The following is a 72089-nucleotide window of genomic DNA, read 5'->3' as shown; positions in this document are numbered from 1 at the left end:
ATTAAATTCGGTTGATTCGCGGCCCGCAACGGATCGGGCTGTGGTGGTAATCGGCTTTCTAGAGAGTAGAGTGGTCCACCAATAACATGAAATTCTCCGGTTGGAGCAGAGGTTGGTTGGGTGGTTGTGCTTGATGATGGTGCAATGGGTGTGGTTTGTTGTTATGGTTCAGATGTAAATGGAGGTGGTGGCATTGGTGGCAATTAAGTAGTCGATGTTTGTTGAGGTGGTTGCTGTTGTGGGTGGATTGGTTTTCTGATGGATTCATGGTGGCTTGAATTGCTTTTCCCTTCAAGGCTGAACGAAGAAGCAGATTTTGGCGTGCGGTCTTTTCAATTTCGAGACCAAACCAGAGCAGGGAAGATCTTCTTGAAAACCTAGTATGCATGCAAAAAGATCACCTGCACACAAGTAAACAAGAAAACAAGGCGTAATACCGAACAAGACAAAACTAAACAAAAAGAAATATTTTTGGGTTTTTTGTATTTTTTTCAAAAACAATAAAAGAAGCAACTACTACTAAACTAACACTAAGCGCACGAATTCCCCGGCAACGGCGCCATTTTGATGACTGTCGTAAGGGTCAATCAAAAACCTAAATAAACTACGTAGATAGCGTAAGTAGGGTATCGTATCCACGGAGAATTTGTGGTCAGTGTAGAGGTTATAACTAAAAACTAATTATCTAACTCGGGGGGTTTGATGAATTTAATTGTAAAAACTAAAAGAACTAATTAAAGAAGTTGTAATCAAGATGAGAAAAAGTAACTTCCACCCGGAATCCCGAATACCCGTTTTAATATAAAAATCCGTTTTCTGATTCAAAACACCACATAGACATGGCCTCGGAATTAATGAATTTGATTAGTTAATAGCGATAGTTTTTAAGATTCGCTATGCAACCTAATAACCCGTTTGTTTGTATCAACTACCCACCGATTTACTAACCCGCTAACAAAGCAAGGAAGTTGCCAATACGCTTAATAAACGGCAAATAATTCAAACACAGAAACGTTTACCAATAATCCAACACAAGTGGTCAAGCTATACCAGTTTACAAGAATCAGAAAAACAGAAAATTATATCAAACCATGTAAACGTTCATCCGGGCAGAAGTCACGAGAGGCTTAGCCGCACATGATAGTCTTTGCCGCTTCGGTTGTCATCACCGATTAGGTTAGACTTCATAAACTAGCTTGAAAGATGAAGAGTACGGCTGAATTTCGTCCCTGATGCTCGATGTGCGACGGCTGCCCCCGAATGGCCTCTCGTTTTCCCTTTTTGATTCCCAAACAGGCCCACAGCCCATGAAATAAAGTTCCAGCCGTATGATAACTTTGTTTGCAAACTGATGGCCCAAGATATTATATATTATTACATTGAGTTTACAATGATTCAGCCTTGTGCTTTCTACTCAAATAACTTGATTTCCCAATGTTGCTACGTCATCACTTCACCACAAACATCCTTTTAAATGCCATCATATTGATTTCCTGCATTAACAAATTAGCAATCTAATAATTATATTGATACCTTCTCAACTTAATTCAATTGCAAGAAAATATTAAATACCAATTATAACATATTGCAAACTCACGACACCCTCTCTCATCATCATTTTTTTTATTTACATTCATTGTTTACAAACTTATTTATTTTTTTTTATTGTTATATATCCACTCATTTAAACTTACAAAACTAATAGTGTAGGTCCCTCGTGGAGGATGAGGTTAAACCTTAACCTTGTTATATAAACACACTAGCAAGTGCGGAATCCAAGCTAGAGTGCAACCGAGTTGAGACAAGCATAAACACAAAACACACAAGGTTCACCGATTAACACCACTTGTATTAATGCGAATGAAAGGTTCCGGTTACAAGCACAAGGTTTACAAATCTGTATTGCAAACTCTCTAATGTGTGTGTGTGTTCCTGGACAGAATGCTCTCAATATCTTTCTATCTCTCTGTGTGCATCTCTCCCAAGTGAACACATTGCATGGTATTTATACCCAAACACAGATAGTCTGTCCGAAGGATCATCAAGGCTGATCGAAGGATCCGATAGATGATCGAAGGATCATCTATCGAAGTTAAACCTGTCGAAGGACCTATGTCTATCTCGAAGGATGACCTGTCGAGATTCATCTTTCGAGCTCATCGAAGGATCTAAACTATCCTTCGATGAGACATCCTTCGGCACAGACATTTTACATTCATGCACAAACTATTTGGCCAAGTCAAACTAGGAGGATAGTTGACTTGGTCAAACTTACAAGACTAACATAGACATTGTTTTACATCGAGACCGAATACAGACAAAGTACAGACACAGGTGCACCAACAAACTCCCCCTTGGCTGTAGCTTTGTCTCGATCTTGATCATTTTGATCTTCGTGTCTTCAAGTCTCGGATGTCCTTTCAAGTCTTCAATGTCGGAGGATCTTCAAAGTCTTCACGTCTTATAAGCAAAAAGTGTATCAACAAACTCCCCATATCATGTAGGAAGTGTGTTGACAAACTCCCCCTTAACATAAGCTCCCCCTTGAGTTATGCTCGTGAATGAATTGATCTTCAAAGCTTAAGATCCTAGTGGTGTTGATGGTGGTCCGCGGCAACTCGATCATCTTCATCTTTTGAGTGCCTTCACGTCGTGTCTTCATTCCGAAGCTTGTCATCGACCATGTTCTCCTAGCCTTTAGAATCTGCACATGCAAGAAATCTAAACGCATAATGAGAACAACTGCTTGGAATTGTTAGCATAAACAAATGACACACGAATGACCATGTCACAATCAAACACCGTCCGACAGTTTGAAAGTTTAATAAATTTCTCAATTTTAGATTTAACTTTCAAAGCTTGCAAATTTCGACCGTTTATGAAGATTTAGTCAATTCGGTTTTCGTTCAGGTTTCAGGTAACGAAGACTCGAGTTCCAACATCGTACGATCGAAAATAAAGTAGAAATAAAATCTTTTTGGCTTTTATAAAGTTTATATTAAAACACACCTAAAATCTTTTTGGTATTTTTGAATAAATTAAAGACAACAATTTTAATATCCTTTGAGTGTTATCAAACGACATCACCGCTAATGTCGTGCTGATATGCACCAAACGACGAAACTGTTTAAAGATAAAACAATAAAGGTTAAGCAGTAAATAAATATATACAGACATTCTTTTTGCGAGTTTCGAGGGTAAGAGAATCATATCAGTGTACGGTCATGTCAAAACACTCTTGTTGTTCAGTTAGTTAACATTAAAATAAACATCCTATAACAATTATCGGTATGGTTGTCCACTTAAGCTCAACTTATCAGATGTAATCATGGCGAGGGGATACGTTAAGGTATGATTTATACTTACCGACCGGTGTTCATCCACATCACGACACATTCCCGTATCAAGGTATGCACGAGAATTCATCTTACCGGTGAGTATACTGATTATCATCTGTTTGACCGTATAAAATGTGAGATACTCACTTATTTTGATTTGAAAACAAGCCCTATGTGATATAATCACTTATTGATGAGGAACTTGATTTTCATATGCATGAGGGCACAGGAGCAAGTCCGTGAACAGGTCAGTACTTCCGTACAGCAGAGAGACGAACTTGACTCCCGGATAAATGTGATATTTTATCACTTATTTTTTTGGACATGTGATTGTTTATCACTTATTGAGGTCGAATGCAGTATGTAATATGTACACGTATGTATAGTATCATGGAAGATCTAGACTTGCGTCCCCGTTATTTTTCGGTAAAAGATACAACCATGATACCCAGATGATAAGCAGCATAAAGACCGAATAACTCAGAACCTCGGCAATCTATCAAACGAAATTTCGGTACTAAGACCATATGCCAATGAATGGTTCCCACCTGGTCTTCAGTCGATTTAAGTTTATATCACCCTGCACACTTTAAAATGATTGTGAGCCTACCGATACATCTTATATAGAGCTGCTTATCGTTTTTCATTTAAGGTTTAAAGAGGTTTGGATAGACCACTGATGTACTATCATTTTCTCTTTTGCTCGCCAGGAAACTCATTTTTGTTTTTCTATTGTTTTTGTGTTTTTGAAATTTTTCGATGTTTTTGGATTTTCCGATTTTTGGATTTACTCCCCCTAAAATCAATAAACTAAGACAAATTTAAAACACAAAGGTATTTACAAAAATGATTTTCCGATGTTGGTTTACTCTTGCTTGACCTTAATGCCGTTTACCAATAATAAAAAGTCAAATCTTGATTTGTCAAATGCTTTGGTAAAAAGGTCGGCACGTTGGTCATCGGTGTGGACCTTAACAACATCGATTAGCCTTTTCTCAAAGCAATCACGTATGAAGTGATATTTGATTTCGATGTGTTTGGTCTTTGAGTGCTGCACAGGATTTCTAGTGATCTGTAAAGCAGCAGAATTATCAACGTAAATAGGAGTAGTTAGGAATTCAAAACCGTAGTCCCGCAATTGTTGTTGGATCCAAAGAACTTGGGAGCAACAACTTGAGGTAGCAATGTATTCAGCTTCGCATGTTGATGTAGCGACGCACGTCTGCTTCTTGCACTGCCATGTGACTAGGCGATTTCCTAAAAACTGACATCCAGCCGTTGTGGATTTGCCGTCGATTTTGCATCCGCCATGATCAGAATCACTGAATGCGATCAAGTCAAAGTTATTATCCCTAGGGTACCATAGACCGGTGTCAGGGTAACCCTTCAAATAACGAAAAATCCTTTTTACAGCTGCAAGATGTGAGGCCTTCGGGTTGACTTGATATCTGGCAAGCAGGCACGTTGGGTACATTATGTCTGGCCTTGATGCTGTGAGGTACATAAGAGATCTGATCATTGCGCGGTAGTATGAGGGGCTAACAGCTTCACCCTTCAAGTCTGGAGTAATTCCGTGATTTTGTGACAGTGGGGTACCAATGGGCGTTGCATCAGACATCTGGAACCGGCTCAAGATGTCACCAACATATTTAGTCTGATGGATGAATATCCCAGACTCAGTTTGTTGCACTTGTAGGCCCAAGAAGAAGGTCATTTCCCCCATAGCACTCATCTCGAATTTATCCTGCATAATGCGCTCGAAATTCCTACACAAAACATCATTAGTAGAACCAAAAATAATATCATCAACATATACCTGTACCAGAAGAAGATCTCCATCTTGTTCTTTGATGAAAAGAGTACAATCGATAAGACCTCTTCGAAAACCGTTCTCCAGCAGATAGGTAGATAAGGTTGCATACCAAGCTCGTGGCGCTTGATGAAGACCATAGAGAGCTTTGTTGAGCAACCAAACCCGATCGGGATGGATAGGATCTTCAAAACCTGGAGGTTGTTCGACGTACACCTCTTCTTCAACCACACCATGTAAGAATGCACTTTTGACGTCCATCTGGTAAACCTTGAATCCTTTGAATGAGGCATACGCCAAAAAGATCCGAATTGCTTCCAGACGTGCAACAGGTGCATAGACTTCGTTGTAGTCGATTCCTTCTATCTGACGAAAACCTTGAACGACTAAACGTGCTTTGTTCCGAATAACCACTCCACGGTCGTCTTTCTTGCATTTGAAAACCCATCGAGTGCCAATTTTCTTGTAGTTCTCAGGTCTTTCAACAAGCTTCCAAACACCAAGCTTTTGAAATTGCTGCAATTCTTCCTGCATGGCTTCAACCCAAGCACTGTCTTTTAATGCTTCTTTCCACGATTTTGGTTCTTCTTGTGACACGTAACACGCGAAGGACCAGTCATTCTGAAGACCAGATTCTCTTATAGCTGAATACAAACCAGCATTCCGGTTGTTTCTCAGCTGATTACGCGTCTGCACACCGCGATGGACATCTCCTATAATATTCTGCTGGGGGTGGGTATCATGAATCCTCATTTCAGGATTTTCTGGCACACGTGCATTGATACCCAAATTGTTAAGATTAAGATCAAGAACCAACTCCACACCAGGAATGTGTGTAGAGGTGGATGCATTCCCTTCAGCAGTGTCTACATTCTGCATATGAGGTGTATCGACAGAGGCACCTTGAACAGGAGCAGCTGGAGCCGAAGATCCTTCAGCTGCATCATGATATTCATCATCTTCAGAAGATTCATTATAATCAGCAGCATCTTCATAAACCTCATTTTGAACCATATTGTTGACAGACGAAGAAGCTTGGGGGTCAACAACAATAGGTCTAACCAAAGGCGAGACAGCAGCGTTGTCACTTTCCAACAACATCCTAGCCGCTGCTGATTCTTCGTCAAAGGTTGGCAGATTGAAGGAGTCAAATAGCCCATCATAATCGAACATCCACGGATCACCCGGAGCCCTAACAGGACTCGTGTACCTTTGAACCCTCACTTCACTCCATAGCTCAATCTTTTTGGTAGCCAGATTCCAAACACGAAAATTCGGAGTAGCATATCCAAGGAAGAAACCCTCGATAGCTTTCGCTCCAAACTTTCCATCCGGCTCAATCATAGTACATGGAGCACCAAACGGTTCTAGGTAAGAAAGATCCGGTTTCTTTTTCTGAAGGAGTTCGAAGCAAGTTTTGCCATGTCTTTTTACTGTAAGAACTCTGTTTAACGTGTAGCATGCAGCCGATACAGCCTCCCCCCAGAATTGAATAGGGAGTTCCGACTCTACTAACATTGTTCTTGCAGTTTCGATAATCGTCCGATTCTTCCTCTCTGCGACACCATTTTGTTGTGGAGTATAACGAGAACTGTACTCATGAAGAATGCCTTTAGAAGTACAAAACTCATCCATAACTTGATTCTTGAATTCGGTTCCATTGTCGCTTCGGATCCTCTTCACTTTCAACGAATAGAGATTCTCCAACATTGTAAGAAGATCCTTGAGGATGCCAGGAGTTTGACTCTTGTGTGCCATGAAGGATACCCAAGAAAATCTAGAATAATCATCAGTAACAACTAGACAATAAGCATCTCCGAAAGTTGTCTTATGCTTCATAGGTCCAAAAAGATCCATATGAAGACGTTCGAGAGGCATGCTGACAGTGTTGATTTTCTTCAAAGGGTGAGACTTCTTTGTTTGCTTCCCTTTTTGGCACGAGACACATATATCTTGTAAATGAAAACTTCTCACAGGCACACCATTCACAAGATTATTTTTTCACCAAATGGTTCATCTTTCTCAAGTGAATGTGTCCCATTCTTCTGTGCCAAGATATAGACTCCTTTTCCGTGGCTTTTGAGACAAAACAAGTGACTTGTGCAGATGTTGTAATCGCTTGGCTCATGTCGAGAATATAAAGATCATTAACTCTCGGAGCCGATAAGAGAATCCATTCTTGTGGAATTTTGAATCCAGGTTTCAGCACATAGCAGCCGGCATCATCAAAATGCACGGAGAATTTTTTATCGCAGATTTGCGACACACTGAGAAGGTTATGATCAATTTGCTTAACATAATTGATCTTATCGAAGCACACCATACCATTTGAGATACTTCCCTCTCCAGTGATGAATCCGCCTTTGTCTCCCGCAAATGCAACATACCCTCCTCTAATGTTTCTCACGTCGTATAGGAGCCGTAAGTCGCCAGTCATGTGCCTGGATGCTCCACTATCAACAATCCAGTGACTGTTAATAGTTCCTCCTAGAACATCCTGCACATGTCATTTAAAAACATCAGTTGAGAATGGGGACCCAAGCCTTAGTGGTCTTGGGTCGTCCCTGAGCATCACGAAACGTGATATCAATCTCTTGATGGTTTTCAAGAACAACTGCTCCCCCTGAATAGTCACCCGCCTTAGGTAACCAAGTTCGTTTTTGCCTACCAGTTTTTGAAGATTCTGGTTTTACAGGTTGTGACACACTTGGTTCCCTTTGAACTGTCTTAACTTCAGATTTTAAAGCTTTTTCAACAGTTTTCATGTTCTTACGTCGTTGTTTAGTTTCTTGTTCTTTTACAGTTTGTTTATCATGTTTAGGTGAAACTGACCGACGTTGAGGATGAACTGTTTCAGGTGGAGCTTTCTCGACAAATTTATTCTTTGGAGCATTTGGGCAGTTTTTGATGATGTGCCTAATTTCTCCACATTTAAAACATGTTCTCCTTTCAACAAATTTAGGAGAACTTGATTGACCACAAGATGTCGAACTCGTGGAACCTGAGGTACTAGCCTTTTCATCACACCCATTTGTGCGTTGAGTGTAATTGTTATCACTGTTACGTTTTAAGATTGTGACTTGTTTTACAAAATCAGTGTTAGATTTGTTCTCAAAAGTTTCAATCTTATCAGTACCCTTGGATGACACGAACTTGACATCTTTTGCTTTCTTTTGAAATCGAGCTCCTTTTGTTTCAGACTTCATCTGAGAGACTTTATGCTTTTGAGCTCGTTTGACTGGTTGTTTACCATTAGAAGCACTAGGTTGTTGAGTGGTTGAAGATTTTTGATTGCCAAACTGTTTTCTAATCTCAGCCTTAGGAATTGGATCACATTGTGTTACAACAATTCCCGGAAGTGTTTTTCCCAAAAATTTGTTTGTGTTGTCTTCAAAGACTTTATCAATCAAAAATTGATTTACATTTTTAATTGGAAAAACGTGATCTGAGTAGATTTTATTATCTCCAACCAATGTATACAACACATTACTGCTTTTAACAGTAGACACACATGTCTTATCAACTTTGATAGAATCAATCACTTGTTTCTTAACAGATGAGACATCAGGAGTATCAGGATCACATAGAATGTGATTCTCTCGTGGAATAACTACTCCTTTCATCTTGTTAAGTGATTTATTCTGATCACTTACATCCACTTCTGATTCATCATCCGATGTCTCATAGTCCTCGATAATTGGAGGACTTTGCTTCATGGATGATGAAGTTTCTTGTTGCTTAGAGGATGTGTTTGAAGAATTGTCCGGTTTGAACCCTAGGCCAGTAGCAAATTCCTCAACATCAAGAGGCACACTGGGTTCATACCGAGGCATTTCCTCCTCATCAGGCATCTTGGTATAATTGTTCATCAAAGGGGGCGGTCATTTCTTATACCCTATGCCTTTCTGATTTCCCTTCGGTTGTTGAACATCGATGATGTGATCAAGCACAAATTGGGAGTTAGAATAACTCTCCAATTTTTGTTTGATCGCATCATGCTCGCATTGGGCAATGGCTAATTGCTTCTTAGTTTCTTCCACAATGTTAATGTATTCATTTATACTTACTTGCTTGTGGTAAACTACTTTGTTCACTTCGGACACATTTTTCTTTAATGTTTCAATTGCTGATTTAAAATCTTTTTCGTTCCGAGTTAAAGCCATATTTGCCTCTTTGCATTTTGAAAGTTCAATAACCAAATTTTGATTATGACTATGAAGCTTTTCAAGTTCAAGCTTCATTTCAGCACATGATTCACAAACACTAGGAGCAGGAGGTTCAGAAGTTACCTGAATCGAAGAGGCTGACACATTTGTCATAAAAGCAGTTTGAAAAGAAAAAGATCCGTCTTCAGAAAAGAACTTTTCCATTTCCCTGGATGCAGTAGCAGCCTTCTTGATCAGAATTGATTTCTGACATAAGAGATCATCAGCTTCATTCAATAAATCTTCAATACCAGAACCTGCTTCCTCCTTCACATCAGACTCTGATTGATTATCCCCAGAAACAGAGCCTTCTTCATCAGAACTTCCAGAATAACCAGAACTGTCATCACTTTCAGAGACCTCTTCTTTATGAACATGCTCGATGATCTTTGCATAACAAGCTGTTCCACTTCCCTGATCACCTTCACCAAACTGCACAGACCAGTCACATCCCTCATCAACTTGAACAGCCAAAGCCCGATTGGGATTTGAAGTTCCAGGCTGGCCCTGATTGTTATTAACTGCCACAATCCTCCTTTCACGGTTTTCTTGCTGGGCATTCACATTTGTAGTACTCGTCTGGTTTCTGAAAGGGTTGTGATTGCCTTGTTTTGTTGGTCGAGTGCACTCACGTTTGAAGTGCCCTTTATTACCACAGTTGAAGCATGTAACGGCGTTAATATCAAACCCATACTTCGTATCTTTCTTTCCTTCCAACGAAGTTCTTCCAGTTCGAGCCATGAAATCTTTTGCCCTTCTCACTGCACTAGCAAAAGCCCATTTGATATCCATCAACTCCATTTCTTCCTTGTCGATCTGTTGATAGTCTTCATTGGTCATGTTGATGTTTCCAAGCTGACCTGCTACCAAACCACAGTAAGCACTGACCATTGTATTGATAATTTCCATATGCTCCTTAGCAACTTCAATGTTGAGGTGTGAAAGGTTTGAATTATCGACTCGGATTGTGTTAGGGTTTTGAGGTTGAGGATTGTTTGTATAATGAGCCTGCTGTTGTTGTGGTGGTGGTTGGACTTGTGGCTGTGTTGGGACGGGAATGTAAGACCTTGGATCAAAAGCCGGAGCAGCAGTTGATTGAGGAAACGGAAGAGAACTTGTGTTGGACACAAATGCAGTTTGCAGTTTAGGTTGCTGAGCTGCAGCGGATCTTGCCAAAACATCGAAGCCTGGAAGGTACATTTCTGTATTCTGAGGAGCGGGAGCTCGCTTTGCTTTCCTGATTTCTTCATCATTTTTATGTTCCAGCTTCTGAATGAACTCATAGATGTTAACCGTGTCTAGAGTTCCAGTGTGCTTCAACAACTCAATAAAAGAACTCCATTTTGGAGGTAAGGCGTGAGCAAACCTATTCACCATGTCTTGTTGAGTAGAGACAACCCCATAAGCACACATTTCACTAATCAGATGATAGAAACGTGTTGTCATATCATTTAGAGTTTCGTTTTCCAAAAATTGAAACGATTCAAACTCTTTCTTCAACAAATCATGACGAGACTTTCGAGTAGCTGCATTGCCTTCTCCTCTAGCAACTAAGGCATCCCACAATGTTTTCGTGGTCTTGCAGTAGGAGAACTGATGATAGATATCTTTGTTGAGTGCTTGCGTAAGTGTAGCAAAAGCCTTTTTCTCCAATTCATAAGCCTTCTTGTCATTTTCCAGCATGTTAGCATAACCTTCTGAAGTGGACGCCGCAACCTCAAGATTAGCATTGAATGCATTGATGAAACATGTCCAAAGATCGGTGCTTTGCCCTTGAACATACGTGTGAAAGCGGTTTTTCCATGATGGAAAGTCGTTCATATGGTTCAATTTTGGTGGACGGTTGTTGCTGCCCGTTTCGCTTTCACTAATCAAAAGGTTTTGAATGCTTTGACTTTGATTGGATACCTAAGCCCATTGACTTGGACTGATTGATGGCGGTGGAAACATACTTTTCGCCCAAGCTGCAGCAGAGGTTAGCTCTTGACTAGATTGTGAGTCAATACTCCAGTCCCAAGGACTTGTACAACTCATTTTGATGAAATACAAATAGAAGACCTACACAAACACAAACTGTTAAAGTTCAAACAGACACGAATTGAAAGATACTGACTTGTTCGAAAGACCAAGACTTGTTCGAACGATCAACAGTGTTCGAAAGATCACTGTTGAGTTTCGAACAAAGACTTCGAAGGATTCACAATTTGAAAGATCCTTATCTTTCGAACACTGATCACGAAAGATTCACAATGAAAGATCCTTATCTTTCGAACATTGATCACGAAAGATTCACAATGAAAGATCCTTATCTTTCGAAAATGTATCCTCCGATTAGATTCCCTTGAGCTCGAAAGATAGATCACAAACTTCGAAGGATGGGTCGAAAGATGATTATCTATCGAGCCTTTCTTGATCGAAAGATGATCGTTCGATATCGAAAGATATCCTTCGATCGCTTCTGACACAACTGACAATAAGGTGACAGGTTGGTGAGAAAGGTGATTGGTTGGTGAACCAACTTTCGGCAGAAAGGATGTCCTGACCTCAACTTTTCACCAACTTTGATTTTCAAACAAAATATGCCCAAAATGGCAAACCTTATCCAAAAAGTCCGGTCACCGGAACACACCGGAATTTGGCCGGAAATCACCAAATTTCGTAAAAACAAGTTGTAAGTTACCCAACCCGCTTTTAAACACTCCCGGTTGGTTTAGAACACGTTTTTATGCCAAGAAATCCCAGAAAATCACTAAAAACGGGAGCTAAACCAAGTGTCCAAACACACCAAGACTTGAACAAACCCGGTTTTTAACAAGGTAAAGAGCCACTGCTCTGATACCACTTGTAGGTCCCTCGCGGAGGATGAGGTTCAACCTTAACCTTGTTATATTAACACACTAGCAAGTGCGGAATCCAAGCTAGAGTGCAACCGAGTTGAGACAAGCATAAACACAAACACACAAAGATTCACCGATTAACACCACTTGTATTAATGCGAATGAAAGGTTCCGGTTACAAGCACAATGTTTACAAATCAGTTTTGCAAACCCTCTAGTGTGTGTGTGTGTTCTTGGACAGAATGCTCTCAATATCTTTCTATCTCTCTGTGTGCATCTCTCCCAAGTGAACACATTGCATGGGTATTTATACCCAAACACAGATAGTCTGTCCGAAGGATCATCAAGGCTGATCGAAGGATCCGATAGATGATCGAAGGATCATCTATCGAAGTTAAACCTGTCGAAGGACCTATGTCTATCTCGAAGGATGACCTGTCGAGATTCATCTTTCGAGCTCATCGAAGGATCTAAACTATCCTTCGATGAGACATCCTTCGGCACAGACATTTTACATTCATGCACAAACTATTTGGCCAAGTCAAACTAGGAGGATAGTTGACTTGGTCAAACTTACAAGACTAACATAGACATCGTTTTACATCGAGACCGAATACAGACAAAGTACAGACACAAGTGCACCAACAGAAGTCCATGTCTACACCCTTGGCACGCACCAATGGAGAGTTCTGGGACAAACCCTTGACCACCATAACTTGATGGAGTGCGGTCCTGGTGTATTTTTAAGTAGTCATGTGTATTGGCTTGGAATTTACGGCTAAATTTACGATTTCGACTTGACTACAGAAACATTTGAGTTATTTCCATCCCCTCCAGGCCCGGGAAAAACTCGAATCGAAGAAAATGTGGGGAGTCCTGAAAGGTAGGTTAAGTCGAATTTCTTGGTGTTCATTAGGATTAGACCTCTGGGTGATGAAGGGGGATTCTTGGTATAAGGAGATAGCTATAATTCAGGAAACTCCTAAATCACTACCCTTGTGTCTCATGGATCGTTTAAATGGTATTAGTGTATTGATGCTCCTTGATAAAGCAACAAACCAACTCGTGGCGTACTGTCTTAACACAAATACGATTCTACACCTACAATGGCCAGGCTGCCAGATATATAGGATAATGACTTATCGTCCTAGCTTTGTTAAGCTCCATAACTAATTGGATAAGAGTGAGTTCACGCGGTGTACGACTAGAGTGTAAGTAACCATTCAACCTCTTGACATTGTTGCTTTTAATTATTTCTTTCAAATGATCGTCCTTAAACTTATAACTTTGTTTATTTATGAGTGTTGCTAATTTGTGTTTAAGATATTGTCTCTGAATTTGAAGCTAGTACTACTCTATGAGTTGCTTTTTGTGTTCAGACAACATTTACTATGTTTTTATTTGGCTTTCAAGCTTCAAACACACACTTGGAAAAACTCACATACAACAGAAATAACTTCCTGCTTCAAATGTTTGCCCTCATCCTACTATGAGCAGCATTTGTTATGAGTGGAATTTTACTAGCTACGTTTGTTTGCTTTTGATCTAGTCGCCCCAACCAATTTGTAATGCTATGTGGGTCTGGTCGGATAACATATCCAAATAAGTTCAGATTAAGCTTCAAAATTATAAAATTCAAATAAACAGAAACGATCAACTCGGGTAACTTGATATTGGATTAGTGTAATATATTTAACAAACTTATAAATTTTTAGTTTTACTTTTGATTTTTTTCATGCAAAATAATTCAGTTTATTACTTTTTTATAGTATTCTAAACTTGATTCACCTTATAAGCCTGCAAAAAGAAAACATATATACTAGAAAACTGGGTTTTAGCGACTATATTTTTGGTCGCAAAAAGGTCTCAATTGCCTTGTTGCGACTGTTTTGCGACCGAAACTGCGGTGAGAAAAACACTCGTCGCATTTGCTCTATTGCGACCTAGTTACAACCACATCTATATTCTGCAACCATAGTTTGTGACCGTAAAAAAAAGTCGCAAAGGTTGCGACCACATCTAGTTTGGTTTTACTTGGGTTTGTAGCGACCGTCTTGCGACTGCTTGTCTTTTCACAAATTGCAATCGTTTTGCGACTGCCTGTCTTTTCACAAATTGCAATCGTTTTGCGACTACCTGTCTTTTTACAAATTGCGACCGCACCAAAATGTTCTTTTATTCTTATTTCGGCGATTGTTTATTTTAAACCTGCTAATACTGTTAAATAAAGTTTACAAATCCACAAAAAATATACAACTTATATAGAACATCCAAAATTTACTAATAGTCATCCATTTCATCAAGGCTCCCACTCAAAGTCTAACTCCTAGTATCGAGATACTGTGTGCTAAACATAAATATACCTGAACATTTCAAAATAAAGTGAAGGTTAGCAAACAAAAGCCTGTGTACATTTTTAAGTTGGTTCTATCATCATGTTAATGGGGTTCTGGGTTGGATACAAAAGTTGCCACCATGATCTCCAGTCACCAAAGCTTTTTTGCTTCCGATAACTAGAGCCAAGGGCGGACCATTACTTGTCACCCAAGAACATGCACTAAATGCATGATTTCACAACATCTGTTTATTTTAAATATCTTTTAGAAAAAGAAAAAGAATTCCAAGATGAAAAAGAAGCTCAAGCTCACTATAAAATGGCTGCCATGACATATGACGATTAAAAGCTAGTAAAAATAAAGTGAAACTCTTACAAACTCATGTGCGAAGCTGCTGCTGAAATACACAAAACATAGGCCACAAGCAAACCGGTGAAACAAGCCTTTCTTTACATTCCATCTGCCGCTGCAGCCTGGCCCGACCCATTTGATCTGAAACCACGACCCCTGCCAGTGCCACAGGTTCCGCTTCCACATCCATATCCTGTAAAATTCATCAAAGCAAAATATGTCGATTTTCACCTATACCAGTAGGGCTAGTACTAGTAGGCAGGTTATGTGTTCAGGTCTAAACATTTGTGGGCCTTCAGATATTTTTAGTATATAACATATTACAAAGCTATCATATTTCAATAAGAATCTGATTTTCCAAATAAAACGATTTGGAACTAGGTTGTATGGATTTTGAATATATACTCAAGGGACTTCTCACATGATTGACACTATTGGCTTGTTTCGTTTATATGATTGACCAATTTCAGATAAAGCCTAACCCTGTAACCATTAAGGGGAGGGGGGGTGGTTCACTAGTGATAGAATTCTATCACTCACAAGCACCAATCAAGTTCCGCCATGTCATCGACCATTTTTCCATCACTCACAACCTTTTTTAGTCGGGGTGGTCATCACTCACCACCACACCCAACAATTTCCCCCCAACCAACAATTACACTCACAAAACAAAAACAATAACGCGTTAAAAATATCACCAAAAAGGAACTGCGTTATAGAATAACGCGTTTTAGCAAGTCCACGGGGTGGGGGAGATGAAAGTTCCACGCGTTGAACTCCTCTTCCGTGATAGAATAACGGACGAGCCCGGGTTCTCTAATACTACCAAATTTCATACCAAGATTTTTAGAATATTAGATGGCAGTACCTCTTCATCTTCCCCTTTTACCATGGCCCCTGCCCCTTGCAGTTGGTAATCCCCTGCATAAGCAAGAAAGTCAATGGATCCATCAAAAAGTCAACATATATAGGATGCCTAGAATGGCATACCTCCTCCATACTAGAATTCAGTTGTCACCTTCACCTGATCACCTGGCAACGGGGGCTGATATCTGAAAACAATTATTTCAATATAATTACAATGATAATCTATATATTTGAACTAAACAATTAAAAAGACTGCATGAATTAAAAACAGACTTTCAGCTACTTTCAAGTTTCAACCCATTCGGCCCATTTCAATCGTTGCCCTTGATATATTTTTATCCAACCCATTTGAGATAGAGACAATTGCATATTTCCTCTTAAAAAACTACTTAATTGCGTATTTACCCAACTTAAAATTAAAATTGCATATATCCCCTTCCTTAACTAATAAAATTGAAAATTTACCCATTTTGATTTATTTCATTACAAACAAGTTATATAATGACTTTTTACCCTTATTTTTACTAAAACTTAAAAAAAATACATATTTATTCATTTTTACTAGTTTTTGTAGATTTTTACCAGTTTAGCGGTTTATTTCAATGTGTTTAAGTTTTAGTAAAAGTAGTAAAAATGAATAAATATATTTTTTTTAAATTGTGAAAAATCCACAAAGACTAGTAAAAATGAATAAATTTGAATTTTTTTTACGTTTTGGTAAAAATAAGGGTAAAAAAGTCGTTATATAACTTGTTTTTAATAAAATAAATCAAAATGGGTAAATTTGCAATTATATTAGTTAAGGAAGGGGATATATGTAATTTAAATAGTTAAGTAAGAGGATATATGCAATTTTAATTTTAATTTGGGTAAATACGCAATTAAACAGTTTTTTAAGGGAAATATGCATTTGTCCCTTTGAGATAAATATTGGCTTTGAGCAAACATTGAACTTGTTACCCATTTGTCCCTTCTTACTAACCTTTTTATTTGACCTATTTGACATAAAACTTAACCAAATTAGACCCATTCATATGTAAATTATCAAATTAGCACCTACTAGAAGAACCTGTGTTTAACTAAACAAGAATTTTGCAAATCATAAACCAACTCACCCAATAGATGATGTATTCAGTTCATTTGTAGAGAGAGTTACAGTGATCATTGAAACATGCCTTGTGATTTCTATACTGCAAAAATACAAAACATATATAAATTTAAACAGTAATCATATTTTGATCGTATTTTCTATAGAAGCTCAAGATGATCTTACCGTAGTAAGCCCTCCTCTGATGGTTCCCATGTATCAGTTATGTCTGTTGATCTAATGGTTGTAATTTGATGAAGACCAACAACTCTTGTTGATACACGGTTTGTGGATGCGACTCGACGCGACACAACTTGGCTCAAGACACGACAATCCTCCGTCGTGTGCTTCGAAGACTACAAGCGGACCAAGACAAAAAGGACATTGAAACTTGGTCATGGGCTGAACAAGTTTAACGAATCAAATGATTGGGCTTAACAGTTTGACGAATCACTCACTTGGGCCCAAGCCCAACATCGATGAAACAAGAGTATAGTTGACGAAACAAGTCTGTTTCGTCAACCTCAACTCTGTTTCATCAATATCAAATGTGTTTCATCGAGTTAGCTTTGTGTTTCGCCAAGCCAAGTCTGTTTCATGGTGTATGTTGCTATATATAGTCTGATATCAGACAGAATTCATTAAGATAGCAGAATTCATTAAGATAGCACACTGAGAGCAAACAAGCACACACACGAGAGTTTTAGAGAGTTTATAGAATACATCTGTAAACATTGAGCTTGTAACAGAACCTTTCATACGTATTAATACAGAGGTGTTAATCGGTGAATATTGTGTGTTGTGTATTTGCGTGTTCTATCTCGGTTTGCCTTTCCGGTTGGATTCTGCACAACCGGGTTGGTTTGTACACAAGGATTAGGCGACTAGATCCTCCTAGCCGGACCTACAAGTGGTATCAGAGCCTTGGAAGGCTCTTCTCCTTGTTAAAACCGAGGTGTTCTTGGTTGTTTTCGGGTTTTAAAGTTTATATTTTTCTGAAAAACATTGTTAATCGGGTTTAAATCTTGTTGTTTGCTGAAAGTTCATATAAAAACCTTGTTGTTTATCATTTTTACATGATTAAAAGTGGTTTTTAGTGAAGTTTTAAGCTTTTACTCGTGTTCAGAAAGTTTCGGTTCACCGGAAATTTCATGATGTTCATGGTGTTCTTCATAGTGTTCTTCACATTTCATACTTTTTGATCTTTAAAAAATTATATGTGAAGGTGTTTGTGCATTGGAAACTGATATAGGATTAAAATATTTGCAACCTTACTTGTTTGGTGAAAGCATCATGTCTTAGCTGAAAGTTGTCTGTTGTGTGTCAGAAAAGGATAAAGCTAAAACAGTTTACCAACCCCTGACAACTTTCTCGGCGAAACAGACTTTCAACGAAACAAGATTCCACTTTCGTCAAACACTATCGACGAAACAGGTGCGGGATTTGAATCCTGTATCGTCAACCTTAAGTGGGCCAAAATATTGTTTTGTTTCGTCAAGCCCAAAGCCCAAAGACATAAAATTCTGTTTCGTCAAGTCATTTGGGCTTAAATCAGTTTCGTCAAGCCCCTATACACCAAAACTGTTTCGTCAAACACGTATTACGTATTGGGTTTCGCATAATTGGACGTTATTACTAAATTGGGCTTAAACTTTTTCGTAAAGCCCAAAATTAAAAACTTTATTTCGCCAAACAGTAAAAACTTTTTGGGCTGTTTCGTCAAGACTTCTGTTTCACCAAGACTTTCTTGTTTCGTCAACTATAGTTTACAAAATCTGTTCGTAATTATAACAACTTCTAAGTCTGTTTCGTGGAATTTTGGTTTCGTCGAAACACTTAATTTTAAACAGAAGGTTTACACTTGTGGCTTAACTGTTTATTTGAGGTGTCATTTTCAGGTGATCATTTTTCCATATCAACAATGAATCCGAGTTGGTGGGGAACTCCGTCGCCGGATGAGGGAAAGTACCGGAATACTAGTTTATCTCCTTCATGGGCCGAATCTCCCGTATCAACTTCTACGCAAGCAAATGCTATATCAACCGGTCAATGGGCTTTCGTATCGAATCAGACGCCCAGTATTCAAAGCATTTTATTGAGCGAGAGCGAAACCGGAAGTTTGAATCGGCCTCCAAAGTTGATGCATTTAAATGAATATCCGGGATGGGTTGATCGTTTCTACACATACGTGCTTGGGCAAAATACGGAATTATGGTTACGATTCACCACAGATTTCGATCAAACAATAGAGGTTGCTGCTTCATCTGCTGCTACGTTTGCCGATCTTCCAGAAGATCAAAAGAAGACGTATGATCTGGAAAAGAAAGCATACGCCATTCTTACTCAGGCGTTAAGCAAAGATATTTACCATCAGTTTGTCAGTTTCAAGACAACAAAGAAGTTGTGGGACGCGTTGAAGACCATAGGGGTAGGAAATGAAGCAACACGTCAATTGCGACATGATCTACTCAAGAAAGAATTCGATGGCTTCACGTGTATGGATAAGGAGTCTTTGGGAGACATCACAAGTCGGTTTTATCATTTGCTTACCGAATTGGGTAACTTTGGGGTTGTAACGACTCCAGTGGAGGTAGTGAAAAAGTTTGCTGATGCGTTGCCACCCTAGTGGAATAGTTTCTTGGAGATTCTAAAATACAACGGGGCTTTGGCTACTACCAACATCAACGACTTTGTGCAGCTTTTGGAGAACAAGGATCAAGAAGAAACTTTAAAGGCAAAGAAGGTTCCAGTTCCACAGAATCCTGAATGTATTATGGAACCTCAAGCACCTCTTCTGCAAGACCAGTCTCTCATGCTCCTCTTCAAATGGCATTTGTCACAAGCACTGATCTCTATGGGAATCCACTTCCTGCTCAACAACAGGCTTGTTATGGAAGCACGTCATCTACAGGTCAGCAATCTAAGCCAAATACAGTACGGCTCGACACTTCAAGCTTTTCAAAGGTCTGTGTGGAAGTAGCAAAGGAACACATGGAGCTGCTAAACACTTTAGTGAGCGCATACTGTGGGTTAATGGAAGGTCAGATTGGCAACATTAATCTGACACAAGAAGACTATCAGCAGATTGATAAGGAAGAGATGGATTTGATGGACATCAAGTGGGCCTTTGCAAGTGCTGTGAGGAGGGCAAAGGATTTCATGGAAAGAACTGGCAGAACCAGCTTGGAAAGCAAGAAAGACACCAAGTATGGGTTCGATAAGCAGGAAGTAAAATGATTTAACTGTGGTGAACGGGGTCATTTCAAAAGGGAATGCACAAAGCCAGCACAGCATGGGAACCAGAATCCTTTCAGAAACCAAGGCAACCAGCAAAATCAGAACAGGAATACTGAGCGTACGTTGATACCTGTCAACAACCAAAGCCAAACAGGACCATCAAATGCCAACCAGGCACTTGTGGTTCAAGTAGATGAAGGTTGTGATTGGTCAATCCAGTTGAGTAGTGATGCTCCGGATGGAACGGCGTGTTTTGCTGAGGTTGTCAAGGCTTTAAATCACGCCAGTGGTGGAGATTCTTCCGCCAATGGTGGTGAATCTTCTGAGGATGAAGACTCTTCTGGTTACAGTAGAAGTTCAGACGAGGAGTCCTCGAGTTCAGGTGATGATCATGTGGGTGAGACATCAAGTGGGTCAGTCGATGCAGATATTGATGAGCTTTTGGAGGAAGCTGCAGCAGGAACAACTAGAAGATCTATTTTGGTGGATCAAGCTGCTTATTCTTCGTCTTCTCTCCATTCAGCCTTTATGGCGAATGTCGACAGTTCATCAAGTCAGGTATGTGTCGATGAACCCACTGCTGTTAATTGTGATAACTGTGATAGTTTGCGTGTTAAATGTGCTGATTTAGAAGCAAACATGTCTGAGTTGCAAGGCAAACATGATGATTTACAAGCTAGTTTGTTTGACTTGCAAGACAAACATGTTTCATTAAATGCCAAGTGGTGTGAATTGCAAAGCAAACACGAGGCTTTGCAAGAGAAATATGATGTGACGTTTATCCACAACCAGAAATTGACCGTGGATCTTTCCAAGTGCACAGAAGCCAATATGTTTTATGAAAACCATGAAAAGGAGTTTAAATCGGTAATTGAGAAATTAAAGAAAGATAAAACCGAATTAACTAAAATGGTTTCCAGAAAACAAACTGACATTAATTTGTATATAACTCGTCTTGAGATAATGCAAAAAGAAATGGCTTGTGTGAAAACCGAAAGTGAGGCGATCCAACTTAAGCTAGACAGTATTTGAGCTCTAGCTATGTGTTGGATCACATCATTGACGTTCAGAAAGAGAAACGGGATGTCACATGCATAGGTTACAAGAAATGTCCACCACCTGTGAGACATAATTATGATGCAATGCCTGACGAGGAGGATAGAGCTTTCTTTGAACCATCTGTGCCTCTAGACGTTAAGGAATTTGCAACAAGACTCGGATATAGGAAAGAAGTATCATCAGATTCAGATGTATTAGCGGATACATGTGTGTCTTCTGCTGAACTGAATCAGGATCCTCCAGTTATCATTGAGGATGCTGATTCTTCTGATGATGAATCCGATGATACTATACCAGCAAAGTCTGATGCGGAAATCAAAGAAGAGGACATACCTCTTGAGAATCATATTCTATGTGATCCTCCTGCATAACCCGCTAAGACTGTTGCAATCGAGTCCTCGTCTGCAAAAGAGTCGGAGAGTGTGAATTTGTTGTACACTCTTGTTGGTGATGATAAATTTTATTCCGACAAAGATTTTCCTATTAAGAATGTAAATCAATCTTTAATCAGTAAAGTCTTTGAAAATTCGACAAGTAAGTTTTTGGGAAAGACAGGACCACATGTTACAGTTACACAGTGTCCTCCTATTCCAAAGGCCGAAGTTCGAAAACAATATGGCAATAAGAAATTGTCACACCCCGATTTCCACGTGTATCACCGGTGGGCCCGGTGGGGGATTACCATGACGTAGTTGGCAACAATATAGTCAAACCACACAATATATGAATGCACAGCGGAAGCATAAAGATAAATATAATCCAACCATTGATTGTAATATCGAATGTATCACAATAGTTGAATAGTATCCACAGGAGAATCAAAATAATAAAAAGTGTTGTTCAACAGACAAGGCATCAAAGCTTGCGAGACTTCTTAAGATGCTAAGGAGCTATAGCCAGCCGATTACGTGTAGTACCTGCACTTAATCTTTTTGGGAAAATACGTCAGTTTACACTGGTAAATACATTCAACCGACACTTTTGTAAAATGTTTATTAAAAATTGATTTGAATGTACAAGGCACAAACTCTTTTATAACTTGGGAGAATTATTTAATATTATAATCTTGTGAACGAATTACATGTTCCTTTTGCGTTCAGTAGCCCGGATCTAGTCCGGGTTAAAGATCAATAGACACACCACATTGCGTAAAACCGAGGTGGGTAAACCAACGGTTACGTCTTTTATTAATATAGACATAATATCGGGTGTACGCCTACACCCGGATGTCGAGGTCGTGGCCATTTCGTAAAATGATGCCTAGGATATCCGGGCCCCCAAAGGCTTTTAAGTAACAAGACTGTTTAAACGAGCCGATCAGATTATTCAATTAACCACCAAACGATGGAAGATTTGATGCTCGATCAAGCGGTATTTTATATATACCGTAACCCAAGCCCGTAATACGGAAAATAAGTTAAAAGTATTTACCTTTGCAAGTATTGTCCTAAATTGATTAAATCACAGATATCTTTTACTGGGGCTCCTATTCTGGAACGAAGGTTTTAAAATAACCTATTAGAATCCTAACGGGTCTTTATATTAGCCGTAGCCTAGACCGGTCAGTTTCAAGGGATAGATACGGTTTAATCGCGTGAAAGGCGAAAACCGAGAATGGAAGGTGATTCTGACCCAACACGTTCGAAGACTTGTTTTATATAGGTTTAATATTCACACTCTGGATTTTTGGGGTCAAAATAATATGGTTTGACCCGTATCGGCTAATTTATGTAAACTAGTTACATAAGCCGAACCGTGCGCGCAATAGGCGCAACGGGTAACCGTAAGAGTCCTACACTTGTTTCCTAAGTTAATATGCCTTAAAGAGGTTGTGGTATCAGTAGGATACCTTCCGTGATGCATGTAACGAGTTTTAGTTCAATATACGCCCCGTAGGGTTTTTCGGTCATTTTTAAAGACTTTTAAAAAGAGGTTTTAGAGTTCTACAGGAAATCTGAGTTTCCCAAACAGTCTATAAAGTCTAAAATACTTTATTTATTGTTTAAAATCAGTAGCAACTAGAATCGGGTCAAAAGACCTTGTAGAACTCAAGTTTTGGCCGAAAAGGGCATATTCGGTATTTACCGAACCGTAGCCATAACCGCAGGTTATGAGCAGGTTAAAAATAATTAAAAATCTTTAAAAATCCCAAAATATTATTTTACAACAGTGAGTAAAAGGTTTGGTGACGAAATCTTGGTTTAGGTAGGCGTTATGCTAATCGCGCCGTTTATTACTAAAGTTTCCTTTAATTGCGCTATTTAGCATAACTCCTATTCTAGACCTCGGATTGGCGTGAAACTTTAGGGACATGCTTAGAATTTAGTAAGCAAGGTTATGGTCCCTTCACGTGTCCGAAATACTCGTTTTATTTTAAAAAGGGCGTTACGGTCAACTTTTAAGCAATTAACGGAAATGCGTAAAAGACTCGGACAAACAACGAACCGGTCACAGAGGGTGATACCATCACGTGACCTGGTCCTAAGAGAGTCCTAAGGCATATCTACATTGCACTAAAACGGGTCAGAACTGAAGTCAAAGCAAAAGTCAAACTTTTGCGACATTCGGCTCCGAACCGGGTCAATATAGCAAATGGCCGAATCAAACGAGCTTAGACAAGTTAGTATACTGATTATCATGTTTTATGAGTGTTCAAACAGGTTTCATATCATCTATATTACAGATTATGCAAGAATCGCAAAAATGGCTTTCTGTTGACTTTTTAAGTATACGTTTGACTCGACATTTGAACTAGTTAGAGTGGTGATCAGGGGGAATCCTTTTAGGGGTTTATTACCCACATAAATACCAACACATAACTACTTTTGATTCGACAATTCACTGGACCATTCGTGATTTATCGCAAAGTCAATCGTTAGTTACGACGGATTGACTTTTAGGCTAAACTAAGCAAAAACAAAGCCATAGAAGGTTTGGCATACTTACAGAGACTTAGTGCACGACTTAGGATTATAGAAGAACACTTGGGAGCTTCAGGAATGATCAGAAGAGGTGTTTTGAGGTGTGGTGAACTTATGCATAATGTAGGCCTATTTATAGTGCAAGAATGGCCTCTAGATCATTACAACTCAGGCTACAAGTGAGTATGGATGTTCAGCAGGTGGCCCTTGATGCTAGGAGGCAAGTAGGGGGCACCCATGCTTCACTTATTGCACTTTTGATCGTTCACAACTTCAAACAACAAGTCTGTCCAAAGTTTCTGCATCTGGGTGGTTCACGCGACCCGCATGGAAGATCAGGCAGCCTTGTACGCGGGTCGCCTGAGTTCTCATATCAGAACGCGTAATTGCAGAAGGCTCGCGGCCCGCATCAACTTACCCATGACCTTTACGCGGCCCGCGTTAGGTCTAAAGTTTCTGGATTTTTGAATCTTTTATAATCATTGCCTAAATCTTTGTAATTAATAACGAAATCTTCGGTAATTAATAACCTGACCTTTCGGGTTTGAAGGGGTAACTTTGCGATTTGGCCCTCGATTATTTACAACCAAGGGCCTCGTGTTATTTACCCGCATTGTTAAGTCCCCGGTTATTTTGTTAGTTATCCGGAAAGCCTTAACTTTCATTGTTGACGCTTTTAGCCCTTCTCGTACGAATTTGATCATAATTTCTCGTTTTAAAACGGAACTTCGCGGAATTTATACAGTACTTTCTAGTGAGCGTATTTTACTGTTACAAAGCCTCGGGTTCGTCAAAGGGTCACTCAGAGGTATAATTAAATATGTTGACACAGTTAACCCCCTGCAGCTTGTAATCTCTCACTTTCTTCCGCGTTTCGCTTCCGTACGATCCATGATTTATTCGTTTGAAGGTACGAGCATCGTTTAGGGTTACTATACAGTATACTTACCCTTGGATGACATTTATAACCCTCGAATTTACATACTTTCAAGGTTTGTCAACTTTAGTCCTTTATTTAATATTAAACGCCACGTATAAACTCAAGACACGTGTCAATACATTATTGGACACAAAATTTCGAGGTGTTACAGAAATTACCAACAGAGAAAAGGCAACAAAATCATACCAAACCAAAAGGAAAATCACCGACTCAGGGTCAGAAGAAACAGACCCAAAAGAAGAACAAGCAGGTGGACTTTGTGAAATCAAAGGGAACGGACAAAATTGAAACGTTTGAAAACAAATCTAACTTAGATTTTGTTAAACAAGCAACAGTGTTGAAAAGAAATGAACCAAACTGTTCAAAACCTAGTACCTCGGGATCACAAAGTTCATCATCATCGGCAAGACGATCACATGATACTTCGGGGTTTGTTGAACGAAGATCATGTTTTGAATGTGGTACAATTGGACATGTAATTCGAAACTGTCCGTATCTTCATAAACAAAAAGGAAAAGTTGATGATCCCCGTGACCAAACTGACCGCAAGCGATCTGTTTCTGCAAAACAAGATCCCTATCTTATAAAAGAAAGGGAAAAGAAACAGAAACGCCAACAGGTCAACAAAATTGAAAAGGCGATTAAGACCGATGTGGTTAACATAACATCTGTTTCTGTCAAACCAGACAATTCAAAAACTTCAAACAACCATGAAGTTAAAATTTTAAAGAATAACACTGGTGAAACAAAACAGACCTGGAAACCAAAAGCGGTTATTGAATCAGGGGGATCATCACAATTTACAAATCATCAAAGAAAAGAAGTTATTGTAATGGAAGACTCAAGACCACAATGGCTTGGGTCCCCATCTCCAACTAATCAATTGAGTTCATGTGCAGGGTGTTCCAAGAGGATCTATCAGTAGTCATTGGATTGTTGATAGTGGGGCATCCAGGCACATGACAGGCGACATGAAGCTTCTCTACGACGTAAAATCTATTAGAGGATGTTATGTTGCTTTTGCTGGAGATAAGGGCGGATATATTACGGGTGAAGGAATAATATCCAACGGGATTGCCAGCTTTAATAAGATCAACTTTGTACAACAACTTGATCACAATCTTCTCAGCGTTCCTCAAATCTGTGATAAGCAGTTCTCAGTACACTTTGATGCTAATGGATGTTATGTGCTGAAGCCGGGCTTCAAAATTCCAAAAGAATGGATTCTCTTATCAGCTCCAAGGATAAATGATTTGTATGTCCTTGATATGAGCCAAGCTATCACTACGTCTGCATAAGCAACATGTTTCGTTTCCAAAGCCATAGAAAAAGACTCAATCTCTTGGCACAAGCGAATGGGTCACATTCACTTACGCAAAATGAATCATTTGGTATCAAATGAATTGGTGAATGGTGTTCCTCTTAAAAACTTCCATCTTCAAGACGTCTGTGTTTCGTGCCAGAAAGGAAAACAAATGAAGAAGCGACACCCTACAAAGAAGATCAACACGGTGGCAGTTCCTCTTGAACATTTGCACATGGATTTGTTCGGTCCTGTGAAGCACAAAAGCATCAGGAATGATCAATATTGCCTCGTGATAACTGATGATTATTCAAGATTTTCTTGGGTGGCGTTCATGGCACACAAGAGTGAAACAGTTGGTATTATCAAAAACTTAATCATTCAGATTGAGAATTTGTATAAGTTGAAGGTTAGGCGGATACGCAGCGACAATGGTACTGAATTTAAAAATCATGCCATGGCGGAGTTTTGCACTTCAAAAGGTATTCTTCACGAATTTAATGCAGCTTATACTCCTCAACAGAATGGCGTCGCTAAACGTAAGAACCGCACATTGATCGAGACTGCTAGGACTATGTTGGTAGAGTCACAGTTGCCCAGTCCACTCTGGACTGAAGCTGTGGCCTCTGCATGTTATACATTGAACCGAGTCCTTACAGTAAAAAGGCACAACAAGACCTGCTTTGAGCTTCTTCACAAACGGAAACCAGATTTGTCGTATCTTGAACCGTTTGGAGCTCCATGCACAATCATCGATCCTAATGGAAAGTTTGGGGCAAAAGCAATTGAGGGATACTTTCTTGGGTATGCCACCCCAAACTTAAGAGTCTAGAATCTAGAGACTAAAAGGGTCGAGGAATGGTCTGAGGTCAGAGTACAAAGGCACACATTGCCAGTCAAATGTCCTGGTCAGCCTTGGATGTTTGAGTACGATGACTTTTTCAATTTGATCAATGTTGAAGCCGTTGAAGAAAATGCTGCGGCAAGGATGTTTTTCGAGAGTGACAACGCAACAGTTTCACCGGTGGTTCGTCCAATTCTTGTCAATCAAGAACCATCTTCAGTGAACAACAATGCTCTCGATAATGAGGATTTTCACGATGCAACCGAATTGAACGAATCTTCAGAGGATGATGAATTTCTAAATGCAGATCAAGAAGCTCCAACAACAGCAGTTCATGGTACTTCAGAGGGTACTCCTCCAGTGGATGCTCCTAGAACAGCTGAAGCTACTGCATCATCCTCTTCGTCAATTCCGGGCATTGATTTAGTTGTTGATCTCAATTTCAACAATCTGGGTATAAATATTCCAGTTCCAGATAATCCAGAAACAAGGATTCACAATACCCATCCTGAACAAAACATCATCGGAAATGTGCAAAGTGACATTCAAACAAGAAACATGTTGCGGAACAACAACAATGCAGGCCTGTATGCAGCTATTCGAGAATCCGGGCAACAAAATGATTGGTCTTTCGCGTGTTATGTCTCACAGGAAGAACCAAGAACTTGGAAAGAAGCCATGAAAGATAATTCTTGGGTTGAAGCAATGCAGGAAGAACTGCAACAATTCCAGAAGCTTGGTGTCTGGAAACTCGTAGAGAAACCTGCTGGCTACAAGAAGATTGGTACCCGTTGGGTTTTCAAATGCAAAAAGGATGACCGTGGAGTTGTTATCCGAAACAAAGCACGTTTAGTCGTTCAAGGTTTTCGTCAGATTGAAGGGATCGACTACAACGAAGTATATGCACCTGTTGCACGTCTGGAAGCAATTCGGATCTTTCTGGCTTATTCCTCATTCAAAGGATTCAAGGTTTACCAGATGGACGTCAAAAGTGCATTCTTACATGGTGTGGTTGAAGAAGAGGTGTACGTCGAACAGCCTCCAGGTTTTGAAGATCCTATCCATCCCGATCGGGTTTGGTTGCTCAACAAAGCTCTTTATGGTCTACATCAAGCACCACGAGCTTGGTACGCAACCTTATCAAATTATCTGCTGGAGAATGGTTTTCGCAGAGGTCTTATCGATTGTACTCTTTTCATCAAAGAACAATATGGAGATCTTCTTCTGGTACAGGTATACGTTGATGATATTATTTTTGGTTCTACTAATGATGTTTTGTGTAGGAATTTCGAGCGCATTATGCAGGATAAATTCGAGATGAGTGCTATGGGGGAAATGACCTTCTTTTTGGGCCTACAAGGGCAACAAACTGAGTCTGGGATATTCATCCATCAGACTAAATATGTTGGTGACATCTTGAGCTGGTTCCAGATGTCTGATGCAACGCCCATTGGTACCCCATTGCCACTAAATCACGGAATTACTCCAGACTTGAAGGGTGAAGCTGTTAGTCCCTCATACTATCGCGCGATGACCGGATCTCTTATGTACCTCACAGCATCAAGACCAGATATAATGTACCCAACGTGCCTTCTTGCCAGATATCAAGTCAACCCGAAGGCCTCACATCTTGCAGCTGTCAAAAGGATTTTTCGTTATTTGAAGGGTTGCCCTGACACCGGTCTATAGTACCCTAGGGATAATAACTTTGACTTGATCGCTTTCAGTGATTCTGATTTTGGCGGATGCAAAATCGACGGCAAATCCACAACGGCTGGATGTCAGTTTTTAGGAAATCGCCTAGTCACATGGCAGTGCAAGAAGTAGACGTGCGTCGCTACATCAACATGCGAAGTTGAATACATTGCTGCCTCAAGTTGTTGCTCCCAAGTCCTGTGGATCCAACAACAATTACGCGACTACGGTTTTGAATTCCTAACTACTCCTATTTACGTTGATAATTCTGCTGCTTTACAGATCACTAGAAATCCTGTGCAGCATTCAAAGACCAAACACATCGAAATCAAGTATCACTTCATACGTGATTGCTTTGAGAAAAGGCTAATCGATGTTGTTAAGGTCCACACCGATGATCAACGTGCCGACCTTTTTACCAAAGCATTTGACAAATCAAGATTTGACTTTTTATTATTGGTAAACGGCATTAAGGTCAAGCAAGAGTAAAACCAACATCGGAAAATCATTTTTGTAAATACCTTTGTGTTTTTAAATTTGTCTTAGTTTATTGATTTTAGGGGGAGTAAATCCAAAATTTGAAAATCCAAAAACATCGAAAAATTTCAAAAACACAAAAACAATAGAAAAACAAAAATGAGTTTCCTGGCGAGCAAAAGAGAAAATGATAGTACATCAGTGGTCTGTCCAAACCTCTTTAACCTTAACTGAAATACGATAAGCAGCTCTATATAAGATGTATCGGTAGGCTCACAATCATTTTAAAGTGTGCAGGGTGATATAAACTTAAATCGACTGAAGACCAGGTGGGAACCATTCATTGGCATATGGTCTTAGTACCGAAATTTCGGTTGATAGATTGCCGAGGTTCTGAGATATTCGGTCTTTATGTTGCTTATCATCTGGGTATCATGGCTGTATCTTTTACCGAAAAATAACGGGGACGCAAGTCTAGATCTTCCATGATACTATACATGCGTGTACATACTGCATTCGACCTCAATAAGTGATAAACAATCACATGTCCAAACAAATAAGTGATAAAATATCACATTTATCCGGGAGTCAAGTTCGTCTCTCTGTTGTACGAAAGTACTGACCTGTTCACGGACTTGCTCCTGTGCCCTCATGCATATGAAAATCAAGTTCCTCATCAATAAGTGATTCTATCACATAGGGCTTGTTTTCATTCAAAATAAGTGAGAATCTCACATCATATACGGTCAAACAGATGATAATCGGTATACTCACCGGTAAGATGAACCCTCGTGCATACCTTGATACGGGAATGTGTCGTGATGTGGATGAACACCGGTCGGTAAGTATAAATCATACCTTAACGTATCCCCTAATCATGATTACATTTGATAAGTTGAGCTTATGTGGACAACAATACCGATAATCGTTATAGGATGCTTATTTTAATGTTAACTAACTGAACAACAAGAGCGCTTTGGCATGACCGTACACTGATATGATTCTCTTACCCTCGAAACTCACAAAAAGAATGTCTGTAAATATTTATTTACTGCTTTCTGTCTTTACATTTGAAATATTCAAAAATATCAAAAATATTTTAGGTGTGTCTTAATATAAACTTTCTAAAAGCCAAAAAGATTTTATTTCTATTTATTTTCGATCGTACGATGTTGGATCTCGAGTCTTCGTTACCTGAAACCTGATTGAAAACCGAATTGACTAAATCTTCATAAACGGTCAAAATTTGCAAGTTTTTGAAAGTTAAAACTGAAATTGATAAATTTATTAAACTTTTAAAGTGTCGGACGGTGTTTGATTGAAATATGGTCATATGTGTGTCATTCGTTTATACTAACTATATTCCAAGCAGTTGTTCTCATTACGCGTTTAGATTTCTTGCATGTGCAGATTCTAAAGGCAAGGAGAACATGGTCGATGACAAGCTTCGGAATGAAGACACGACGTGAAGGCACTCAAATGATGAAGATGATCGAGTTGCCGCTGTCCATCATCAACACCACAAGGGTCTCAAGCACTAAAGATCAAGTCATTCACGAGCATAACTCAAGGGGGAGCTTATGTTAAGGGGGAGTTTGTCAACACACTTCCTACATGAAACGGGGAGTTTGTTGATACACTTTCTACTTTCAAGACGTGAAGACCTTGAAGATCCTCCGACATAGAAGACATCAAAGGCGAATCTCGCGAGTAGCGTCCAAGGGGGAGTTTGTTGATACACGGTTTGTGGACGCGACTCGATGCGACACAACTTGGCTCAAGTCACGACAATCCTCCGTCGTGTGCTTCGAAGACTACAAGCGGACCAAGACAAGGATGGGATGGGTCGAGTTACTGAACGAGGATGGGATCCATGTCGATCCATCCAAGGTGGACTCGAGAAGTCCACTTTCTAGGCCACGTAGTGAACAAGGATGGGATCCATGTCGATCCATCCAAGGTGGACTCGATCAGAAACTGGCCTGCACCACGTACACCAACGGAAATACGCCAATTCTTGGGTTTGGCGGGTTACTACAGACGGTTTATTAAAGACTTTTCAAAGATTGCTCAGCCGCTTACACTACTGACACAGAAGGGTGTCACCTACCGTTGGGGCAACACGCAGGAAACTGCTTTTCAGTACTTAAAGGATAGACTTTGCAGTGCACCTATCCTCTCTTTGCCAGAGGGCACAGACGATTTCGTAGTATATTGTGATGCATCCATCCAGGGTCTTGGGTGTGTATTGATGCAGCGCGACAAGGTTATTGCTTACGCTTCACGCCAACTTAAGATTCACGAACGGAACTACACGACGCACGATTTAGAGCTGGGAGCTGTTGTTTTCGCGTTTAAGATATGGCGACACTACCTGTACGGTACCAGGTGCACGATTTACACCGATCACAGGAGTCTCGAGCATATCCTTAAGCAGAAGGATTTGAACATGCGTCAACGGCGATGGGTCGAGTTACTGAACGATTACGAATGCGCTATCAAGTACCATCCAGGCAAGGCCAATGTTGTGGCTGACGCCCTCAGTCGGAAAGACACTTTACCTCGGCGCGTGCGAGCACTACAGCTTACAATTCAGTCTAGCCTTCCAGCACAGATACGAAATGCTCAGGTAGAAGCATTGAAGCCCGAAAACGTCAAGGCTGAAGCCTTACGCGGCTCACGACAACAATTAGAGTAGAAGGCAGACGGCGCCTACTATGTAACGGGGCGTATTTGGGTCCCACTTTACGGCGGTCTACGCGAACTTGTAATGGAAGACCTTGAAGATCCTCCGACATAGAAGACATCAAAGGCGAATCTCGCGAGTAGCGTCCAAGGGGGAGTTTGTTGATACACGGTTTGTGGACGCGACTCGACGCGACACAACTTGGCTCAAGTCACGACAATCCTCCGTCGTGTGCTTCGAAGACTACAAGCGGACCAAGACAAAAAGGACATTGAAACTTGGTCATGGGCTGAAAAAGTTTAGCGAATCAAATGATTGGGCTTAACAGTTTGACGAATCACTCACTTGGGCCCAAGCCCAACATCGATGAAACAAGAGTATAGTTGACTCAACTCTGTTTCATCGAGTTAGCTTTGTGTTTCGCCAAGCCAAGTCTGTTTCGTGGTGTATGTTGCTATATATAGTCTGATATCAGACAGAATTCATTAAGAGAGCACACTGAGAGCAAACAAGCACACACACGAGAGTTTTAGAGAGTTTATAGAATACATCTAACATTGAGCTTGTAACCGAACCTTTCATACGTATTAATACAGAGGTGTTAATCGGTGAATATTGTGTGTCGTGTATTTGCGTGTTCTATCTCGGTTTGCCTTTCCGGTTGGATTCCGCACAACCGGGTTGGTTTGTACACAAGGATTAGGCGACTAGATCCTCCTAGCCGGACCTACAACTCTCCTCTATGATATTCTAGTGGTTCGCATGTATCAGTATTGATCGCTCTGCCCATTGCTTTAAACATATTTTTTGACGATCTTTTTTCCTATTAAATGGAACAATAAGGTGAAGTTTAAAAAAACAAACGATTATAAAATGATCAACCACTTCTTAGTAATACAAAGAAAGTGCAACCCACTTAAAAAACAGATGCGAATTTTGCCAACAAAAAAAAAAAGAATATCAATTCTTCAAGTTTCACATAAACGTTTCGCTTACAAAAAAATGAGCATGTCAAAATTTAGGCAATGGGATTTCAGTGAAAAAATTTTGAAGATAATAATGTAACTCAATCAAGCATCAACTATTAAAGAATCCACCAATGATGGTCTAAATTTAGGCAATGTGATTTAGGCTCGTGGCTTGACTCATTGGCTCAGCCTGTGGCTTGTTTAAAATAACACCTAAATTGAATTTTGTTTTATAAATTTGTTTTTAAATATACCATAGATATATATATGGTCAGTTTGACATTTTCTAATAAAAAATCTAAGTACAATAATATAGACGGGAATCACAATTCTTGAGGTACCAAATGCATATCATTGTTTCAGCGAGTTAAGATTAAAAATATTTAAAAAAGATTATCTTATACTTTTATGGATTTTTTAGATTTTTTATTTATTTTTGTAGAAATTTTTTGATTTATGGTTTTTTGATTTTTTTGAAGTTTTTACATTTTTTTTATTTTTTTCATTTTTTTTTATTTTTTAGATTTTTTATTATGCTTTTGTTTTTTTATTATTTTTAAATTTTTCATTATTTTTAAACGAAAAAACGACGGGAGAGTACCACGGCGGCGATTGGTGAAGTCACAGTTGTGAAGAGATATCTACGAGTAGTAAATTTTTTTTTGAAAGGTATCTACGAGTAGTAAATAGTTTAGTGATTTTACCTCATACCCATCCGGACCCGATTGGGTTTTATCTCATAACCATTCTGACCTACCCTTTTTTTACCCACTACTTCATAACTCATCCTAACCTAGTGACTAATTTTGTTTGGCTCATCTTAACCCATCTTAAAATTTAAAATACCCATATCAACCCAAAATGAAATGGATGGGCTTGTTTTGTCAGGTCTAATGTATAGTCAAGATTATTATTGCGCCTTTGTTTTCTCCAGTGAGATATTTCTAGTTGTGAAATCGTATGGTTATTCTTGGTTTGTTTGTTCAGTCATAAAATTGTTTTGGTTGTAAAATGTTTAACTCTCATGTAGTATCATGTGATTCTCTCTGTTATCAGACTGTGGTTTTGAGCCTTGTGATTCAAATTTTATGTAAAATTGTAAAAGTCTTTTTGTTTATGAAATCATTTTAATCTCTACGTTCTTTACAAGTTTTGACATAATTTGTACTCGCAAAGTCGTAAAGTCTTTTTGATAAACTCAAATGAATCTTCAAATCTTTACAAGGGGTTGACATGAATTTTAAATATGGTTCTAAGGTTTCATAGAATCTTATAACTTTTGGTTTGTATGTTTCATGTTTTCCATAAAACGTAGCCAACGACCAAAGGGCTTGTAGTCTTAGATTTACATGTTTTGAAAAGTTATCACATTGTAAATGCGTCAAACAATTTGTAAAATAGTTATAAATAGATGGACAAAAATTAAACAAAATGATAGGTTGACTTGTTTAAATTTTAGTGCAATATAAAGCCAGCTCATTTGTTAAATAGTATATAAATCACCACAAACTACATATGTTGCCACAATCTCAGTTTGTTGTTTAAGGAATATGCGGTGCCAAGTAACCATCAAGTAAATCCCGTACTTCTTGCACACGATGTGGTTCACAATAAACTGTATAGTATCGGACATATTCCCCCCTTTAATGTGATAGATGTCAAATGGGGTCACCTGGATATTATCAACACAACATTAGTACCAAAAAATTATCGTGGGTAAAAGTTGCTTTTGTGATTTTTATGTGAATAGGAAACCATTAACATGACACAAGTACAACATCACTAAGCATAATTAAAATTGAATAATAAAATTAAATAATAAAATTGTGTGTAGGAGTACTCTTCATAAATAATAGATGGATGGTATTAGACTGATAATTGATTATGTGTATAATAGACTGAGGAACAACATATTTATTAGGTATTAACTGACGGTGACTTATTATATTTAAATTTTATTGGTGGATGTTTCACATATTTACTTTCACAATGTGAGTGGGCTATGTTTATTGTTAACGGGTCAAACAAAAGGTTTAAACGACTCAAACTAAAAAGGTTTAAATAAAACATAAACGGGTCAAAAAGTTGAACCGCAAACCTTAATTCATGCACCAATACAACATTCCAAATGCATAACCCGCATGTCAAGTATGCCAAACAGAGCCCCAAGCTATTAAACATAGACAAAAACAACAATTTTGTGAGAATAATATAACAACTTATTGTTTTTTTTTTGTCAAAACAAGTTTTTTTATCACCTGGCGTAAGGGAACAAATCTTTTAAGAATTGCAACATCTAAAAGCAACAATGATGGATATGGGTGCTGGACTGATTCCGGATATCCCTACAATGTACAAATTGAAACTTCTAACAGTATTAACACTTGTTTTCGAATCATTGAATACATCAATAGGATGAGAATTTATGACACGACACGAATATACGACAAGAATTTAATAAGAAATTCACAGATTTGAGTTTATTATATACAGGTTCGGGTCAGTTTCGGGTCAAGCCCGTGAACCTGTTTAGCCAAACAAGTCGTGTTCAGGTCAGTTTCGTTTCAAGGGTTGATCCGTTTAACTCACTTTTTTTAATTTTTATTTGAGTAAATTACTATTTTGGCCCCTCTGGTTTGACCCCTTTAACACTTTTAATCCAAAAAGGAATCTTTTATCATTCAACCTCGACATTTAAATCTATAACAATTTTAACCTCTGACACTAACTTTGTTAGTCATTTACACAATTGGACGATTTAAAAAATATATTATCAACATCATTTAATAATTTAGGGTCATGTTAATTTTTTTTTAGTTTTATTATTTAATAAAACAAGTTATATATATTTATATACACATACATATATATATATACACATACATACATATATATATATATATATGTATATTTATTACTTGTTTTATTAAATAACAAAACTACAAAATAAAAAAAGAACAATAAAAATTAACATGACCGTAAACTACTAAATGATAAAATATTATTTAAATTGTCCATATGTGTAAATGACTCAAATACACCAAGACTTAACTAGAAAAAGTTAACAAAGTAGAGGTAGGGGCTAAAATTGTTACAAATTTAAATGTCAGGGGTTGAAATGTCAAAAGATTTTTTTTGGGTTGAAAGGGTTAAATGGGTCAAACACGGGGGGCCAAAATAGTAATTTGCTCTTTTTTTTATTTTAAAATGAGTTTAATGCCATTAGTAAAATTGATTGGGTATCTTATGCCAAAATTTAAATTATAAAATATTTACTAACATAAGTTTTTATAATTAACATGTAAGTGTTTTTATACATACGTATTTTTGTTGTAAAAATGTATATTTAAATTATGAATATGAGAAAAACAAAAAGTTTGGTTCAAAATTAAAGATAATCCCATACCCAATTAACCGACCCTATATTTGTTCCGGTTGTTTTGGGTATTCCCACCGGGTTTGGGTTTCATTGTCATCCCAAAATTGGTCGTGTTCAAGTTGACCCATGAATATCAACCAGTGAACACGACCGTTTAACAACACTAGCACTTGAAATTAGAAACTCACCCAACTTATTTTATTCGAAATTGCACGGTTTGCGTTATCAACTGCCTCAGGTGTACCCCAAAGCTCAAGGCACGCTTGCTTGTGAGGCCTAGTATTAGGCGTAGAGACAATAACAATGGTGGCCCCTGAACCCATGCTCAAAATCGGTAGCCATTCACCCACGAGCAAGCTCCGTACCTATAAACAAAGCATAGAAGCCACATAATGATCAATGGAATTCAAATTAAATAATTGTTGTATTAAACAGTTAAATGTAGATTTACTTACATCTTTGAGTTGCACTAGAAATTCTCTTCTGATATTTGGAAGGGCATTGGCACCAATAACATCCCTAAATTGTTGATCGCCTAATACAAGAAAAATGTGTTTGTAATTAGAAAGTAAGATGGCAAAAGATAAAAGAAAAATGTGTGTGTATTCATCAGATGAACTAAGAATTTGCATTAGAACAAGTAAAGCAAACGCAAGTGCTACAAAGATATTTAGCACACACAATTACGACACAAGATACATACCCCGTTAACGGTCAGGTCTTTACGGGTTTTTAGATCAAACCATTAGTAAAGGTTTTTTAATCATCGTGAAACATAACTAATGCTCAAATGAGTGGACTTTCTTTATCAAAATAATTTCAGCAACAATGGTAATTTTAGACTCACTTTATTTTATTAAATCAAACCGAAAGCGAATGTATAGTTTGAAAACTTATTAACAAACCGACCAAAAATAAGATTTAAAAACAGATCGCGAAAGCAAAGCGATGACCGAATTAGGGGGTTCATGGTTTCAAACAAACCATGGCCCCTGGACTCACGTGGATCAATTGAAGCTTATCACCCACTAAATCTATAAAAAACAAGAAAACAACACAAAAGTTCAATAGAATCTAAACATCATCATCATACTCAGTAAATCTTACCAATAGCAAAGCTAATGTAGGGTCTGAGAAGGGTAGATGTAGATAGTCTTACCTCTATCTCGTAGGAATAGAGAGGCTGCTTCCAGTGAGACCCCGGGCTCGAAATCTAGACCAAATATATATTGTCTTAAATAGTTAAATTTATGTTTACATACGTCTTTTAGCTGTAACACGTATTCTCTTTTGATGTGGTATGGATTGGCTAACTACATTCTCGAATAAAAGAGAAATTTGTTAGTATTTAAAAGTAGGATGACAAAAGGAAAAAATCAAAGCACGTTGCCAAATATTTTTCAATAGTATCATTAAACCAAGTAGGCAATTGCATTGGAAAACATAAATCACAACAGGTAAAGTAAAACATATAGAGAAAATGAACACCTATTAGTAGTGGTGTACGTAGAAATCAAAGACACTAGGTTAGAAACCCTTGTATTACACAAGTTAAAAGAAATCATATATTAAACAACTAGTAATGATGATTTAGAAATTATAAACACTATAGTTGACTTATTTAATTTTATTAAGTAGACAGCTCGTCAATTGTACACTATTGAATTAATTTATGACATCATTTTGAGATTAATAAGTTCAATAACACACAAGTTATAAACATAAACATTGTGCATACCTTGATTGTTGATTACCACTTGTATTTCCGAATTTAATTAAAGCTTAGAAAAACGTCGTGCATGCTACCAATGTAATATTCCTGATGATAGAACGAAATATGAGGAAAATCAAATGTCATGAAGGTTTCTATGTTATGTCTCAAATAAAAAAGGCATATTGGCTGTTTAGACTTAGTATTGGCTCGAAATTTAAAGAATCTTCCGAATGTGTGTTAATGGTTGTAAAGTATGAACAATTATAAAAAAATATATATATGCAAGCAAAATAAACATCCAGGAGTAAACATATATCAAAGACTCAAAAGTCAAAAGAAAATATTTGGATCCAGGAGTAAACATATATCAAAGACTCAAGATTCAAAAGAAAATATTTGGACAGAAATGACAAAACATGATTTACAATAAATAGGAAAATGCTACCTAGTGGATTTTCGTTTTGGACAGAAATGACAAAACATGATTTACAATAAATAGGAAAATGCTACCTAGTGGATTTTCGTTAACTTATATTTCGCATGTTTTTTTTTATTTATATTTGATCCGAACACCATATATAAATTATTTGATTAATTGATTACGAGAACTCAAAATAAATTTGACTAACCATATATCTTATTTATAATTAAACTACTATTGTTAATTTAATTGTGAGTAAAAGCTCGAAATACTTAAAAGTAAATTTGCTTCTTTTCCATTTTCCCTTATTGTTAATTTTTTTTATTTTTTACACCCTAAAAATAAAGTAATAGAAACCCGTGTAAATAAAATTTCACCCAACAATTCTATCTCAAGATCTGTTATCATTTGTCGATGATAAGTGAAAAAAAGGGTTGTGAAATTGTATGTAAACAGAGTATTAGATGAAATTGTATGCAATAATGATAGTTTGTTGAAATTGTGTATGTAAGAATTTCAAATTTTCAAAAATAAGAGAAACAAAGGAGTGAAGGATACCTCGGTTACCATGTAAGACTTACAACCCTTAAGACTCAAATAAGCATAGATACAATCGTTAACATCAAATAAGGTTAATAGGATCCCTCGGTTACCATGTAAGACTCAAACCAGAAAATCTGATGGAGTGAAGGAGGGGAGATGGTGTTTAGGAGGACTAAGCTTCGGTTTTATAGCTGAACGATGAAAACGACTATTTGAGGTTCACCAGCGTGATCTCCGGGATTTCTTTTGTGAGATGGTTTTGTTCTCTCAGTTGCGCAGGCGCAGAACAAGGACTATTGACTATCCAATTAGAATAATAAAGCTGATTTTTCTAATTTATTATTTATTTTTCTTTCGCATATATTAGGGATGCGACAGGTACCGTCCCGAAAGTGGTACGGAGTAAACCAACATTGAAATTAATGAGAAGTCGATATCGAATACCGTACTGAATGTACCGGTTCACTGCCTGCACCTGTACCATATCAGTTTTAGGCTAGACGGTACGGGGACCGTCCCCCTTGCGTTCTGGATCGGCGCCGATCCGTACACCATCCCGCCCCCTCCGTCAGCGTCCTCGTCGTCCTCTTCCAGACGTTGTCGACGGTCGTTAAAAGACAAAAACCAAATTTGGCCGTTTGTGATTTGGACCATTTGGAAAGAAATGGAGATTTGATGTTGACGGTCGGAATTTTGTTGTTGAGAATATGGAGATTTGAAGTGAGAACCAGGAAAGGAAAGGAAAGGGACATATGAAGAAAAAAAGTTGTACAGAACCAGGTTCCTTGAAGCTTCCTTTATTTAATTTAGAGGTATTTACAGAATGGTCCTTCTATTTCACCATCAAACATTTATGTTAAGTTTATGTTTTTTTTAAGTTTATGTATTGTGTTTCAATATTAATGAAAATATTTTCTTAATTTATTTGTTAAATGTTAAAAATAGTGAAAGATTAAAAAAAATTAAAAAAAAAAAAGTGGTGGGGTAGGATCATCTAGGATCATCCTCCTATTTCCACTAAAATTGTGGGATGGACCATCCTCCCAAGGATGGTGATGTGACGATAACGTGGCGGATCATCCTTCCTTGGAGGATCATCCCCATACCATGTAGTCTTAGGCTGGAGGATATGGGGGCCGGCTTAGGCCCGGCGCCGCACCCCCACACCCCCCCATAGGAACGGCCCGTCAACCCCGGCTCCCCAACGACATGCTCGACGTGCCATCTTTTCACACACATACATACATACATACATACATACATACATACATACATACATACATACATACATACATACATACATACATACATACATACATACATACATACATACATACATACATACATACATACATACATACATACATACATACATACATACATACATACATACATACATACATACATACATACATACATACATACATACATACATACATTACATACATACATACATACATACATACATACATACATACATACATACATACATACATACATACATACATACATACATACATACATACATACATACATACATACATACATACATACATACATACATACATACATACATACATACATACATACATACATACATACATACATACATACATACATACATACATACATACATACATACATACATACATACATACATACATACATACATACATACATACATAGATACATACATACATACATACATACATACATATATACATACATTTCTACGTACGTGCATAAGTTCATACATACCTACCTACATACACATGAAAATGTATACAAAGATACATACATACATTTCTGCATACGTGCATAAGTTTATTCATACCTACCTACATAAGCATGAACATATATACATACATACATCCCTACTTGCAACATACCTAACTCATACATGCCTACTCATATACATACCTTCATATATCCGCGTATACTTGTTTACATTCATATCAACATGCATACTTACCTTCACACATACCTATGTTTACTAAATCATAAATTAAGTTGGTCATACTTAGCTTACGGGTGATTAAAATGCATTTAAACGAGTTCCCAAGACAAAACGATTATTTGAATCAGGTAGAATCATTGGCGCACAAGAACCCTTTCATATCTACTTGATAAACGGACTATCAGATTGGTTTCTAGATTGGTTTCTGGTGAAAGAATGATTTTCTCTGCCTCTAAAGTTCAGTGGGCACAAGTTTTCGAACAACTAGATATTTCAAAAGAAGCAAATGCCAACTTTTGTGAGACAATTGTAAGTCATTTAATTACAAAGTTTGTTTTGGTATAAGCTCTTATATGTAGTTCTAGGTTTTAGGTTAGTTACATATATTGACGGTAACATATATTTTTCTTTTATGGTAACATATATTGACCCGTTTTCACATAAATGAGTTGAATTTATTGTTTCTTTAGCAATTTTGATGATCTTAAATGAGTTATTGATACACTTTACAGTTAGTTTTAAGATCTGATGTGGATACTACTCAGTTCAGGTATCATTTTTACTTTTACAGATATAGTGTTATTGTTTAATGTGTAAGTAGTATGATTTAAGCAGTTAGAGAATTGCCACTTTATAAATCTGAGATATATGCTAAGAAAACATATTATTAGTGATTAAAAGAATATATTGGTTGATAGGTGTGTTTTTTTGTGAAACTAAAACTTTAATGTAACTATTGGTAAGTTAAAATAAGCTACGTAGTGAAATTAGTATACTCCATTGGAATGAAAATTTAACTCTCATTTGTACTTTAATTCAGCATTGGTGACATTTCAATTGGGAAAAAAGGTTGTAAAATTCATTCTTTTCCCTTCAATGAGACAGTGGAAGCGTACATCATCAAATTAAAGGTATGAGATTTGGATTCCATTTCTTTTAGCAGTTCTATCAAACTCTTTTCATATAAAGATTATTTGTAACTATTTGTAAATCGTGCAAATTATGAATGGATATACATTAATATAACAAAAATATCACTTTTAGGCCTCAAAGATAAAGTGAATAATTTAAACAAACATAATAATGACAATAAAAAAGGTCCCAGATCATTACTTCGCTGAGGTATATGTTCGTATTCAGGGCATTGTCCACTTAATATATGCACGCCTTCTCAGTGTCTTACTTTTTTATATCTACTAGTGGGAATGCCCGCGCGTTGCAGCGGGTGTCCCGTCTAATATTAGAGACGATTATGGTGTCCCATCTAATAACTTGTCATGTTTAATAAGTCTCATAATTAAAATATGTGTCAGAGCTTTAGGGATGAATCAACAATGAAAATACCAATTTATTAGAACTTCTTCACTAAAACAGTACAAAGAAATCACCGAGTCATCACAGATTGACTGGTGTACAAGTGTAACCAAAAAGTTAACACGGAAGAGATCAAAACCCTCACGAATGTACGTGTGAGGAACAAATGAGAGCAGATGCAGAAATGTTCGAGAAGGAGTAGTGTGAGACGGGTGATTGCCAGGATCCCAAGGAGAGTCAATATATAGCCGGATCACACGAAGCCCTCAAGCCCAAAGCAAGCAAGGATCAGCCCATTTAGAGATAAGGAGCCCAAAGCCAAAACCGGATCAACCTCAATCACAAAAGAAAAAAAGGGCCAACGGTTAGAAAACTAAAAAAGGCAAACATTTAAACTGAAAATTATGTAATAATATAGAATATTTTATAGGATATTTTAACACCCCCCTCAGTTTAAATGTTTAAACAGATTTTCCAAACCCAAAGACTTACACATTTCGTCGTGGCTCCTTGGCATGAGGCCTTTTGTGAAGAGATCAGCAAGTTGAAATTCAGATTGAATGCCTGCTGTTTTGATGATACTTGCAACAATTTTTTCCCTTAGTAAGAAGAGGTCAACCTCAAAGTGTTTTGTTTTATCATGAAATACTGGGTTTGCGGCTATAGAGATGGCGGCAGTATTGTCACATCTGAGGGTAACTGGAAGATTAACATTAATCCCCAACTCCCTGATGTTTGTTAACCACAGAATTTCACAGGCAGCACTACACATGGATCTGTACTCGGCTTCAGCAGAGGATCGAGAAACTACACTTTGTTTCTTGCTTTTCCAAGAAACCAAGGAGTTTCCAAGGAAAATACAAAACCCTGTAACAGATCTCCTGCTGTCAACACATTTGGCCCAATCGGAATCAGCATAAGCTGTTAACTGAAAAGTATCACTTTGTTTAAACATGATGCCAAGACCGGGTGCACCTTTTAAATATCTCAGCAACCGAAAGGCTATCTGAGAGTGTGCCTCGGTTGGTTTATGCATATATTGAGAAAGATAATGAATAGCATATGCAATATCCGGACGGGTGTGGGATAAATAAATAAGTTTCCCAACCAGCTTTTGATACTCTGTGACATTAGCATCTTTTAAATCTTCTTTTTTGCTTAACTTGGTTAAAATGTAGTTTTGTTCAATAGGACAGCTAACAGGTTTGCATCCACTCATTCCATATTCATTTAAGAGATCTATACAATACTTTCTTTGGGTAAGACAAATATCATCATTGTTTTTGATAACTTCAATGCCAAGAAAGTATTTTAATAGACCTAGGTCTTTTATTTGAAATTCCTTTTTTAGAAGGTTTTTGATATTATTAATTTCATCAGGGTTGTTACCTGTTAGCACAATGTCATCCACATAGACTAATAAGACAATAAACACAGAGTTGTTGGATTTTATGAACATAGAATGATCACATTTGGACTGATTAAAACCAAGTTTGACAAGAACTTGAACAAGTTTTTCATTCCACATTCGAGGGGCTTGTTTTAGGCCATAAAGGGACCTTTTTAGTCTACACACTTTGTTGTTTTTATCAATGTTTAGGCCATCAGGAAGAGTCATGTACACCTCCTCCTTTAAACTACCATAAAGGAAGGCATTATTCACATCAAGTTGATAAATGGGCCAGTTATTTTGCACAGATAGGCTAATAATACATCTAATTGTGACCATTTTGACTACAGGAGAGAAGGTCTCTTCAAAGTCTATGCCCTCAACTTGACTAAAGCCTTTGGCAAAGAGCCTGGCTTTAAACCTACTAACTTCACCGCTTGATTTGTATTTAATTTTGTAAACCCATTTGCATCCAATGGGTTTCTTTCCCTTTGGAGGGTCGACTAAATCCCAAGTATCATTACTGTATAAAGCAGAGAGTTCATCATTCATGGCATCTATCCATCTTTTATCCTTACATGCTTCTCTATAACTAACAGGTTCAGTCATTTTATTTAAATTTGCAGCAAAGCACATATTGTCGCTAGACAGATTAGCATAGCTAACAACTTTATCATAACTGTATTTAGCATTTCCAACAATAAAGTCGTTAAATCTTTTAGGGGCAGATACATGTCTAGTAGATTTTCTAAGAAAAGGTTGGTTACCCTCAGGAAGGACAGATTCGTCATTTGTACCACTAGACTCAACCCTCACAGACTTAGTTTGAGGCTCACTATGATGCTGATCATTAGCCATGTCATCTAAAGGAGGTGATTGCTGAGCATCAGCAACATCAATTGGCCCATTTGAGTTATTGTGTTGCTGTGTCTCAGGTACAGAATCAGTAGGCTCCTTCTCTTCATCATCGGGATTTATATCACTTGAAAGTTCATAGACATCAAAAAAGCTTGAGTGATTTAAAGAATTGGTTTTGTCTAGATCAGTTTCAGAAAACAACTTGGTTTTAAAAGGAAAAACTGTTTCATAAAAACTGACATCTCTTGAGAATGAGAATGTCCTTTGATCCAAACTCCAAAGTTTGTATCCCTTTTTTAAATTAGAGTATCCCATAAAAACGCATCGTTCAGCTCTTTCTTCAAGTCTATCAGAGTTGTTTAAGATAGTAAAGTAACACAGACATCCAAAAACTTTCAAGTGATTAAGAGAAGGTTCAAAACCATACAGCAACTCATAGGGTGTTCTACCACCTAACACAGAAGAGGGGGTCCTGTTAATTAGATAAGCAGCAGTAAGCACACATTCAGACCAGAATCTTAAAGGAACACCAGATTGAAATAATAAAGCTCTAGTAATGTTCAGAAGGTGTCGGTGTCTTCTTTCTGCAATCCTATTTTGTTGGGGTGTGTAGGTACAAGAAGTTTGATGAAGTATTCCATGAGTTTTAACAAAATTATCCATTTGAGAATTTATAAACTCAGACCCATTATCACTTCTAAAACTTTTGATCTTTGTTTCAAATTGAGTTTTGACCAGTTCATAAAAGTTTTTTATGTTGTCAAATACCTCAGTTTTAGATTTCATAAGATAGACCCATACAACCCTTGAGTAGTCATCAACTATGGTGAGAAAAAACTTGTAGCCATCAAGGCTGGGCCGTTTATATGGACCCCAAACATCAAGATGCACTAAACATGTTTAGATTTATTATTACTTAAAGGAAAAGGAATTCTATGTTGTTTAGCTTTGTGACATGTGTCACAAGGCTCAACTTGACTTGAATCGGTTTTAAGTTTTAGAACATGTAGGACTTGATCTGAGGGATGACCAAGTCTGGAATGCCAGAGCTTTATTGTTTCAGTTTTATTGAAACAAGCAATGATAGGATTACTCGAGTTACCACAAAAGTAAAGGCCATCAGTTTGTCTACCAATCACCAGGTTTTTCTTTAAGGACACATCCTGGATATAACAATTATGTTCATCAAAAACAACTTTGAGTTTATTATCTTTAGATAGTTTGTAAACAGATATGAGATTAACACAGTATTCAGGAACAACAAATACATCTTTCAAGATCACGTCTTCAGAAAGTCTAAAGCATCCTATTTGTTTAACCTTAGCATCAGTTCCATTAGGATGTTTTACAGTAATATCATAATCAGACACATCTACTAGATTAAACATATTATCATTGTTCATAACCATATGTTGGTTAGCTCCTGAATCAATGATCCATTTAAATCTATTTCGATGGAAAAAACTGGTATTGAAACAATAAGTGTTTTTATAGAATCCTAGTGAAGAGCAGGAACTATAACACTTACCACTCATATTAGATTTGTGAGAGTCTTCCATCTTATTTTCATTTAGCAGACCTAACAGCTTGGAGAATTGATCAGCAGATAAAGCATTTAAGGAAGTACTAGCAGATTGGTCATTCATAGAATTGGCAACAGAATTATTAGCAGACACACTTGTTTTTGACCATTGTGGACTGCTTTGACCAGGTTTATTTCTGTAGTTTGAGGGATAACCATGGAGCTCAAAACATTTTTCAATCACATGACCAAGCTTATTGCAGTGAGTACACTTTAGGTTGGGATTAGGCCCTTTGTTAAAACGTTTTTTATTGTCATTGTATTGAGTTGTTTTGGCAACAAATTAGGAACCTTTGACGATTTATTAGAATCTCTGTGTGATTCTTCTCTAGAAATAATGGAAAAAGCAGTTTTAACAGTGGGTGAAGGGTCCCTGGTTAAAAGATTTGTTCTAACAGGCTGATAAATATCATCTAATCCCATCAGGAACTGCATAAGCTTAATCAGTTGACTGAATTCATTGTATTTAGAAGAGGCATCACAAGTACATGAAGGTAATTGAACCATGGCATCAAATTGTTTCCACATAGTGTTGAGTTTATGATAATATTCAGACACACTTGCCCCATTCTGGCTAACAGAATTAATTTTTTGGTATAATCCGAACACAACTGAGCCATCTACCCTATCATAAGTGTCCTTTAAGTCACTCCAGACTTCACTAGCAAGGCTAGAGTAAACTTGACCAACATACAGTTCTTCAGAGACAGAATTGAAAATCCAAGTTAGCACAACAGAATTGCATCTATCCCACTGACTAGCCAGAACATCATCTTTAGTTGATTTAGTACAAGTACCATTAATAAAGCCTAACTTGTTCTTGGCAGTTAAAGCAAGTTTCATAGCATTTGACCAGACAACATAGTTTTCAGTTCCTTTTAGTTTGATATTGACAATAGAAAGACTACTTGAGTCACTAGCATGCAAATATAACGGGTCGCTAGCATCTAATTTACTAATCAAAGTAACAGAGGTCACAACTTGATCATCTGTATCAGGCATACTTGCAGAAATAGTGCAATAAGACAGGTAAACACAGAGATAATAAAACCAGGCAAGCAGACAGATAGCAAGTAACACAGAGGTAAGCAAAAAACAAGAAACACAGCGAAAAACAGGAAGTGGCAAGCACGAACAAGGTCAGAGAGCGAAGCCTGAACAGAGGTCCGATCAGAGGTTCATCACTCACAGGTGCCTCCGCAGACAGTATTCAGGGAGCCCTAGACACAAAGTAATATGCAACAGAGTGAACCCTCTCTGTATCCCCAAATCAAACCGGTCTCACCTAAACACCCGGTATCAAAGATGTCTAGACACAACAAATAATGATGCAAGACAGAAATAAAAAAAAGGAGATAGAACGATCTCATAGTGGGTGCAAGCAAAATCCAAAGGGATCAAGGTTTGTAACCTTCAATTAGGGTTACAGAACCTTGATCAGAAGACAGAGAATAGATCTGTTGGTTTGCCCAAAAGGGACCAACGAGAAATCCTTCAAACAACAGATACGAGTAAAACCCTAAAAATTAGGGTTTCGTTCTTCCAGCGGCGGCACAGCAACCACAAGCAATCAGTGACCAGAGAATCAACCAGTGGACCACTGGACTACCAAGACTTCAAGCACCACCGTCGTAACCCTAGATCAGAGTCCTTGGACTGATATACGGATAAGCAAGCACCGGCGATTGCAGCGGAAGATCACCAGAGCACCAACTTAACCTTGGAGCTCTAATACCATGTCAGAGCTTTAGGGATGAATCAACAATGAAAATACCAATTTATTAGAACTTCTTCACTAAAACAGTACAAAGAAATCACCAAGTCATCACAGATTGACTGGTGTACAAGTGTAACCAAAAAGTTAACACGGAAGAGATCAAAACCCTCACGAATGTACGTGTGAGGAACAAATGAGAGTAGATGCAGAAATGTTCGAGAAGGAGTAGTGTGAGACGGGTGATTGCCAGGATCCCAAGGAGAGTCGATATATAGCCGGATCACACGAAGCCCTCAAGCCCAAAGCAAGCAAGGATCAGCCCATTTAGAGATAAGGAGCCCAAAGCCAAAACCGGATCAACCTCAATCACAAAAGAAAAAAAGGACCAACGGTTAGAAAACTAAAAAAGGCAAACATTTAAACTGAAAATTATGTAACAATATAGAATATTTTATAGGATATTTTAACAATATGCCACATCAAGTTGAACCTGGCTTAAGAATATACCAAATAAACCACTCAAGTTAAATAAAAAGAAAAGTAACTGTATTCAAATTATCACATAAAAGAGAAAACGTTATGATGAAATCAACTTCATCATATCTTTACCTTATAAATATTGTTGCCATAGACCAAATCACTTTCTTAAAGAAAGTGAGAAGCTAACAGTATGGTGGGGTGGAATATGACAAGAAAATAAATAGAAAGAGAATTGTTTTATATGGGTCAATGAATTAAATGAGTGGATCAAGTGTTATACCAATTGGATCCGTCAATCCCTGTATGGATCAGATCTAGATCAAGACCCAATCCTAACATGCCTAATTTACATAGCATAACTATGACTCATTATCATGTAGCAATGCTTTGTCTAACTTGACATCAGCTCAAGATCCCACAAACAACCTTTCACCAAAAAAAAAAAAAAAAAAATACAACTCTACCGAGCAGTTGATAGATCTAAAATTTTAAAGGGCGAGTTTGGAGACCCCATTCTTTTCTTCCTCAACCATTCTACGATGATGAAAGACAACTCAAGGGACTGAGAAGCGTTGAGCCTTGGGGTCACAATGTGTGTGGTAAGGCGAGCTTACATCATCAAAAGTCATGGGGTGCGATCCACCAACACATTCTGTTATGTAATCTCCAAAGGAATCCATCCTGGATAGCTTCTTTCTTGCTCATGAACATCAAAGAAAGCTCGCACATATGCCTACAAATTTTTGTATTCCAAATTGGTTGGTTAACATACTATATTTAACATACAATTTTTAACAAACGAGGATATTATTATGAAAAAACCAACCAACACATACCAAGTTACTAAGGGAGACAACACAAATTGTGACAAGAGAATTGATCAAAATAAGATGTGAACTTTGCGAAGAAACAGTCCCATTCTGTAACATCTTTTAGCATATATGATCACATGAAAGTGAAGTGCAACTGCACGTTGTGGTGGAAGTTTTGTTACAATAGTATTATCAAAATTAATTGACATTTAAACTGAATTACTTTTTGATTCAACAGGTCAAAATTTTCAAGAGAAAAGAGTAATAATTACTCTCAGTTTCTTGTAGGGGTGCTAAATGGGTCGTGTTCGTGGGTTGACGGGTTCAACCCGACCCGAACCCAAAAATTTTACACGAACCCAAACCCAACCCGAACTCGAAAATCGTGTTATACATATGAACCCGAACACGACCTGAAGTTTTGTGGGTTGACCCAAACACGACCTGTTCAACCAGAGTTTTTTAATTTTATTTTTTCCTGAAATTAATATATTAAAATTAAAATTTACTTAAAAACACAAATCTATATAACACAATTATATTAAATTATAAAATCTTATGCTAATTTCTCTTTTGAAGTTATAATTATGGCATAAAATACACACCACACTTAATTTATAACATAAAATAAGTTGTAAAAAAATATAATATAATATAAATGTGTCGGGTCAACCCGACAACCTGATCGGGTTAACCCGAACCCGACCCATTAACCTAAACGGGTTCGCCGGTTCAACCTGAAACTGACCCAAATCTATCTAGACTAAACCTAAACGCGCGAATTTCGTGTTGGGTTCGTGTCGTATTTTCGGGTCGTGTCCGAAATTCACACCCCTAGTTTCTTGTCTAAAAAACAAATAAACTAAAAACTTACAAATTTAGGGAAAACGTTGTGAAGTCAATGGCTTTTGCCATCGCTAGTGATATCATTCGAAGACACAGTTCAAAATTATAACTGATGCTTACTTAAGCGGCTGCCAGTGGTTGGAGAGCTTTAAGTGGATTCATAATGACACCATCTATAAGCCCATATTCTTTACTTTCTTTGGCACTCATGAAGTAATCGCGGTCCGTGTCTTGGTTAATTCGGTCAATACTTTGACCCGTGTGGTATGCCAGATACCCATTCAAATTCGCCTTGTGATGCCAACATTTCATTAGCCTACAAGAATAATGTCGTCATTAGTTACCACCAAACATAGTAATTTCATTAGACATCTTGTGTTAAGTTTTTAAAATCGGACAAAAGAAGGCATACCTGAATATACAAATCAGTTTGTCCACCTTGTGCGCCTCCAAGAGGTTGATGAATCATTATCCTTACATTTGGAAGACTGAATCATTATCCTTACATTTGGAAGACTGTATCTTTTTCCTACATTTTGTTGAAGAGATAAACATAATACGGAGTATTTCAGTAACTGAAATCCTAAAGTAAGTAAAGCGAAAGTAAATTAATACCTTTTGTGCCGGCACCAAGCAGGAAAGCACCCATACTGTAAAATAAGCGAGTCAAAATATAATTTTTATTGATAAAACAGAAATTTAAAAGTATTACGTAACGTTATAATAAATATAACCTGATTACCTTGCAGCAAGTCCGACGCATACAGTGGAAACATCGGGGCGGATATGCTTCATGGTGTCAAAAATGGCCATACCTAAAGAATCGCAAAAATAAACAACAAAATTCATATTCAAGAATCACAAAATATATATATATATATATATACACACACACACACACACGAAGAGAGCAAAATACCAGCAGTGACCGACCCACCAGGAGAGTTTACATACATCACAATATCTTGTCAATAATATTAAAACGGTGACAGTAGCATGTAGTGAGCAGTCGTTAGAGGAATAACTAACTTTTGATCAGTTAAGTAATGGATCTGATCAAACCTTGTTAGGATCAACAGCATGAAAATATAGAAGCTGAGCAACGATAATGTTTGCCATATCATCATCAACCACAACGTATGATTCTCTATAAACACAGCCAAACACGCGTATAATTACTATAAACAGATTAAAGAAAGTTCACCAGCACAAAGAAGGTACCCACGTATTGAAAGAGTTGACTGATAACACTCTGGAACCGCTCTTGCATCATCGGAGGTGGCCCTTGACCTTGTGCATATGTCAGGAAGTAGGGTGATGATGGAACTTGTACATCCTCCCTGCGTATTAGAAATTACTCAACAATTACAATAAATAATAAATAGATTGATAATAATAACGAAACAGAAGCACAGGACCCTACCTAATGGACCATATTCCCTGTCTTGAATTCTTGTCTAGTGACGGATAATCACCGGAATATACAGCTTTCACCGAAGAAGTCCTAACGATTTTCTGATTGCTTCTCAATTTACTAACATTCCTGCAAACAATTAAAATCTCACACTTGTGTCAGATAAATGAATTTCCCAACTGAACCTTTAGGGAAAATTTTACAGGGTTGTAATTCGACGGGCTTTGTTATATGGAACATAATGTTGAGCCATCGAGAAGACGTAGAAAAAAAAACGACGCAAAGGCCATGAGGAAATTATAAACCAAGAATCGATTAGGGGTATCAACTGGTTAAACTTGATGGATTTGATTCTTACCAGCTGCTTTCAAGGCCATGACAATCTGGGGTTGAAGGGGTAGAGTTGAGTTGCCGACGGGTCCGGTAATGTTGATACCGTTTTTAACTGATGAGAGGATGAATTGAATGTGTGCCTGATCTTCCATTGCCCACTTCTTAACAGGGTAATTGAGAGGATGAATTGAAGAAGGTGAGACCCTTCCTTCCTTGGCCGCCTTCAATTCAATTCAATTGATGAAGATTAATTTAGGGTTCTTTAATTCCATGTGAAATCCCAAATTTAACCTTCTAGTGTCTTAAAACTTTGAAGAATTTGTAATTCAAATGACTTTAAACACCTTGTACATGTTGCTTTATAATTGATACACGTGACAAAATTACCGTCTTGTACGTCACTTTTCCTTTGTATAGTATTATAGAATGATACTTGTACTGACTCAAGCATTAAAATTTGTCTTGACTCTTGTCAGCCTTCGGCTTGAATGGGGGCTTCAATGATAGGAATAGATGTTGTGGAGAAGAATTCCAAGAGTGCACGACTTCATGCGGTAAGATTAGTTTCAACCTTTGTTGGGATTGAACCCTATCAGAGAAACAGATAATTAAAGCCAAAACTGGATAAGGGCAGTGGATCCAGAATAAGCAGATGTTATGTATTCAAGTCTCTCCCCTTGAAAGTGATTACAACATCTGATGACCTCAAATCTACTGATCGTTACAACTGCTGACCTACAACTGTTGATCAAGTCAAAGACTGATGAAGACCAAAGCCCTGCTGTTTAATCTACTGCTATGAGTCAAGCTTTGTTGGATATGTCAAGTACTGCTGGGTTCACATCAGTGGAAGGTTTCAGCACTAGTTTAGTTTATCTCATGTAATGTATTGTATATCAGTGGTTAGCATAGCAGTACTTGTATAGATCAGTTGTTAGAGTTTGTTAGGAGGTTAGATGTCACTTTCATGGTAACGTCAGCAAAGATGCCTCAGTGGTTTGTCCGTGCCTATAGATAGAACAGTACCCTGTATTGTTCTATTAGCTCTTCACCATCTTTCTTCCTGTACGAACAAATCATTGTGAGCTCAGGCTGAGGGGGAGTTTGTTACATACATGCAATTGTAATCGTTGATGAAATAAATTCAATCATTCGATTCTTTGTTGAAAATGTTGTTGAAAGCAATTCTCCTGTTTGATTGTGAAAAGTTTGTTTCCATTTATATTCCGCTGCACTACTTGTTCATTGTTCATCTTAATTCAAACATAAAACACAATCAAAACCAAACTCAGATCCTAACAATTGGTATCAGAGCTCGGTGTAACATTCCTATTTTTATATAAGAATTATAGGTTTGGTTAAATTTATTAACCTCTAATAACTAGTAACTAGTTTATTTTTTTAATATAAATATTCAACCCAAATAGTTTTAAACACTATCTTAGATAGTTGGTTGAAATATTATATTAATTAATTAGCCTGTATATGAGTGACCTTTCGAACAAAATAAAAGTATATATAAAAAAACTTATATTATTAGACAAGTAGATTACGGGTAAGTTACCCATGGCATTATAGCCTAGTGGTATTGGGGGTGGGATAAGGCTTATGACCATTAGGTCATGGGTTCGATTCTCCCAAAGGGGGTTTTCCCAGATTTATTGGGTTTCCTCCTGAATTGGTGTTTAGGCATTATTGCCTAGTGGAGATGGATATGATCGGGTGGTTCTGCTGGTGGCACGATGATACTCAAGTGGTCCGTCAGTGATCCAAATTTGCCGTTCAAAAAAAAAAAAAAAAAAAAAAGATTACGGGTAAGTTGACCGTTAGAAATATGAAGTTCCTAGACAGGCCTAGGGACCCTATAATAATTAAATTATAAAAATACATTGTATTTTGAACCTACTCTATTTTTAATGAAACTTAGACCCAAATGTAGACAAAAATATTCTCATTCTGATGACATATTCATTGTCTTGTAAAACATCATATTTTATAAGTTATAAGCGCCAAATAAAGTGAAGCAGTTAAATTAATTATAATATATAATAAAATAATAAATATAATAATACCTAATAACTAGATTTACATTGAATTCAAATTCAATGATACGTGGCTTTTTTTACTATGCAAGTACAACAAGTTTCAATTAAATAAAATGAAGGATGATACGTGGCTCTTTGTGATCAATTAGAAAATACAGGCAACTTGAGAAGAAAGCTATCAAACCAAATATATATATAGAGCACAAAGCACACAAAATGAATTCTGTTCATATGTTCCTTTCTCTCGATCTCTCTCTCTTTCTAAAATTATAATTCTTTTCCTTTCATTAATATTATTCCAATAATAATAATAATAATAATAAAGTCATGCCTCGTTTTAAGTATTGTAACTCCTGATCACCGCTAACCTTTCCGATTGATCTGAGCCTCATAACATATGTCAGGGCTCTGCCCGACTAAGTTGTTGGGATTCAATCTCGGACATTGGGATAAGGTTGAATTAGGAGTACTATACGTAACACGAGTGCATTATATATTTTTATAGCTTAGAAGTTATACCCAAAATTTATACCAGGAGATTTTATAGTTGAACCCTAAAGTTACAAAGTGGGTCCATTATCTTTTCTCACCGTTTTATTTCCTTTTTGTGATTTACCGAAAACTATTATTTATTATTCTATTTTGTAAACAACTCTCATCAAAAGTCATATCTATTATTTTATTTACCCAATAGAAAACCCTAGTTGATACACCCAAGTAACTCTGCACAAACCCTAAAATTTTCATAACAATCAGAATCAGGATCAGGGCCCCTAAAACTCAGGGGGGGGGGTATTCCCTATTTATGATTATCCATATATTTTGCTGTCAAAATTGAATTTATCATTTCCGTCGACTCAGCTAACCTACAAACACACGTGGCAACCCTACAAAGAAAGGTGACCCGTCGCGCCACGTGACGCCCCCAGGGTGACCCCTCGCGTCACGCGAGGGGGTCAAATTTCAGCTATAAATAGAAGGGGTTACGAGCAGTTCAGGGGTGTCGATCAAAATTCTCAAAAACGAAATTAGACTACTCTAATTCATAAAATACATTCACAGTAGCGAGGCACTGCTACGATACAGGGTATTAACTCGATCGCTGCTACGATTCAATGTCCGATCGATTGAAACTATCCGACCGGATGTTTAAGCGCTATCCTTTCTCATTAGTCGTGATTCCGACAGGATGTTTTAGTACCACCCGAACTCGGGGAATACTTTGCCATTCGTTGTGAGTCCGATGGATGTTTAAGTGATTGCACTTTGTCATTCGTTATGAGGGTTTTAATCTCGTGAGTTATCGTAAAAGCTGTATTAGTTACTTACCTAGTTCGTGTGCACTAGGTTACAAGGCTAATCAATAGGCTAAGCTCTGCCTGTACAAATCTGCAATATATCAAGGCTTATCTGTAGACTAAACTTTGCCCGTATGAATCTACATGCTTATAATGTGAGTCATTCTCCTTTTATCAACTATTTTACAATACTCCAAATTATTTTCCAAAGTTATAATTACAGTGATTAAGTTTATGTAATCTTCAATTACAGCCGGTATGTGGGGTATTGTGCACATTACTAGTATTTTTATCAGATTAGGTGGGCGAGCCTATATCATGATACCCTTTTAGGTGACAGGACCTAAATAGGGATTTACGTCACGTATGGGTGAACGGACCCAACAGTGATATGACCACAGTCACAGATCCGGTCGAGTGACAAATACTGTGGGTAGTTGGTTGATATTGAAACATTGTAATCGCTCTTAATACTATAAATTATAACAAAGTTGTAATTGCAGTGATTGAGTCTTTGCCAATGTTACAGAAGCAAATGTAAAAACTCTCAATGCTGTGAATTATAACAAATATGTTTTTGTATAAAACCTGAATGAACTCACTCAGTATTTCCCCGCTGACAAAACTTTTTTAAAACGCGTTTCAGGTAATTACAGTAGATTGGAGTAAGGATTGGATCCGGCACTGAAGGACTTCAAGAAGTGGCTTATTTTATTAATTAAATCAAATTAAGAAATATTGTTTTTATTAAAAGCTACCTGTGTAAAAATGGAATTTATTCCATCTATTTAAATAAAATCTGGTGTTTCTAAACTCTGATATTTTTCCTAACTCACGGTCCTAATGAAATTTCCGCTGCAATGTTTTTAAAAGTAATCACCGGTTCCACTGGGCTGCTCGCGGCTCCCGATTCCGTCCAGGATGGGGTCGAGGGTCGTGACAGTAAAAGGTGGTATCAGAGCCAGTGCTTTAAGCCTATAAGTGTTGTGATAATAATACTTAAGCCTAAGTAAAAGAGTTAGGAGATTGCTATTAACTGGTAGCACATCTGATAGCATTTAGACTTGAACTTAAGTAAAGATGCCTTAGTATAAGCTAAGCCACTTGTTTAAGCAATTAGGTGTTGTAATAATACCTAAGTTTAAACGGAAAGTTAGGAACTTAATATTATCTGATAGTACTCAGGATGATATTTAGACTTGAACTTAAGAATTTTGCCTTAATATAAGTTTCAAGATAAATTACTTATATAAGTATAATGTGATGGATATTGGTATGCCATAAGGATAGTGATTAGAACATTGTAAGATACAATAAGTAAGCAATAACACTTAATTACTATTAATCCTTGCTTATTGATATTACTTGGTCTAGAATAAAGATAAGTATGGAAATACAAATTTCCTTGATTCTGGATAAAAACCCTAATAAAAGAGGCACTTTTAAAATCTTGAAAAGATACTATTTATGGGAAATAGAAAATTTTCTCCGGCAAAACTGGGTATAGAGTAGCAGACTCTCCAGCTTGTTCAGATATACTGAGGTTACCTCTCCGACGCGAACCGGATCTGACGGGGTAAATAATATGTCAAATCAGTGACAAGATTTCCCTAAATAATATCATGACCTGATATCTGACTTGTTTTTGGAAATATAAATCTGTTAAATACATTGACCTTATAAAGGGTATGTATATTACAGCATGTGAAATATATGATTATATAGATATGTATATCTATAAGGAATTTCAAAAGTCAATTAAGAATAAAGCACAAACATCTGTGTCTAGATTTCTTTATCAAGAATCTCTTTTCCGATATCAAACATTATTTCGTTTGATCATCTACCTCTTAACTCGTGCAACAATATAAACAATGGAAACCCTTTAAGTTGAAACACCATCAAAAGTATAAAAATTTTCCAAATGCGTTACCATAAACTAATAACGCAAGTAAGAAGCATATAAAGTTGTGCTAGTGCACAAGAAAACACATGAAACTTAAATTATACGTCCACAGACGTTAAAGTATGTCACACACGACTTTCAAGGCAAGACCTTTGGAAAATATAATTGGGCACGATGACACCAATACTAATTTCGTCAGTAGAAGAACTACTAATTAAAAAGAAGCACTTTGCCACGTGATCCTACAAACGATCTGAATATCGCTAAGGTACGTTGGAACAATATTTCATAACCATCAGTGCACAGTCTAATCATAGTCATAATTATTAACACTACAAAAGAAGTTATATACCTTTGCAAATCCCCTATTTCATTTCATTTCATTCGGCGTTCCCTGGTAATGTCACTTAACAACGGTTATCACACGAAATTCCAGATAAAGTTCTTAAATTTCTTTCGTTAAAATTCTGACTTCTGCATATAAAGAGTTGACTTTCGCATTTCTACTTTCCCTAATGGTCATCATACCATGAGGATTTCTTTCATAATAGCAAATATTGATCTATTTCATTTCCTGGTAAATTCACACATTACATATGCACTGTTTGTTGCGCATGTAATTCATCTGATTTATGAAGACTACTGGAGGGCTTTATTCCGATTTGTTATTTTATCCAAACTCAAATATCATTCCGCTTTTTGCACTGTGAACCGCATTATTGCAAAACAGTGACTCTTTAATATCGAGTCAATGAATTTTGTTAAACCATTAACGTAAAGAATTTATATTTTTACGTATAGAATATGTTTGAGGTATAGTCTCATTTAAAATTAGTTATTTATTATTCGTAATTAATATTAGTTTTATTATTAGTAATAATATATTAAGAGTAATATTGTTAGTATTATTTTAAAATACTAGGGTTATTGTCAGGGACATGTATTGAATAGCCTAGCCTTAGTTAGGCATGGACTGATCAACCATGCTTAAACAAGGCAGCACTAAACAATATCCAACCATGATAATGACTAGTTAATGTATATAAATATATATATATATATATATATATATATATATATATATATATATATATATATATATATATATATATATATATATATATATATATATATATATATATAGTACTGAAAGGAGAAGACATATTTTCATAAAACAATACAAGAATTAGATGGACAAATAAAATTATCTAAATAACTGTCTAAGTAATCATGGACAAGATTGGATCCGGCACTGAAGGACTTCAAGAAGTGGCTTATTTTATTAATTAAATCAAATTAAGAAATATTGTTTTTATTAAAAGCTACCTTTTTAAAAATGGAATTTATTCCATCTATCTAAATAAAATCTGGTGTTTCTAAACTCTGATATTTTTCCTAACTCACGGTCCTGATGAAATTTCCGCTGCAATGTTTTTAAAAGTAATCACCGGTACCACTGGGCTGCTCGCGGCTCCCGATTCCGTCCAGGATGGGGTCGAGGGTCGTGACACTCGGACAGTCAAATTTGATTTAACAATCATTTTGACATAAATAGTTCAGCTCAAAATCGTTGATACTGATAGTTTGTTCATTTTGTTGAAAAACAGAGCAAGGTTTAATCACCATCAAAGTTGATTAATAAGTGTCTGTAAAACAACCAGGATAACGTCACAATCACAAGATGATAAGAATAACATTGGCTCTCTTTTCAAACCACCCATGCTTAAACGTAATGAATACAACATCTGGGAGAGAAGGATGGGTCACATCCTTGCTCAACAGAACACTGGATGTTGGAGATCTGTTGTTTTTGGGCCCCATGTTCCTATGGTGCCAAGTGCTGATGATACAAAGAAGTTCGAACCTAAAAAACCTGAAAATTATACTGAAACTGACTTTCAAAAGTTCGAACTCGATGCCAAAGCATTTAGCATCATAGCATCTGCATTACCCAATGAAATCTATGCTGGACCGTTACATTGTAACAGTGCAAAAAAGCTATGGGATGCACTGAAGGAACAGTTTGGGGGAACGGAAGAAGTTATTGAAAAGAATAGGGAAATTCTGAATCAGCAGTATGAAACCTTCTGTCACATCAAGGGTGAATCACTGACTCAGCAGTTAGAGCGGTTCAGTTGTCTCATTAGTGAGCTAAGACTTGTTAAAGTTACATCTCCAAATTCAACTCAAAATAGCAGGTTTCTTAGATCACAACCAGAAAAATTGGATACCATTGCATTTGTAACTAGAAATTCTGCTGAGTTCAAGGATATGACCCTGACCCAACTTCATGGTAGACTCCTAACCTATGAAAGGGAGTTAAACCAGAAAAAGAAGTTGCAAGAGTCTGGTAAAGTTGCTGATGATTATTCATTTGGCAGCACAGCTCTTTTTGGTCAGGAAGAATCTGGTAGCAGTAGTAAGGATCAGAGTTATGATCATTTTATTGATATAACTGCTGGTGGAAATTTTAATAACTCTGATTCTCACTCTGCAAATTATGCTTTTACTGCAAATTGTGAAAACTAGATGTCAGATAACTTGTGTTTCGAACTCAATGATTTGCAACACGTTGATCCCACTGACTTAGAAGAGATGGACATTTTGCATCAATTGGCTTTGCTTAGTGTAAGAACAAGCAAATTCTATAAAAGAACAGGGAGAAAATTCCCAGGGTTATATGGGAATTTAAGAGTGGGGTTGGATAAATCAAAATTGAAGTGTTATAAGTGCAATAGGCTAGGTCATTTTGCAAGGGAATGCAGGAGTCAAACCACTGGTCCAATAATAACTCATCCCAGCTCAAACCCTAGACCACAACTTCAAAGCACTATGCACTACACCCAATATACCGCTGCAGCACATGTTAACACTGCTCACTATGCTGCAACCCCTGTGCCTGTGCTTTATGTTTAAACCACTGTTCCACAAATTCAGTATGTACAAGCCCCTGTCCCTCAGGCACAAGTGCAACCTGTTGCACCTCAACAAGCTGCTCCAACAGTGGTATAACTAGATCAGCAAAGCTTTTTCACCCAAGGCTTTGTTGACTGGAGCAGCATGCCTGATGAGCTTGGTGATGAAAATTTTGCACTATATGCTTCTAATGATACTTTTAATGATGAATTTTGTTTGATGGCATTAGAGTCAATATCAGAAGGGGTAGAAACTGAAGGTGAACAGCTAAGTGCTGAAACAGTGGATGAAGTGGCTGAAACAGTGGTTACTGCAGTTGCTGGTGAATTACTATTGGGAGAAAATTCAGAAACCCTAATTGAATCACTATCTGACCCCTGGTCCAAAGAAGACAAAGAAGAAAAGGAAGAGAAGAAAGCAGGTGAGAAAGAAGTTAGAGCGGATGAACAAGGTGATCATCAATGTGATTGTGCCATGATGGCTGCTGCTAAGGTATCACCTCAAGTTCTTGAAAAACTGTGTTTAGACAAATGCATTATTGCATTTGCTAGCATTAAAGAGGTAAATGAAAACCTTAGGGATAAAGTCTTAACTAATGAAGTCAAATTTGAAAAGTCATTGAAAGAACTTAAAAACAAATTGGCTGAAAAAGATAAAGAAATCAGCAGTCTCAAAGAAGGGCAAAGCATAACCAAGACTCAACTCCAAACTATGGTAGAAAAATACCAAGTTTGTAAAAAGAAGTTGGAGTCCACCCAAATCACTTGTGAAAGATGGGTGGAATCTTGCAAAGGCTATGAGGTCATGCTTGAGAAACAGCTTGAAGCAATGTCAAGTTTGGAATAGGATATAGAAAATATGATGAACTTGAAAACGCTGCTGTCAAACAAGCTGGTTCAACTGAAATAAAACCAACCAACAAGAATGGCCAAGAAGTTAAGATTACTGACAAACTTGGTAACAAAATCACTCTGGAAAGATCATCTGTGGGGTCCTCAAATTTTGAGGAAATTGAGAAATACCAATTTAAACCCACATGGTCTGATGAGTGTGACATTCTTGAAAATTTTAAGCCCATGGATTTCACAACCACTGATGGTGTCACAGCCCCAAAAGCAAAGGTCATTCCTATCAAAGACATCCCAACAGTGGTTCAAAACTCTGTTGCTAAGGAGTTTGAGAAAAGGAAGAAAAGAGAAAAGATCAAAAACCTGTTTTGTGATTTTTGTGAAAAGAGGAATCATCTAACAAAAGACTGTTTTCATCTAAAAGCATATGATCTAAACAAAATAACTGTCATTGTACCTGCTGAAAGCTGCACCATTTGTGGTAAAACAAACCACAAAACTCAAGAATGTGTGGATCTCAAAAACTTTGATGTAAAAAAGAATGAGTACACTGCAAAAACATCCTTAAGTTCATCAACATCATCTGTCAAGTTCACCAAGAACTAACCACTGTTTGTGCCAGTCCAAACAGCTGTTACAAGATAGTTGAACCAAACATCTGTCCAAAGAGATGTTCAAGTGACTGATGCACCCCCTGCCAATCAATTCAGAAGAGGTAAGGGACAACCACCATACCAAAGGATCCCACATGTTTATGAGGCTTACAAAAGGCCTTCTAAACCAAGAGTGAACAGGCATCCTTTTGGTTATCAGCAGGTGATTGGTCAAAACCCACAACAGTGGTTAGAGAAAAACAGTTCTAAAACTGTCTAAACCCCTGACCTAACCACTGCCCATTCATCTGAACTCATCCCAGACACTGTTGAGACCCCATCCTAAGCCTTATTGGCTTTGGAGACCCTAATGAACTAATCCTTTTACTTCATGTGCAGGGAGCTTCTGCATGCTTAGATAGCCTTTGGTATGTAGATAGTGGAGGCTCCAGGCATATGACAGGATGTAAAGCCCTTCTCAAAGATTTCAAAATCCATGGAGGGGGTGATATATCCTTTGGTAATAATAGTAAAGGGAAAGTTATGGGGTGTTGTACAGTGCAGTCTGGTAATGTAAAATTTGAAAATGTCAATCTGATAGACAATCTAAAATTCAACTTCCTGAGTGTTTCACAAATGAGTGATAAGGGGTATGGATCATTCTTCACAAAGGAGTGTTGTAGGATTGTTGGACCAGAAATGGTTGAAAAGATTGAAGCAATAATAAAAACTGAAAAAACCAAACTTGTTGCTCAAAGAAGTGGCAATGTTTATGTGGTGGATATGTCAAAAGAGAGCCCCAGAACTGATGCCTGTCTGTTCTCAGCTACATCAAACAAAGAGACAGAATTATGGCACAGGAGATTGGGGCTCACAAATCTCAAGACAATCACTGCCATTTCAAAACAGGGGTTAGTAAGAGGTTTACCTCAAAAACTGTTCACCTGTCCTGAGCATTGTGTTTCCTACCTAAAAGGAAAACAACATAAAAGCTCCTACAAATCCATTGACGAGTCCAAAACAGCCAAATGTTTGCAAATGCTTCATATGGATTTGTTTGGCCCATTTAAAGTCATGAGTCTTAAGAAAAAGAGGTATTGTTTGGTTATTGTTGATGACTTTTCTAGGTTTACATGGACTTACTTTTTTACACTCAAAAGATGAGACTGCAGGCATCTGCAAGACTTTGTGAAACAGGTTGAAAAGCAGTTTGACCTTCCAGTAAAAATCTTCAGAAGTGACAATGGCACAGAGTTCAGGAACAAGGAGTTAGTTGATTTCTGTGTGTCAAAAGGAATTGTGAGGCAATACAGCATTCCAAGAACACCAGAACAAAATGGGGTTGTTGAAAGAAAGAACAGAACTCTGATTGAGGCTGCCAGAACCATGCTTGCTGATTCAGGTTTGCCATTAACTTTTTGGGCAGAAGCAGTAAACACTGCTTGCTATGTTCTAAACAGAGTTTTAATCAACCCCAGGCATCAAAAGACTCCCTATGAACTGCTGTATAAAATAAAGCCATTGATTTCATATTTCAAGGTTTTTGGTTGCCCATGCTTCATTTTAAACTTAAAAGATTCTATCTCAAAGTTTGCAGCCAAAATTGATTGTGGTTATCATCTGGGATACTCAACCACTGCTAAGGCCTACAAAGTGTTTAACACAAGGACCAAAACAGTGGAAGAGACTTTGAATGTAAAGTTCAATGAACTTTCATCAATGAAAATCCCAGCAAACCCTGCAGAATTGTTTGATCTTGATAAATTCACTTTTGAAAATACTGCTGTCAAGACTAACAGTGCAGGTTCATCAGAGGATTCATCACTAGACTATGGGTATGAAATCATCATCATTCCTCAAAAAAAGTCTGTCACAATGAGAAGAGCAGCAGATGTTCAAAACAGTTGTCAAAGCTCAACCACTGCTACCTCAATAGTTGTTGATCAAAGTAGCCCATTAACCCCTGCTTCCACATCATCAAACACTGTTGATAAAAGTCCTCAAACAGTGGATAAAAGTCAGCATGTGTCCACACTGTAGATCCCAAAATCAATCCGGATCGTAGTGGTTGGTTGTTTGAACCCAAAACACCTATTGATTAAGTGTTTGAGCTATGAAAAATTAAGAATGATCAAAGATGAAGGTGAAGCTAATGGATTAATGAATACAACAAGGGTTGTATTGAATCCAAACAATAAGATAAATCAATAGAACACCTTGGATATCAGATTTGTGCACAAGATCAAAGATAGAATGTAACAACACCAATATTCCTTCAAGAGCCAAAAGCTTGCCAAGGTTACAATGAGAGAGCTATATATAGTGTTCCTGACTAGCCAGCAAATTTATAAATTTGCTGGAATCTTATCTACACTAGGTCAGGAACCTTAATTCTTGAGAATTACAAAATAAGCCCTTTTACATTCAAAATAGCTACAAACTATAACTAAACTAATCCAGCACAAGTATCAACGATCTTAAAAGTTCTAACAATATCCCCCCTAGATCGTTGCATACTTGTCTTTTCATTCTTCAGTTGTTTCCGCTGGATTCTTTGTAGCTGGCTCTTCAGGCTCTGTGGGTTTTTCTTCGTTCGTTGTCATTTCTGGTGGTGCCTCGGTCTCGATTGGCGCAGTTTGAGTTTCTTGAGTTGCAGCTTCACTAATTGGTTGATCCTCCATAGTGGCCTCATATGTGGATGAGGCCGGAGGCGGTGATGTTGTGGTGGGTTCAGTTGTTGATGCAGCAGATCTTTCTTTCTTGCGTTCATGTTTCTTCTTCTTCCTTGCTTCCGTTTTCTTTTCTTCAGTTTCTTTCCTCTTCTCAATTTTGTCTACCAGATCCAGCATTTCCCTTTTTAACCTCCAGGCTCGCTCTACCGCTCTCTGAAATAACGCTGCCTCCTCCAGATTTGCATTACCGGCTCCCACGTTTATACGCTAGCGTTCAACACTGTTAGATCTGAGAGCCCAAACATAAAAACATCCATAGGATCCAGAGTACGAATATCCACATTTTCGTTGGATCTTATCACAGCTTCACCAGTCCTGCTATCATAAAACCATTTGTTAAAATCATTAAGAGCGACACGAACTTATTCAGGAAGCTTGATCCTCGTGACAACTTTGGCAGGGTTGATCACCCACGTCACTTTTCCTTTTCCCGTTACTGGATCAATGGTAGTTTTTGAAACTCTACGCCTTGGACGCTGTGGAGTATGATTCGGGAAACCCTTGTTGCATTCTTTTGCGATTATCCGCTAAAAATCTCTCCCAATGCCTCTTTCTTCTGGGTTCAGAATGTCCAGACGACCAAGCTCACGCAGATCCCACCTGGGAAGTGTAAAAAGATCAAATCTGGTCTGGAAGTACTGGATTACGCCACCACGTCTTTTGACCACAAACATTCCTCGAAGGTTATCGTACATCCAGCTGATGATCTTGTCAGTAGCTTCACTCTTTTCTACTGTTATCACTTGATAAAAATCTGGGAGTCTTTCTCTCTCTTTCTTGAACCACTCTGGATGCTGAGGAGAGAAGGTTTTCCCATTTTCTTGTTCATAGAGAACTTCCTCTTCCAGACCCCATTCGATAAATCTGGTTGGCATATCATCTCGGTCCACTTCCTCTTCATCACTTTCATTTCCCTCAGTTACCTTCTCAACTGATTCCAAACGCTTTTTCTTAGCCTCAGCCTCCTTTTCTTTTCTCGTAGTTTCTTCTTCCATGAACGCTTCAAAGTCGAAAATTTCTTCAAAGGAAAACATGGGCTTTACTCTCATTTGCTCACACATGTTTCTCATCATTCTGTACATTTTCTCTAACCCCGCCTGCTGGAATCTGATGAACTTGGATTGCTTAGCCATGTAGGCGTTCATTTCTTTTTTTTTCTTGCGCTGATCCTTAATCTTTTCCCTCAGTAAGTTCGTGTCGTTTACTTGGTTCTTCAGCAGACAGATTTCTTTGGCAACCGAGGGACCGGTATCTTTGATCAGTTTATCGTAGAGCTCTTGAAAGGGACAAACCCTTTGTGGAGGGACTGGAGGCTTTGAAATCCTAGTTGGCTTCACAGGAGATACTTTGGAGGAGCCCTTGCTTGCCGAGACTTCATCAGGATCAACAATCAATGCATCTACAAAATCATTCAACGACTGAACTTCCTCAGTAACAGTCTCTTGTCTTTCTGAGGCTGATATCTCTTTTCGCTTGAGTTTCTTTACCCTCTTTTCTTTTTCTTGCAAGGCGTGGATTTCTCTCGTATCTCTGACATGCTGGCGATGTTCTTCGGACTCGGCCGCCCTTATGCTTGCACCCATAAATCTTTCAGTACTTTCCGGTGCCTTTTTCTTTTTGGGTGGTTCATCTTCAGCCGCCTGCTTTTCTTTCCTTTTTTCCTTAGAGCGCTCTTCTTTTGCAGCTGCCTCAGCTTGAGCTTGAGCAGCTCGTTGTTTTTCTCGAACAGCTTCCGTGTACTTTCTATATGCTTCCTTTACAAGTGGCAATCTCTCAGCTCGATACATCCAGTCGTGCAACAGCACCCATTCATTAGTCTTTATTTCTGTGAACTGACGGCTTGTAGGGACGTGAAATTTGTAGAGGTTTCCATCATTTGGTGCATCTTGGTATTGGTCATTGATCATCATCTGAAAGAATCTTGGATACATCGCCCAAGTCGGTCCTCTTACATTGTCAATCATATAGTTGAATATTAAACCAGAGAGATTAAACTTCTGGTTTAAGCACAGATTTAGCATGGCTGCCGACCATTCCAAGTTTAGTCCATCATAACCGCCCTTTCGTGTGCCAGACTCATAGCAATGACTTGAACAATGAACCTCCAGTCTCTTGTGAGTCCTCCTCTCTTTATTTCTTTCTTTTGACTGAAGTCCCCTGCATAACCCATTCCTCGAAAACCATCCAGAATAACATCTTTGCTCAGGCTGATCGGATCTTGATCATTGTCTTGTAGCTTCAGAACCTTGCGGATCCTATCTTCAGTTACCTCTATTATTTTGTTTCGAACTGTTGACGATATCCCTCTGTTGTTGTTGATAGTCTCGGGTTTTGCATTTTCCCAGAATTCTTGTATGTGAATTCTGTAAACTTTAACATTTGCTTCCACAGCATAACCAATTCTGCTAGATCGAACCCATCTAGCTGCATCCTCAAAATCCTGTGGCACCTCATCCAGATTGATGCTTTGATTATGCTTCAACGTTTTATCCCATTCGAGGTTTTTCACCATACTGTTGATGATCTTTGATCGGAAACAAATCTTGTGAGGGAAATTTTGAAATATTAAAGAAAGCTTTCGGTTTTAAGTGATGAAGAAGATGAATGATTTTTGAAAACTTTGGATAATGACGGTTGGAGGCTATATATACGGAAAATCAGATAGCCAGCGAAATTATTATTTCGCTGGTATCTTAATTTCGCTGCCTCCGGAGATATTTTCCAAATCTTTTAATTTCGCTCGTAAATTTCAAACTTTCTCGTAAAACGTGCCCAATTTTGTTTAAAAAATTATTTATTTCGTAATATTCACAGACTTAATAAGATTTGGGCCATTTGACTCCGAACTTTAAATTTCCAGCTCTGGGAGGATCCATTTGATGCAAATTTTCTTGGAATATTCGACGCTTATCGAACTTACCTGCAGAAGATCATATTGCCAACACTTGCCAAATTCTTTATATATTATTATTATTATTTACTAACCAGGGCACATGAAAAACTGCCAGTATGTTTGTCCGCTTAAATCCATGCATCCTTCTTTCAACATGCCTTCGGAGAGCGCTTTTATCATGTTTTTGGTAATATTGACAAGTCTTCGATGGCCCCCACACAAGCTATTGAGAATAGAATCATTACGCCCCCGTGAGTCCCACATCAGGACATACCCCCGCGATCAAGGTATGCGCAAAGATTCCTGATAACTGGTCAGTATATTGGTTTCATTCTCTTCAACGATAGAACGGAGATCAGGTCTGTACTCTCGTACAACAGAGATCCCAAGAACTATCGAGGGCTATGACAGATAGTTCGGTGAACAGGTCAGTACTACCGTACAGCAGAGTTACCAAACTGATCTGTCCAAGGTGTTTGGCCAAAAATTGGCGCTTATTACGAGAAGGGATTTGGCCAAAGATGGCGCTTATTAGGAAGGGTTTGGCCTTTTTTAAGACACTTATTATTAAAAGAAAATCATAGCGTCTAGGTCAGCATGTATCTGGATGCAGCTGAAGAACAACTATGATATCCTCCGAATGAAATACCAATATAAAGACACGAAATCTCAGACTTTGGCAATCTGTCAACGCAAGATTCAAGACCATTAAGCCATATGCCGCGACGTGTTACCCACTGAGATGCGTAATGCCTGAGAAAAGCCAGAATTCTTGTGTAGACATTATGTTTTGCTCCCTAACAGCAGTTTACTCGTCGGTGTTGCTGAATCTACCGACACGTCGTTGCTTGGTACTCCGATTTCTTTTTGTTTTCTGTTTTTGCAAGAAATGACAAAGTGTTAGCAATTTTCTATCACTTCCTCTAGCAGGAGTCAGACATAAGCATTTGTTTTTGGATTTTCTGAATATATCCCCCCTAAAATCTTTATTTTCGTGAGTCCATTTGCCCGAAAATAAAATTTTAAACAGAAAATCTTTTTGGTGGGCGACGTTTTTCGATACTTGTTTTACTCTCAACAAACGGGCTTTTTTTTAAGTAGTATTTACTGACAAATTGGATCACAAGATTCATTTCCATTCAAGGAAATTAACCATTTCCAACGAGGTTACCAGCTGGTTGAATCGGGTTTTATCGAAGGCTTTCGTGAAAATGTCGGCCCGCTGCTGTGTTGTATCCACTGGCACCACTTGAATATACCCCTTCTCGTAGGCATCTCGAATTGCGTGAATTCGAATTTCGATGTGCTTTGTTCTTGAGTGGTGTATGGGATTCTTCACAATTCCCAGACACGCTTCATTGTCGATGAATATAGGAGTCTTCATGATGTTGATTCCATAATCCAACAACTGATTTTGTATCCAGAGAACTTGTGAACAGCAGCTGTAGGCTGCGGTGTATTCTGCCTGAGCGGTTGAGGTGGACACCGTTGTTTGCTTCTTGCTTTGCCATGAGATCAAACAATTTCCCAAGAATTGACATCCTCCTGATACAGACCTGCGATCTACTTTACAACCTGCATGATCACTGTCAGAATAGGCAATGAGATCAAAATTACTATCTTTAGGATACCAAAGACCGAGCTTCGGAGTTCCTTTGAGATAGCGAAAGATGCGGTTTACAGCAGTTTCATGAGATTCCTTGGGATTTGTCTGAAATCGAGCACAGAGACAGACTGCCCACATAATGTCCGGCCTGCTAGCCATCAAATACATCAGAGAACCGATCATCAAGCGATAAAAGGATTTGGTTACTGGTTTTCCTTGAGGATCTAGTGTAAATTCTGTCTGAGAGGCGAACGGGGTGCTTGCAACTTTACAGTCGTTCATGTTGTACTTCGTGAGAATGTCCCGAATGTACTTGGCCTGATGAATGAGAATCCCATCTTCCTTTTGCTTCACTTCTAGCCCTAAGAAGAAATTCAGCTCTCCCATCATGCTCATTTCGAATTTTGCCTTCATGACGGTCTCGAATTCTCTGCACAACGCCTCGTTAGTTGACCCGAAGATGATATCGTCGATGTAGATTTGAACCAGCATTACAGCCTCCCCGATCTTTTTGGTGAAGAGAGTCATGTCGATCTTTCCTCTGGTGTATCCACACTCTAACAAGTATGTTGACAAAGTCTCGTACCAAGCACGTGGAGCTTGGTGAAGACCATAGAGCGCTTTGTCCAATTTGAAATAGCGACCTGGAAAATGAGGATCTTCGAACCCAGGAGGCTGACATACATAGACTTCTTCCTTTACTTTCCCATAAAGAAAAGCACTATTAACATCCATTTGGAAAACTTTGAAGTTTCTATATGATGCATATGCCAGGAATATTCTGATTGCTTCCAGTCGTGCAACCGGAGCAAATACTTCCTCGTAGTCAATCCCTTCTTCCTGACGAAAACCTTGTACTACCAATCTGGCCTTGTTCTTGATTACCACTCCACGTTCATCCATCTTGTTACGGAAGACCCATTTAGTACCAATTGGAAACTTTCCTTCAGGTAAATCTACCAGTTCCCAAACTTTAAGCTTTCTGAATTGAGATAACTCTTCCTGCATAGCCTGGACCCAACTGGAGTCTTGAATAGCATCTTCGATATCTCATGGAACGGATTGTGACAGAAAAGCTGCAAAGAGACCTTTGTTGATGCTTGACGACTGCCCGCGTGTACGTACTCCTTCTTCGACTGCGCCGATGACGTTTTCAAGAGGATGATTTCGATTTATCTTGTATCCGGCATTTGTCAGAGATTCAATCTGCTGCGGAAGGTTGGTGAAGTGTTCGTCCACGTAAATCATTGGTGGATCATCTTCTTGAGTTGGCTCATCCACATTCGCCTGTGAAGAAGAAGCACCGTTTTCTTGGGTGTTCTCAGGCGAAGTGTCACCAATTGCTTCATTCACAGCCAGAATAGGATCAGCAGATGATGGAGATAGACGGGTGGTAAACGGGGTTAAACCAATGTCTGATGAGTCAAACAGTGGTTCAACTTGAGTGTCTTCAACAGGTTCTGTTTCTGGAGCTGCTTCCGGTATTTCAAAGGTGTTAAAAATCACACCCACATCATAGAACCTATCAGGAGTACTTCCTGTGTTGGTGTAGTTTCCTTCTTGAAAATCAACATAGTAAGATTCAATCACCATCTTTGTTCTTTTGTTGTAAACACGGTAGGCTTTCTGTGTGGATGAATACCCCATGAAGTAGCAGATATCGCCCACTGCTTCAAATTTGATGAGATTTTCCTGAGTGTTTAGAAGGGTGCACAAACAACCAAATGGTCTGAAGAAGTCAATGAGCGGCTTTCTTTTGAAGAGAAGTTCATATGCTGTCTTTCCATGTGGTTTTACAATGAGTACCCTGTTAAGAACGTAGCATGCCGTATTTACTGCTTCTGCCCAGAAGATGATTGGAAGCTTTGAATCCACCAACATGGTTCGTGCAGCTTCGATCGGGGTTCTATTCTTGCGTTCAGCGACTCCATTTTGTTGGGGAGTCCTGGCTGCACTGTATTGGAGATGAATTCCCTTTTCTGCACAGAAGGATATGTAGGTCTGATTTTTGAACTCGGATCCATTGTCGCTTCTGATCGACTTCACCTTTAGTTTGGTCACGTTTTCAATCAGCGGGATGAATGATTTGAGAACTTCAGCTGTCTCGCTTTTTGCTTCAAGAAAATAGACCCATGAAAACCGAGAGAAATCATCTGTGATCACCAAACAGTAAGAACTTTTAGCAAGACTTTTAACACTAATTGGACCAAAAAGATCCATATGCATCAATTGAAGAGGCGCAGTGATCGTATTCACTGCTTTGGACTTGTGCGATTTCTTGTGTTTCTTTCCCTGGGCGCATGCTATACATTTTTCAGAAAATGGGAATTCCTTAATCGGAAGACCTCTTACTAAGTTTAACTTAGAGAGTTTATTCATATTTTTAAAATTAACATGCCCCAATCGCCTATGCCAAAGCAGTGACTCCGACTCTGAAGCCTTAGAGATCAAGCAGGTCAGATTGTCGTTTGTCTTGGGATTCTTCATATTGAGCACGTATGTGTTGTTTTGTCTTGGAGCAATGAGCATGATCATTTCAGCAGGAACAACATATCCGGGCTTGAGGAACAAGCATTCCATGTCATTGAAAAGCACCGATATTCCTTTGTCACAGACTTGTGAGACACTCATGAGATTGTAGCACAGCTCCGGAACATAGTTGACATTCTCCAATGTGAGAGCTTCAGACACCACATCTCCTACTCCAACGATCTTCCCTCCTTTCTCGTCTCCAGCGAAAGATACGAAATCACCATCGATGAAGCGAAAGTTCTTCAGAAGTTCCTTCAATCCAGTCATGTGTCTTGAACATCCGCTGTCTACGTGCCAGATGTACTCCATGAGCATACGAAGCCATTTCTGGAGTTTATTCTGATATACACAAATATACAAATTAATTTGTTTTGGGAACCCAGATTTGCTTCATTTCGAATCTATCGTGGTTTTGACCCACTTTGGCCTCTTTTTGTTTCCAAAAATAGGCTGTTGACTCAACCAGATCTTTAACAGACTTCTTAAGATAATTTAGTTGGTATGTGACGTTTGTAAGAAAATCATGTTTTGGTTTAGAAAACTTCTTGGTTTTACAATGCTTTGCTGTATGTCCTAAGTGACCACAGCGAAAGCATCTTTTATGTCTGGGTCTTTTGGTGTTAGAAGATGATGTATGTGATGAGAGTCTTGAGCTTTCTGCTTTCTTCATTTTCTTGTCCACTCTGCTTTCATCTTCTGAGTATTCTTCATCACTGTCTGAATCGAATGAACTTTTAGACATGTTGTCCTCGCTTGAGCTTTGCTCTTCACTTGCTTCGTAACTTGACTCATTGTAGCTTTGATCTTTGTTTGAACTTTTTGAGTCTTCGTCTTCAATGGTTTCAGAACTTGAACATTCGAAGCTTTCATCATTGGTGGGTTGATCTTCACTTGAGGATTGCTGGGTTTCATCACTAGGGAATTCTAGACTTTCATCACTTGCTATTTGATCTTCACTTGAACTTTCTGATCCTTGCTCGTCTTCTGAGGCAGTGATGC

At 37.9% G+C, this 72089-nt stretch overlaps 1 long non-coding RNA gene and 1 pseudogene across 1 annotated transcript; both read right to left on the bottom strand.

Annotated features, from left to right (window-relative positions):
- Nucleotides 1-34383: 34383 nt before the first annotated feature.
- LOC110934996 lies at nucleotides 34384-39630 on the bottom strand. Its single transcript, XR_002588784.2, has 8 exons — nucleotides 39034-39630; nucleotides 38079-38159; nucleotides 37500-37653; nucleotides 36796-36875; nucleotides 36529-36705; nucleotides 35220-35306; nucleotides 35060-35131; nucleotides 34384-34633 (listed from the first exon to the last, which is right to left on the bottom strand). It is a non-coding gene; the product is annotated as an uncharacterized LOC110934996 (long non-coding RNA).
- A 10434-nt stretch (nucleotides 39631-50064) lies between these two features.
- LOC110933829 lies at nucleotides 50065-51873 on the bottom strand (annotated as a pseudogene).
- Between the last annotated feature and the right edge of the window lie 20216 nt (nucleotides 51874-72089).

The sequence above is a fragment of the Helianthus annuus genome, chromosome 3 (assembly GCF_002127325.2).
Source record: "Helianthus annuus cultivar XRQ/B chromosome 3, HanXRQr2.0-SUNRISE, whole genome shotgun sequence".
NCBI lineage: Eukaryota > Viridiplantae > Streptophyta > Magnoliopsida > Asterales > Asteraceae > Helianthus > Helianthus annuus.
This window is presented reverse-complemented; position numbering and strand designations above follow the sequence as displayed.